At 39.6% G+C, this 60,948-nt stretch overlaps 2 protein-coding genes and 2 long non-coding RNA genes across 4 annotated transcripts; 2 read left to right on the forward strand and 2 right to left on the reverse strand.

Moving 5' to 3' along the window:
- The first annotated feature begins 33,108 nt into the window (after positions 1-33,108).
- On the forward strand, positions 33,109-34,397 carry LOC127093755 (uncharacterized). The gene is made up of 2 exons (XR_007792600.1): positions 33,109-33,532; positions 33,716-34,397. It is a non-coding gene; the product is annotated as an uncharacterized LOC127093755 (long non-coding RNA).
- Positions 34,398-40,045: 5,648 nt separating this feature from the next.
- Positions 40,046-41,593, reverse strand: LOC127095648 (uncharacterized). The gene has a single exon (XM_051034309.1). It carries the CDS (start codon positions 41,591-41,593, stop codon positions 40,046-40,048), a length of 1,548 nt encoding a protein of 515 aa, XP_050890266.1.
- A 2,839-nt stretch (positions 41,594-44,432) lies between these two features.
- Positions 44,433-45,738, forward strand: LOC127093756 (uncharacterized). The gene is made up of 2 exons (XR_007792601.1): positions 44,433-44,856; positions 45,040-45,738. It is a non-coding gene; the product is annotated as an uncharacterized LOC127093756 (long non-coding RNA).
- Positions 45,739-58,587: 12,849 nt separating this feature from the next.
- LOC127097010 (pentatricopeptide repeat-containing protein At3g62890) lies at positions 58,588-60,446 on the reverse strand. Its single transcript, XM_051035530.1, has one exon. The coding sequence runs from the start codon at positions 60,342-60,344 to the stop codon at positions 58,632-58,634; it is 1,713 nt and encodes a 570-aa protein (XP_050891487.1). The 5' UTR covers positions 60,345-60,446; the 3' UTR covers positions 58,588-58,631.
- Positions 60,447-60,948: the final 502 nt, after the last annotated feature.

A 60,948-nucleotide genomic window follows, 5' to 3' on the forward strand; every position in this document is an offset into this window, starting at 1 on the left:
GAAGAAGAAGGCGAAGAAGATTGTGATCTGCTGGAATTAGCCAGGATGTCAAAACAAGAGGAGAAGGTGATTCAGCCGCACGAGGAGCGGGTTGAGGTTGTTATTCCAAGCACCGCCGAGGTCAGGAAGGAAAAAATTGGGGCCGCTTCAGAGGCAAGTCGAGAGCAGAATGGTAGTCCTGTTGAAGGAGCATGTGGATACCTTCGCCTGGTCGTGTCAGGATATGCCAGGGTCGGATATCGGTGTCGTTGCGCGCAAGCTACCACGGAAAGGAGACTGTCCTCTAGAGAAGCAGAACGCCGGTGCCACGTATCAGAGTGACTTTGCTTCATGATATGATTCATCGTGGGATCCAATGCTATGTTGATGACATGATAGCAAAGTCCCACACAGAAGAGGGGCATCTGGCAGATCTGGCCAAGCTGAGTGGACCAGTTGAGATAATTCAGACTGAGGTTGAATTCAAATAAGTGCACTATCAGAGTGCGGACCGGTAAGCTGATGGGGTTCATTGTAAGAGAGGAATCGAGATTGATCCTGCTTAAAAAAAAAAAAGCAATAACAGAAATGCTTGAACCGTGAATGGAAAGAGAGGTTCGTGGTCTCCTGGGTAGATTGAACTACCTGTCATTGTTCACATCTCACCTAACAGCCACGTGGGAACCCATTCAAGAAAAAAGATCAAACGGTCAGGTGAAATATTGATTGCCAAAGGGGCATTGAAGAAATAAAAGAAATAGTTGCAGGAACCTCCGATTCTGTTGCCTCCCTATGGAAAGAGATTGTTATTATGTACTTGACAGCCCTCAAGGGGTCTATGAGGTGCGTATTGTGTCAGCATGACGAGTCTTGTCGAAAAGAGCATGCAATTTACCTTAACAAAAAGTTTACCGACTGTGAAACAATACATTCACTGCTCGGGGAACTTGATGTACTTTGGCATAGGCTGCTCGCCGACCGAGACAGTATATGCTGGTTCATACCACTTTGTGGATTTCGAGATGGATCTGATCAGGTAGATTTTTGAAGAGCCAACAATGACCGGACGGGTTGCAAGAGGGCAAATGATTTTGATTAAATACGATATCCAGTACATCTCTCAGAAAGCAATCGAGGGGAGTGTATTGTCCGATTACCTCGCTCGGCAACCTATGGAGGATTATCAACCGAGGAAGTTTGAGTTCCCTGATGAGGACATCTCGAGGTACTCTAATCGAAAGATTGAGAGTAACCGATCCCGGAGGAGGGGCCCGACCCCAAATCCGAACGGGTTCTGATGTCTGATGGGGTTAATGTGAAGGAATTAGTGTTGCTTTGGTAATGCCGAAAGGATCCCATATTCCTTTTGTTGCCCGGAAAGCATTTGAGTGCACCAACAAGGGTGGCTGAGTACGAAGCTGGTATCCTGGGTATCGAACCTCGGTGCGTGCATCTACTGGGGCAAAGCCTTTCTAGATGTGTATGGGATGGAAGTCGTGTTACCGGTTGAGGTTCAGATTCCCTCTTTGAGAGTCCTGAGGGATGTGAAATTGCAAGAGGCTGAATGGGTAAAGACCCGGTACGAGGAGTTAAGCCTGATTGAACAAAAGAGGCTGACGGCCATCTGTCATGGGCAGTTGTATCAGCAACGAGTGAAGCGTGCTTTTGACAGAAAGGTACGACCTCGGGTATATCACGTGGGTGATATGGTGCTGAAAAGGATCCTTCCTCCTCAAACGATTGAAGGGGCAAATGGACACCCAATTATGAAGGTTCATTCGTGGTCAAGAAGGTCTTCTCTGGTGGAGCCTTGTTGTTAACGACCATGGATGGTGAGGATTTTCCATCCCCTGTGAATGCGGACGCAGTTAAAAAATATTTCGTATAAAGAGACCCGCTGGACGAAAAGAATAAAACAGTCCAGGCAAAAATGGGCATCCCGGCGAACCAAAAAACAAAAAGAAAAGGTTCGGGCAAAAATTAGGGATAAAATGAAACATGTACACCCGGCAAGTCGAAAACCTAAAAAGGCGACTTGGGCAAAAATGGGTATCCCGGTGGACTGAAAACCCGAAAGGGCGGTCCAGGCAAAAGAGGGATTGAAACGAACAACTGCGTCCAGCATGATCGTTTGCGCTTTGGTTAAGGCATCATGGATAATACCCGGTAGGGATCAATCAGAAACGTCTTGTTCAGAAGGCAGAAAGCAAGGAGAGTCCGAGGACATATGGGGTGTAACCGAGTTGGAACTCGATGAGATCACGGGTTTTACATTGCCATTAGGATAGATTTTTCCTTTTGTGCGCAATTACCTCTTTTCAGGAATTGCTTCCTATGTATTGCTCATTTGAGCCACACTTTTTTTAATCAATAAAATGCATATTCAGTCAAATAATTTTGTTTTGGTTTTCATTACCGCTTTGATTGCAAAAACATCCAGATTGTTTGTGATAAAGAATCTTGCATTTTAAGACATACAGGTCCCTTCCAATGCATGCTTATAAGATTGAAAGCTTGAAATCTTATTCGGAAGGTTGAGTGACCCAAGTGTTGAAATCTTGACACGCCTGGGGCACGATTTTATCTAACGATCTGTTTTGCAGGAACTGTTGGATATTTTCACTCACCTGCAGGTTGTGACGAGGAAGTTGTTGGCGAAGCAAATCCCTATGGAGTCCAATCAGGGACGAGGGACGGACGAAAGAATATGAAGGGATGACGAGAAGACGTCGAGACGTACGACGACCCTTGATTTTAATCAAGAAGACTCTTCAAAATCGGAAGATTGGAAAGTCTGTAGAAATTCTCCGCAGGGTCCGATCAGGGACGAATGAATGGAAACGATGAGAAGACGTCGAGGCGTACGACGACCCTTGGAATTAATCAAGAAGACTCTTCAAAGTCTGAAAATTGAAAAGTCTGTATAAGCCCCAAGAGTTCGCTCTCTGTCAAGCGCGGAGCAGTTTGGGATACAAGATGATGGAGCAGAAAAGTCCAGACAAGTCGGGATGTATATCCCCAAGCGGAGTCGTGAGGACTAATTCCCCAGTAGATCCAAGGTCTGTGGTTCCCCAAAGCAGAGTCGGGATTGACATCCCTAGCAAGTCGAAGACTGTTGTATCCCCACAGAGAGCGTTGGTGGCTCTTATCCCCTGCGGTTTCCCGAGCGGATTGGGTGCAGAGGAGGTTCTTCCCCAGCAAGGGTTACCTTTTCCAGCAACAGCAGTACTATTCCCCAGCGGGGTGGAGATCGGAGAATTGACGAGTTCCTCAGCAGAGTGTCTCGAGCTCCTCAGAAGAGTCCCTTAAGGGGGATGCCTTTTATGCATTCATCATGTAGAGTAAGCATAGCATGTTGCATAGAAAAATAAATCGCGTAGCATTTCCATAATTATGGAGCACTACGCAGAAAAAGTCATTCATCATTGCAAGCATAAGCTAGTCTCAAGCCGTGGTTATCGTCTGAGAAGTGGTTTTGCCCGAAGGTGAAGATGTTATTTCGAGGAGTTTAGCATCGTGGTTTTGATCAAAGGTGTTCCCCAGTAATGCGATACTGGAAGAAGAGTTTCTGTTGAGCAAAGATGGGAATGTTGACTCGAGAAGTTTCGGGGTCCGAAAAAAAAAACGAGAAAGAATAATCCCCAGCTAAACGCAAAGTGTTCATTGGCTAGGGTTGAAGAAAGAATAGCCGGTTTATGGCGTGTTATCCCCAGCATGGGTCTTTGGCAGGCGTGCCGAATCACTTATCACCGTTTTGTTATTTCTGCCGATGCTGACAAGCATGAAGAGTTTTCCGGTGTTCAGACCGAGGCGGTATCCAGACCGAAGTGGCGTTCAGGCCGATTTTTCGATTTTCAGATCTAAGAAGTTTCCGACGATCAGGTCGAAGTACTTATGGCATTCAGGCCAGTTTTCCGGTGTTCAGACCGAGGCGGTATCTAGACCGAAGTGGCGTTCAGGCCGATTTTCCGATTTTCAGATCGAAGAAGTTTCCGACGATCAGGTCGAAGTACTTATGGCATTCAGGCCAGTTTTCCGGTGTTCAGACCGAGGCGGTATCCAGACCGAAGTGGCGTTCAGGCCGATTTTCCGATTTTCAGATCGAAGAAGTTTCCGACGATCAGGTCGAAGTACTTATGGCATTCAGGCCAGTTTTCCGGTGTTCAGACCGAGGCGGTATCCAGACCGAAGTGGCGTTCAGGCTAATTTCCGATTTTCAGATCGAAGAAGCTTCCGACAATTAGATCGATGCAGCTTGTGGCATTCAGGCCAATCTCCCGGTATTCAGACCGAAGTGGTGTTTAGACCAAAGCGGTATTCAGACCAAAGTGGCGTTCAGGCTAATCTTCCGGTATTCAGACCGACATCAATACTCTCATATTTTGATGCTCAGTATGCAGACTGACGAGCGGCGTTCAGGCCTTGGTTATCTTTGTGTCACCAGTTGTCCAGACATTTCTGTTTCGGTATTCAGGCCGACTTTCTCCATACCAGATGGATTTTTCTTCAAGATTTGTGTTCTTTGCCGATTCTGACACGCGTTGTTAATTATTTCCCCATCAGAGTGCAAATTGTTCGTCTGTTCTTGGTATTCAATCACTCTTCATCCTGATCATCTGAAAGTCGGGGCTATTCATATCGACAGGTTCACAGTGGATTGAATAGGGGCAGCTGTAACACCTCAAAATTTGCCCTCCTCTCTTGGGACTAGCATAACATATTACATTGCATTTCTTAGGTCATTAGGCATTGCATATTGCATATCATGTGGTTACATTGTGCAAGTCATCCTCATGAGTCTTGATCAGAAGATGAAGAGGTCATGTGCAAGCCTAGGGTTTTATTGACTGATCACTAACCATCTGAGGGTGTGTGATTCAAACTAGGGTTTTGATTCTCAAGGAGATTGATATTGATCTTGATTGGAAGTGATACATCATCATCATCATGGTTTTGTTATCATCCAGAGATTCAGAAGTTTGATCAAGATACCTTGGGATTAGGGTTTTGACCACTGGTCAACCCTAATCAGTTGCATTGGGCCAATCAGGGCATAGCAAGGAGATGGGGTCTACAATGGATATGGGGATCATTTCATGATTGTATTGAGCTTATGGAGGCTAGGGTTTCATCCTTGAGCCATTTCATCAGAAGATTGGGGCTCAGATTGATCAGTGCATTGCCAAATTCATCTATCAGTTGAAAAGTCAACTGTGGTCAACTGTGCTTGATTTTATGGATTTGGAGGTGGGAGAGAGTTGGATACACTTCATTCATGTTGAAGCAAGCTTCATTTGACATGTCAAAGCTCAAGAATGAAGAAAATAAAGTCAGACAAAAAATTGCCAAAAATGGAAAGTGACTTGTAATGGAAGTTTCCAAAAATGGAAAGTTTTTCACCACAAAATTACATGTCCAAAAAAGCTTCAAATGAAAATTTGTCCAACATGAAAGTTGTAGATCTTGCTCTCACCTTTCCAAAAAGTCCAAGAACTCGAAATTCCCATGTATGGTTGGCAAGTTATGGTCCATTCATTTTCCAAAAATGCCTATAATCAAAGTGGCATAACTTTCACATGGAATGTCCAATTTGAGTGATCTTTCTTTGAGCAAACCCCATTTCACATGTACTTTCATGTTGTATGGTCCAAATTCATCAAAAATACTCATAGCAAAAAGTCAAATTTCAAGTGGATTTAAGTGCATTTTTGGTGTGAGATAGTGAAATTGAGATTTACAAGGCCAATGGACATGAAACCAATGCCAACACACTCCAAATACCATTTAGAAGTTGTGTGAACTGTCATGAGCTGTCACATTGCAATATTTGGCAAGGTCATTTTTGACATAGCACCTAAAAATGCAATTACACTAATCTTCCAAATTTTGGATAATTGAGATTAAGAGATGGATTAGTGTGAGGTATAAATGGTTAACTGTAATAGAAAATGCTAATCACATCACACTTCTCAAGATTCATAACAAACTTTCCCTCCATTTTCTCTCAAATTCTCCAAGAACTTCATCAACATTTTTCAACTTTTCTCCACCAATTCTTGATCAATTTGCACAATTCTTCTTGATTCATCTTCCACAAGCCAAGATCCACAACTGTTTTGATGAATCATTGCAAAAAACCTCAAGATCGTGGACTGTTATGCATAGGCTCAACAATGGCATTTGGCTAATTCTCACAGTTGAAGCAACCTCGAGCTAGGATAGCTTTTCCGTTCAACTTCCTGTACCTCAAACTACATTTGTTTTTGGCTTTGGCATCGTGAATCATCAAGATCAACAGCTGTCATCAACACAAGGTACTTTTTCGAATTTCACCATTGCTCGAACTATGCTAGAGTTTAGAAAGGTCTTTGGATGTAGATGAACATGATATGCATAGTTTTTGATTTGGTTGAGTGAGGTGAGAGTAATCGCGTTTGGAAGTTTGATGTTCATAACTTGTTTCGTTCGATCCGTGCCATACGTTGAGAGTTAGGAGAAATTATTTGCATATCTTGAATCCTTGTGGAAAGACGGTTCCAACGATTATAAGTTTGTGCATTTTGGTTACGATTCGTGGTTCATGATTTTTGGAATTTTCTGGTTTGTGCTTGAGCAAGAACAAGTGAAAAAGCATGTTTGATCCATTATCTCGCCTTGCCTTGTTTAAAATGTGTTTGGCGCCAGTATGAGCCAATCAAAACGCGCCATGGCTTCTGTTTAAGACGACGCCGTTTTGGCCTGGCGTTTAAAAATTACGCTTGTGCCATTGTCATATTTAATTATATATTATTTCATTTTCTTTTTCTTGTTTTATTTCATTTGATACATGATCTTCAAAAATTCATAGAGACTTCATTTTTCATCCAAATTGAGTGAGACTTTTTGCATTGTTCTCCTGATGATGTGTAGAATTTAATCATGATTTTTGTGGATTTTTTGCACGTGTAGAAAATTAATTGGCTTAGGGATTGATTGTATGTGTCACATTTGTGTATACCATGCCATATCTCTCATGAAATGATGATGCCTTCAAATAAATGGATGAAAATTTTTGTGCTTATTTTAGACATCTTGATGGTGATTTTCATGTAGAGTTTATGATTTTTGGATACTTGGTGAAGGAGATATGAATTTTTGAATTGAGGTGTGACAATTTGTGTCACACCAAGCTAGGTCAACTTCATGATTTTATTTAAAATGCTTAGGGATGTTGAATTGAGCTGAAATTTTGTGTGCATGATCATATGAATGTTGAGATCACATGAGATTTTTTCTGGAATTTTTGATGACATTTTCTAATTGATTGTGATTTTCTCTTCTGTTTGGTCATTTTGTTGACATTGTGTGACACATGTTACCATTTGCTTTGTGAAATTCTGATCATTGATTGTATGAGTGTGAAATTTGGTATGAGCACTGTAGACACATTATAGGTCATTGTGGTTTTGATCCCATTCATTTCTTAATTGTTGTCACTGTTTTATGATTTTTGGGAGTTGATGCTTGTGTTGATGCCTTGTGTTGGCTTGTTTGAAATTGTCTGAACTTCTTGATTTTCATTGACCTACTTCCTTTTGTCCAATTGAGCTGAAATTTGACATGATATACATTGAATGTGTCCTGTTTATGTGTGAATTTTTGTGGAATTAATTGAATTGTTTTGATATGCTTTTGATTGAGATAGTTCTGTTTGGTCATTTGGAGTTGCAAATTGCATGTTTGGTGCTATTTTGTGCATAAAATGATAATGGTGAATGGTATGAGCATGGGACCAATTGCATTTGCTTCTAATTTGTTTGAATGTGATTTTGGATAATTTTCACTTGCTGTTTAGGATTTTTTATCCCCTTTGGACCCTAGGCTTGGCCTAGTGGTCTTGTTTCTCACATTTGGTTTGGATTTTCAGGTTAAAAGTGCAAAAGGCTTAAGGAGAAAAATTCAAGTTGTAAATTGAGATTGTTTGATGTTGTAAACTAACATTGGTTTTATGTTGTAGGGTTTGATGCTTGAGCTTGAGCTCATGGCTTGCACTTGTGTGCATTAATTTGTGTTTGACTGTACAGATTAACATTTGCTGTTTACTGTTGGTTTGTCTGAGTACTGATGATACTTGATTGATTTCAGGTACATTTAGTTGCTTACAGTTCCTTGAGAACTTGCTTGCTGTTGCTTGGTTTTTAAACCAATTGAGGTAGAATTTCTATTCTCCATGTAGTCTGGAAGACCTGGCCTGTTACTTGGCCAGGCAACTGTCTGAAGTCCTCCTTAAGAGGCGATGTTTGTGATTGTTTACTTTTGTGCCAAGCAGGTAAAGACCTCTATGAGGCAATTGGCGGAACCCAAGGGATATGCAATCTATCCCCCGCTATTCTGTTGAGTCGTCCCTCTGCTCACACCACTGTGTTGATGCATTGGGACACAAATCCAAGATCTTGTGTTGTTGCACAGTTGTGTCAGAGTCTTGAGCGTAGAAGGGTCCCTCCATTCTGGACCCACGCTCCTTTGTCTGAAGCTCTCCCTGGTCAGGGATAAGAGCTGTGAAGTCTAATCTTCACTCACCTCTCATCAGCTTCACCTTAGCCTCTCAATGGCAAGGTTAAGAGCTAACAATACCCCTGTACAGTTGACTTGCCTCGACAGTCCACCCTTTGTTTAAGCCTCACTTGACTGGATATAGTGTGTGCTATGTGAAATGTTTGTTTTATTTTGATTGATGCTTGCATGCTTGCTTTCTTCCTGGATAGGATTAGCTTGCTGTTGTGCAAGTAGGTAGAAACCATAACATAGGGCAATGATGCATGATAACACTAGGCTCGAGTACAGCTCCCTGGTAGTGTGTCTCCCCTTTGTATCTGGTTAGAATTTCTTTCCCTTTCAGGGGAACTACATCGCCCTGATCCTCGTTCCAGACGAGGTATGTAGGCAGGAGACCGTGCGAGGTCTCTCCGGGAACTTTTTTTCTTTTTGTGTGTGTTTGCTTGTTATCTTCTTGTGTGTCAGGATATGGATGTAAGCCCAGCGATTGGCTGTCCGTATCCTGATTGTGTGTTTGGTTCGGATGCCGATGTAAGTCCAGTGATTGGCTTTCGGGCTCCACGTTTGCCTTCTTGTGTGTGTTTTGGTTCGGATGCTGATGTAAGTCCAGTGATTGGCATTCAGGCTCCATGTTTGCCTGTGTTTGTGTGTTTGCTTGTTTGGCGTGCGTGAGCCGAACTACGGCAGCTCTGATTCTCGTTCCAGACGAGATACGTAGGCATAGGACGCGATGTCCTAGCGAGCCCTCTTCCTCTTTCCCCCCACCTGTGTTGTCTTCGGTGTGTGTGTATGATGTTTGTTTAGCAACCTTTTTCTATCGTTAGAGCGTGGATCCCGTTGAGTACGACGGACGTGAGGGGTGCTAATACCTTCCCCTTGCGTAACCGACTCCCTTACCCTTTCTCTTTGGTCGCGAGACCATGCTTTTTCCAGGTTTCTCTGAGCGTTTCCTTTCCCTATCTTGGGATAAATAACGCGCAGTGGCGGCTCTGTGTTTTTTTTTTAGCCCGCCGGTTGTTTTTCGCGGATGCGACACCTACTCGTTGCACTTAAAGCATATGAGACATCTGGTCGAGTACATAACATGGCATACATGATAGATCCTATTGCAGATGCATATGGAATCTTATTCATGCGATCCCTTTCTTCCTTAGTTGAAGGGGATTGTATTTTTGATAGACACATGCCATGTTGCATAGGTATGAATCCTTTCTTGGAATCATGCATATTAAAGCGTCTCAGCACTTTGTGTATGTACGTACTCTGACTTAGGCCAAGCAGTTTTTGTGATCTATCTCTATAGATTCTGATTCCTAATATATAGGCTGCTTCACCTATGTCCTTCCTAGAAAAGCATTTCCCCAACCAAGACTTTACTTGTTGCAGGGTAGGGACATCGTTTCCAATGAATAATATGTCATCTACATATAATATCAGAAAAACGATCATGCTCCCACTAACCTTCTTGTAGATACAAGGCTCATCTTCGTTCTTGATGAATCCATATTGTGTTACCGTTTCATCAAAACGAAGATTCCAGCTTCTGGAAGCTTGCTTCAATCCATAGATTGATCTTTGTAACTTACATATCTTTTGGGCTTCTTCTGGCATGTCAAATCCTTCAGGTTGTGTCATGTACACATCCTCAAGAAGATTCTCATTAAGGAAAGCAGTTTTGACATCCATCTGCCATATTTCATAAACATGATATGCAGCGATAACAAGTAAAATCTGAACAGATTTAAGCATTGCAACTGGTGAAAAGGTTTCATCATAGTCAATCCCATGAATTTGTTTATATCCTTTTGCAACCAGTCTTGCCTTATAGGTATGTACCTTACCATCCATGCCAGTCTTCTTTTTGAAGACCCACTTGCATCCTATAGGGTTAACTCCTACAGGAGGCTCTACCAAGGTCCAAACTTGGTTTGTGTACATGGAATCCATTTCAGATTTCATGGCTTCTAGCCACTTCTCAGAATCGGGACCATTTATGGCCTCTTGGTAGGTCACAGGCTCATCTTGATCCATGAGTAATACATCACCTTGATCAGTTATGAGATATCCATATCTCTCAGGTATGTGACGTATCCTGCTTGACCTACGCTGGTCTTGTTCTACTTGAGCAGGTTGCTCTTCCACAACTACTTGTGTTTCCTGCTCTAATTCCTCCATAGGTATATCTATGCTTTGTGATTCTTGAATTTCTTCAAGCTCTACTTTCCTCCCACTGATTCCTTTGGAAATAAAATCCTTTTCTAGGAAAACTCCAGTTCGAGCGACAAACACTTTGCCCTCAGAAGGATTGTAGAAGTAATACCCTCTTGTTTCTTTAGGATACCCCACAAATAAGCATTTGTCAGATTTGGGCTCAAGCTTAGTTGAAATTTGTCGTTTCATATAAACTTCGCAACCCCAAATCTGTTGGAGAATTGCCATCCAAGGCGCAGCGGAATTTAAAAATTTCTCCATTTAGTGATCCTTACGAATGGGCATGATCAGTGATAGAATCGTTACCTCTTGTGGCGATTCAAACCTTTGGTGCATATTTCTGATAATGATCAAAACCTTTGATACATATCCACGGGGCGATCACGAACGTTGAACGATGACAACGTCTCTACTCAGTCCACACGAACGGATTCCTTCAATCGCAGTGCTAGCTGTTATGAATGAAGGCTTTGAGTGAGAGAAAGAGGGAAACAAAATTCCAAGTCTCTACTTGAATTTCTGTCTGAGTGGAGTGGAGTGACTATGCTTCTATCCAAGGGATTCTATTTATAGAACCACTTGTGTGGGCTTCAAGCTAAAAATCCCACTTAAGTGTATTTTGGCCCATATCTTATAATATGCCCAAAATCACTTAAGTATTTGGTACCTTACCATATTTCGTTTCCACTTAAGTGCACCGTACCTTACGGTGTTCCTTAGTTACTCTATTTCTCATCAATCCGTCCTTTGTGTGTGACCCTATAGGTTTTCGCGGCGTTGGCAATTATATTAAATCACGCATTTAACATAATAAACAGTGAGCGGTATCTAGCAACACATCACTGCTAGCCAAGTCACGAAAATGTCATGTGATCTGACAAAACCTCCTGTGATAATAATTATGTGTATAATTACTCCTTTGCCCTTATGTCTATATTGAACACAAGGTATAGACCGTGTCACCCTCGTCCAGTTCAATATTGGGCCCATAGACATTTATCCTGTTATGCAGGATTGGCAAATTCCATCTAGGACACTCATGTCCCTCAGCATGCTTCGTGGAGTACCCATAACCTGTCTTTATGGTTATCCAGTTACGGACAACGTTGGATCAGCAACAAAGCACTCGACTCTACATCTAGGATCCATAGTGGTTTCAGGTCGAAGAGTGGTATACACTATTATCACCATGAGAATAACTTATGACACTTTGCATAACTTTCTATATAGTATTCTCATAGCGGGTCAATCCGGTATAAATATTACTCCTAATATTCATACCTATGTTTAAGACTTGATAACTCTTTATCCATGATCCATGAGATGTGATCATCAGTCTACAAACATAATAGTCTTAATGCTTTAATGTTATCCCACTTCACACTAAAGCTCGACTACGAATACTTTAAGAATAGTGTCCTTATGTTTAATGTGTTCTCATGATTAAGTCACACTTAATACATTAAACGGACTATCTATTCCAGGGACTTTATTAATCAACCATAATAAAGAAAATGCCTTTTATTATTCGATACAAGTACCAAAAGTATTGGCCTCTAGGGCTTACACCAACAATCTCCCACTAGCACTAGAGCCAATCAGGCATACCCCGTATGCCCATTGATCTAGTATGGCCATCATGCTTCTGCTGCGCAATAGGCTTTGTCAATGGGTTAGCAACATTGTCAAGTGTATGTACTTTACATATTTTTCACACAACGTCTAAGTATGTGTTTGGATCGTTGGTGAGATCTAGGCTCCTTAGCTTGTGCGATAACACCATTGTTATCATAATAGAGACCAATGGGATCCACAATGCTAGGGACTATGCCAAGTTTATTGATCCAAACAGCTTCCTTTGCTGCACTTAAGGCAACAATATGCTCGGCCTCGGTTGTAGAATCAGCAACTGCATCTTGCGTTGAACTTTTCAAGCTCACAGTGCCATCATTTAAGCAAAACACATAACCAGATTGGAATCATTCATATTAAAGCGTCTCAGCACTTTGTCTATGTATGTACTCTGACTTAGGCCAAGCAGTTTTGTGATTTATCTCTATAGATTCTGATTCCTAATATATAAGCTGCTTCACCTAGGTCCTTCATAGAAAAGCATTTCCCCAACCAAGACTTTACTTGTTGCAGGGTAGGGATATCGATTCTAATGAGTAATATGTCATCTACATATAATACCAGGAATACGATCATGCTCCCACTAACCTTCTTATAGTCACAAGGCTCATCTTCGTTCTTGATGAATCCATATTGTTTTACTGTTTCATCAAGGCGAAGATTCCATGAGTAGGTCACAGGCTCATCTTGATCCATGAGTAATACATCACCTTGATCAGATATCCATATATCTCAGGTAGGTGACGTATCCTGCCTGACCTACGATGGTCTTGTTCTACTTGAGCAGGTTGCTCTTACACAACTACTTGTGTTTCCTGCTCTAATTCCTCCATAGGTGTATCGATGCTTTGTGATTCTTGAATTTCTTCAAGCTCTACTTTCCTCCCACTGGTTCCTTTGGAATTAAAATCCTTTTCTAGGAAAACTCCAGTTCGAGCGACAAACACTTTTCCCTCCGAAGGATTGTAGAAGTAATATCCTCTTGTTTCTTTAGGATACCCCCACAAATAAGCATTGGTCAGATTTGGGCTCAAGCTTAGTTGAAATTTGTCGTTTCACATAAACTTCGCAACCCCAAATCTTCATGTAAGACATATGTGGTCTCTTACCACTCCATATCTCATATGGTGTCTTTTCAACCTTTTGGATGGAACACGGTTAAGTGTGTAAGCTGATGCCAATGGTGTATGTCCTCAAAAGGAGTTTGGAAGATTGGTGTGACTCATCATGGATCGGACCATGTCTAACAGGGTTCAATTTCTTCTCTCAGATACACCATTCCATTGGGGTGTTGCAGGAGGAGTAAGTTGGGATAGGATCCCACACTCTTTCAGATGGTCATCAAACTCTAGGCTTAAATACTCACCACCTCGATCTGATCGAAGAGTTTTAATATTCTTACCTAGTTGGTTTTGTACTTCATTTTTGAATTCCTTGAACTTTTCAAAGGACTCTGATTTGTGTTTCATTAAATACACATAACCATATCTACTGAAATCATCAGTAAATGTGATGAAGTACTGAAAACCTCCTCTAGCTGGTATGTTCAGTGGTCCATATACATCAGTATGTATGAGGGCCAAAAGATCATTAGCTCTTTCACCTTTTCCTGTGAATGGAGACTTTGTCATCTTTCCAATTAAACAAGATCTGCATGTCTCATATGATTCATAATCAAAAGAGTCCAACAGTCCATCTTTATGGAGTTTGGAAATGTGTTTCTCATTTATGTGGCCTAATCGATAATGCCAAAGGTAAGTTGGATTTAACTCATTAGGTTTCATCCTTTTAGTATTAATGTTATAAATAGGCATTTCAAGATCAAGGACATATAGTCCATTGTTCATTTGTGCAGTAGCATAGAATATATCATTCAAATAAATTGAGCAACAATTGTTCTTTATTATAAATGAAAAACCAAACTTGTCCAAACAAGAAACGGAAATAATATTCCTGCTAATTGCAGGTATATAATAACAATTCTCTAACTGAATTATTAAACCACTAGGTAAAGTCAATACATAAGTTCCTACGGCTAAAGCAGCAACCTTTGCTCCGTTTCCAACTCATAGGTCGACTTCACCTTTTGCCAAATATGTACTCCTTTTTAGTCCCTGCACATTGGTACAAATGTGAGAACCGCATCCAGTATCTAATACCCATGATGCAGAAGTAGATAAATTAATTTCAATAACAAAAATACCTGAAGTTGAAGTCTCTACTCCATTCTTCTTATCTTCCAGGTACTTTGGGCAGTTTCTCTTCCAGTGTCTGATCTTACCGCAATGGAAGCAGGTGCCTTCTTTTGCTATGCCTCCACTAGGCTTCAAAGCAGCAACAGTGGGTTTGGGTTTGGCAACTTCCTTGCCTTTCCCTTTATCACCCTGCTTGGTGGGCCTTTTGTTTTGTCTCTTTCCATTTTTGATCATCAGAATGGACTTCCCTTTTGACTTCAGATTCTGCTCAGCAGTTCTTAACATGGCTAGCAGTTCAGGAAGAGATTTGTCCATATCATTCATATTGAAATTTAGGATAAATTGACTGAATCTATCTGGCAATGATTGCAAGATCAAATCAGTCGCAAGTTCCTTTCCGAGGGGAAAACCCAACCTCTCAAGGTTTTCCACATACCCAATCATATTGAGCACATGGGGACCTACAGGGGCTCCCTCAGCTAACTTGCCTTGAAAAAAGGGCTTTTGAAACTTCAAACCTTTCATGCCTTGCTTGCTCTTGATAGAGCATCTTCAGGTGTTCGATCATATCGAACGCTGCCATGTTCTCATGTTGCTTTTGCAACTCTGAGTTCATGGTAGCTAGCATTAGACAAGTAGTTTCATTGGCATCATCGACATGCTTCTTATAAGCATCTCTTTCTGCCTTAGGTGCAGAACTAGGAGGTTCCTCTTCAGGAACAGGTTTCTCCAAGACATACAACTTTTTATCATGTTTGAGGATAATCCTCAGATTTCGGTGCCAATCCAGAAAATTTGTCCCAGACAATTTTTCCTTGTCAAGGATTGATCACAAAATGTTGTTAGAGGTGTTTGTTGTCATGGTAATCTACATGAAAATAATGAAAATATAAGTATCAATAACATATTTAATTAGGCCTTTAATTAAATATGCTCCCACTATTTTACTCAAAACAAATTATCCTCACCATTTGATTCGGAAAATCCCGTTGGAAGATTTTCTAGTGGGTCGAGATCCATATTTCACTTTGTTTTAAGTCCGCGTAGGCGGATTACACAAAACTAGGTTATTTAGGTAGGAACTCCTTCCAATTGTATCTAATACAACTCTCGAATATTTTAGTTGGGTGAATAACTCCTTATTCCAATCCATCACATGGATCATTTCCAACTCTTGCTTCTAAACATATATAATCTTATTATAATTTGTTTAGTTAAGTTTGACCCATTGTTTTAACAATTGGATATTACAATTATCCCATCGCACCTTACTAATATAGAACATTCACCTCGCGTAGGCGAAACCTACATTATCCGATACTAGTCTTGATGAGTGCTAAAACTTGGAAAGCATAAACTTAATATTTAATTTGAGAGAATTTGCAATTATTCTGATCTCACCGGCTTATTTATCATATAAATCGTATCTCACATGCATCAACATACATTCACACGCATCAACATACATACATAATGAAACAATTATGGCCCCTAGCGCAATTGTTCTCCCAAGCCAATGAGAGAACCTAAGCTAACCTAATAACGATCTAAGCTTCTCCAAGCAAGATCTTCAAGGTTGTCCTCCTTTGATATTGACTTCTTCTCTTTCTTCATAACATTACATTACATAAAAGAAACTCGTTTTACATACGAGGGAGTGAGATGAGAAAAGAAGTTACATTATGAGATTAAAAGAGAGGCACGACACGCAGGTCGTATTTTAAAAACCCAAAACAAAATAAAGGCAAACTAAGGCCATAACCGATCACCACAAGACAATAATAACAAAAACATTATTATTATTAATTTCAATTCTTTTAATTAATTAAAACCAAATTAAATTTCGGCGACCGATCACACTACGCAGAGTTAGCCGGGGGTCCGCTGCCCGGTCAGCCGGAACGGGTGTTCCACTGCCCGGTCATTAACCCTGATCGCATAACTCTTTGACAACACAACCCTTGTGCCGTCATTAACCCTAATGCATAACACAACCCTTGTGTTGTCATTAACCCTAATGCATAACTCTTTGACAACACAACCCTTGTGTCGTCATTAACCCTAATGCACCAATTTCAGACCGTCAAACACATCTCGATTGTTGATTCAGTATGATTGATCAACACGTCATTGCTCCACCATACTAATGTCGGATCAAGAAGCAAACGACCATTGATCGCTCAAAGGAAAACAACCATTAAGTGTTTGAATGAATGAAACAGAAACAGTATATCATATATACCGTATTTCGCATCAGGATTACTTATATCATATATATAACTTAATCGATCTCAATTTAATTACTCGTTTATTCTTTGATTCATTCTGTCTTTTAATCGTATTAATACAGAAAATAAACAGCTATCAGATGCATGGTTTCGTAAGTGGCTCTGATACCACTAAAGGAGAAGGGCGATCCAAAACGCAACGGAATTTAAAAATTCTCCTTTAATGATCCTTATGAATGGGCATGATCAGTGATAGAATCGTTACCTCTTGTGGCGATCACGAACGTTGAACGATGACAACGCCTCTACTTAGTCCACACGAACGGATTCCTTCAATCTCAATGCTAGCTGCTACGAATGAAGGCTTTGAGTGAGAGAGAGAGAGAGAGAGAGAGAGAGAGAGAGAGAGAGAGAGAAACGAAATTGCAAGTGTGTCAATGCTTCTACACAAGGGTTCTATTTGTAGAACCACTTGTGTGGGCTGCAAGCTAAAAAGCCCACTCAAGTGTATATGGCTCATATCTTATAATATGCCAAAATCACTTAAGCGCGTGGTACCTTACCATATTTCATATTCTACTTAAGTACACCGTATCTTACGATGTTCTATAACTCACTTAAGGGCACCGTACATTACGGTATTCCTTAATTACTCTATCTCTCATCAATCCGTTCTTTGTGTGTGACCCTATAGGTTTTCGTGGCATTGACAATTATATTAAATCACGTATTTAACATAATAAACAGTGAGCGGTATCTAGCAACACATCACTGCTACCCAAGACACGAAAATGTCATGTGATCTGACAAATCCTTCTGTGATAATAATTATGTGTATAATTACCCTTTTGCCCTTATGTCTATATTGAACACAAGCCATAGACCGTGTCATCCTTGTCCAGTTCAATATTGGGCCCATAGACATTTATCCTGTTACGCAGGATGGGCAAATTCCACCTAGGTCACTCATGTCCCTTAGCATGCTTCGTGGAGTACCCATCAACTGTCTTTATGGTCATCCAGTTACGGACAATGTTTGATCAGCAATAAGGCACTCGACTCTACATCTAGGGTCCATAGTGGCTTCAGGTCAAAGGGTGGTATACACCATTATCACCATGAGAATAACTTATGACACTTTGCATAACATTCTATATAGTATTCTCATAGCAGGTCAATCCAGTATAAATATTACTCTTAATATTCATACCTATGTTTGAGACTTGATAACTCCTTATCCATGATCCATGAGATGTGATCATCAGTCTATAAACATAATAGTTTTCATGCTTTAATGTTATCCCACTTCACAATAAAGCTCGACTACGGATACTTTAAGAATAATGTCCTTATGTTTAATGTGATCTCATGATTAAGTCACACTTGATACATTAAACGGACTATCTATTCCAGGGACTTTATTAAAACAACATAATAAAGAAAAAGCCTTTTATTATTAATAAATAATTCGATACAAGTACCAAAAGTATTGGCCTCTAGGGCTTACACCAACACTATTTTCTTCATAGAGTCTACTGGGGTGAAACGACTAATTCTTTTTGTAGCAAATGAATTTCAAACTAGCTTACACCAACTTTGACTATTTAGTGAAACATCCCAACATCTCTTTTGAAGCTTCTCAAAGACTCTGTTGTGCTGGATCTTCAATGAATCATCTCCTCTCTATTTAAGGAGCTAAAGACTTAAAGAAAATAACTGAACTAATTGACCCTAAAAGAGAAGTTACTCTATCAAAACAAAGCATTAAACTTAGGATTTCTTACCTTTTATATCTTATAAATCCCTAACTCTTAAAAGAGTCTTTTTTTCATTATATTTTTTATACACCTTTGATTGTAGATCAAGTGTATTTTCCCAAACAATCACTTATCTGTTAGGGTGATTGTTAGAGGTCTCTTACTAAGTGTTTGAGAATTTGAAGTCTCTTGCACGTGTGCTTGAGCATATAAGTATCTTGCTTGTATGCTTGAGCATTAGAATTCTATTTCTTGTGTGCTTGAGCATATAAGTATCTTCCTTTAGTGTTTGAGCATTAGAAGTCTCTTGCTTATGTGTGTCACGGTGCGAAAAATACCTCGAGAGCTCGCACGCTCGAGATGATAATAGAGTTGCCACTGAACTTTATTTATTCCAAAAGGAAAGGGAAAATATCGATAAAACCCTTAAAAGAAAAAGAAAATGGTCGCCACAACCAAATTCGAGTTCTGGATTTGATTATGCAAGGGGAAAGTATTAGCACCCCTCACATCTGTTTTACTCAACATGAACCATTTAGTTAGTTTTGCATTAAGTGTTAGCTTAAAAACGTCTGAATTCCTTAAAAGTTTGAAAGGACTAGAAAGCTAAGTTTTTTATTATGGTGCTTGACGAGACTTTGAATCTCACTCCTACGCATCTCCAGGTGCGACGGAGAACTCAAAGCTATGTAGTTCTGGGTAGAAAATATTATTTGTTGGTCGATTTTAGCTAAAGCTATTTAGTCACAATCGAACGAAAAACATTGCTTACTACCCAAAATAATGGATAAATTGGATGTTTGTATCACAATAGAATAGATAGACATATCATATTTGTAGGAAAACTTCGCTAGCTTACTCACACATATAAGGATGAAACGTTGTTTTACATTGTCTCGAAACGAAACATATTTCCTTTATGAAAAGGTTTAAGTTTTAAAGCCAAAAGTAAAAGGGTTTGAATATGTTGGATCATTTTTTAGGTGGAAGACAAGTATTTGGACAGGCAAGCTATTACATCTTGTGTCCAAATACTCGAGGATTAGGATTAAATGTTACGTCTCACTAATCCTTTTTAATCCATTTTATTGCTAAAAGGTTTGAAATATTTATGAATATTTTAAACAGAAGACAAATAATCGGGCGTGCAAGCTATTACAACTTGTACCCAAGTATTCGAGACTAGGATTGAGTATTACGTCCAACTAGTCCTTTTTAATCCATTTAAATACAGACGGGGAGGGGGGGGGGAGGTGCGCTCGATGAATTTTTTCAGGAAGACAAATACTCGAGCGAGTAAGCTATTACAACTTATGCCTAAGTATTCGAGACTAAGATTGAATATTACATCCAACTAGTCCTTTTTAATCCATTATTATTGAAAATGTTTAAATTATTTAAGTTAGATAGTTTTGCTTCTTTTTTTAAAAGACACTTGATATTATCAAGCATTTTGATTCGTGTTTTTAAAATGAATTATGAAAATGATTTGATTTAGTTTTGAAATGGTTGTGAATCGACGTGGAAAATGGATGAAGAATAATTAAAAAGTGTGAGTTGTAACACAAGGCCACGAGTTCTATTGCAAGGCACAAATTCTAGCATGATGACGTAAACTCTAACGTGGTAGCGTAACGTACGCCATAAAATAATTGAATCACAATATTGTACATAACACGTAATAGAGTGACAAGCTAAACAATGCACATACAATAATTACAACAAGCACGCATTCATCACCGTCAATTCGAAAAGGTAAACAAACACAAAGTGTGCACGTGTCAGAATATCATAACGCAGGGACGCATATTGAGTTTCACGTAACACGAGAACGTGCGATGCAAAGTTGCTAAACACAGAATTTAAGTTCAATTTAAATGTAACAAAATTAAAATATTGTATGTCAATACAAATATAATTACAAGTAGCTAACGTGAAGCGCGATCATCCTAAATAAATTAACCACGACAAATATAACATAACGAAAGCAAAAGTCACGTGTCAAAACGTAAAGTGGAAAAAGCAAACACGAATTTACGTTATGCCAAACTACCAAAAGCGCATACGAATTCAAATTAAAATGTGAAGACAACTGAATTGAAAATATCACATGAGAATCAAGAGAAAAAACAACCAGCAAATTGCTAACGCCAAAATGCGATTATCGAAATCAAAATGAAATACGCATAACGCAATGTTGACGAACAAAATTAAACCAAATACGCATGATATTCTTGGATCCGATTCCGGTGCAACAATAAATAATAAACAACAGCTCATATATAAAATATTGACATTAATATACCAAAATAAAAATTCAATTGTGTTATGACATACAACCCATGTTGAACCTGTGGACTGAATCAGCTCGATTCCAACACAATGAAAATAAAACAAACAACACACACAGAGTCCCAATTATTAAATTATTACAGCAGTGTTACAATCTCAAAAATAAAAATCCATCATGCACGTAGCAACAAACCAAACAATCCAGAATTGAAATCTAATACATAATAATAAACAGAACTCATAAAACTCTCAAAATTAAATGTTACCAAGTGAGTCGAGAATGTTGTTGCTGGAAATGATGAGAGATTGAGGTGATGTTGCTGTCGGAGAGTGCTCAGAGGGATGCGGTGAGGTTGTGAACTTGCCGAAAAATAGAGCTGAAGCGAATGATGTTATTGTTGGTTGAAAACTGATGTAGAGCCGCAAGAGAAAAGTTTTCGTGGCCTGAAAAAATGCAAGTGGAGGACAGTGATTTCAAATAATAAAAGTGACATATGGTGGTTTCGTGGTGGTGTAGTGGTGTAGTGTTGCAGTAGGATGGTATATGATCTATTGGTTCTCTTTTGCAAGACAATTTTTTACTTATATATGAAATAAGTTAGAGCAATTTGGTCCTTTGTAGGACAATATCTCATTGTCAACCTTCCTTTGTTCACTTGCTCTCTTATGTAATGAAACATTGTTTTAATATGCTTGGATATTCCACGAGAGACTGGATTATTTGCTAAGTTTATTGCAGGTTTGTTGTTAACAATAAGCTTGATTGGTACTTGAATGTTTACTCAAAGTTCAGTAAATACAATTTCAATCCAAGTAGCTTGACAAGCAGCTGAACAAGTAGCAATATATTATGCCTCACAGATAGACAGAGCCACAACAGGTTGCTTCTTGGAGATCAAATAGATTGGAGCTCCTGGAAATTTAAAGACATAACTTGTGTAATTCTCACGTCTAATCTGTCACCGCACCAGTCTGAATCAGAAAATCATATCACCTCTTATTTGCTTCTCTTTCTTCCATATGAGAATAATACACTATGCCTCAAGGTTCCCTTTGTAACACCCCGATAAAAATAAGATAATTATTTAATTTAAGTTAATATTATATTTATTAATTTAATTAAATAATTGGAATTATTGGATTATTATTATTATTATTATTGGAATAATAATTATTGGAAAATATACATAAGTTGGAAATAAGAAAAAGAGTCCCATTTGGAAAAGAAAGGGTTTCACGTGAAAAACAGAGAAGCGGCTGAAAAGAGGAAAAGGGCAAAGAGACAGAGCAAGAGGAAGAAGGTTGGAGAAGAGAAAAGCTTGAGGCTTAAAGATTCGCCGGATTAACTCAGGTAAGGGGGGTTTATCGTCGTTTAATGGGTATTATGGGTTAACATGTAATGGGTAGTGATAAACCATTGATTTGACTCTGATTAGAATGATGTATGATGAAATTTGTGAAATATTGGATGAACGAAATTTGGATTATAAATGGAGGAAATTCGTAGGAATTAGATGTAATAATGTTAGATTTTGTGAAATCGAATAGGGTATGAATTGTGTTAGAAGATATGAACGAATAATATGTAAAATTGGACTGTGGAAGGTTGGATTGGATAGATCTCGTAGCAGAGAAAGCCATAGCAGATCTGGAAGTCTGGTTTCTAGTCATACGCGTATGGCACTAGGCAATACGCGTATGAGATGGTCTGGTACGCGTATGGCACTAGGCAATACGCGTATGGATGAGGAAGATGATGTTTTGAACGTAGTTTGGTCTCTGTTGGTACGCGTATGGGGAAGTGATACGCGTAGCATACGCGTATGAGATGGTGTTACGCGTATGGGATTGGCTGAGAAATGGGCCATACGCGTATGGGACTAGGCAATACGCGTATGGGCAGAATTGTGATTTTTCTGTGCTGTTGTTGTGCAGTTTTTGGTTGTTCAGCTGAGTAATGTAATTTTAGCTGATGTATGATATAGTAGGGATCGTTTCCCGTTGTTTTGAGCAGTGTAGGTATTAGTAGAGTGTGCTAATACTGTGATTGATTATGTGGCATGACATAATATGATTCTGTGATAATTGTATTGATAATGTATGATGGTGTGCATAATGTTGTGAATATATCTATTATGTATGCTATTGTGAATGGACTGTTTATGGCTTAGAGTGTGAGCATATGTCCATTGTGGATTGTTGATGTTGCATTGCTAGGTGATTTAGCGTGCATAGTATGGCCTTTATGGTGGTAGCTAATTCCCATGGTGAGGAATTAGTGATGAGTTATTGTGGATTGTTGTTGATGTTTGCATGCTAGGTGATTTAGCGTGCATAGCATGGCCCTTGGGGTGGTAGCTAATTCCCATGGTGAGGAATTAGTGATGTGAGTCACTAGGTCTCAAATGAGTGGGACTAGTGAGCTTGGTAGCCGTACCTGGATTTGGTCGGTGAAGTTGAACTATATGTTCACGAATAGTCGGTACCGCATGCATGGAGTCTCATTGCATAATGTATGTATGGCGTATAATATGAATGGATGTATTCCAATATTATACGTGTGTTTTGTGTTGGTGTTGAGTATGAATTGAGATTATACGTGTGCTTTATGTTGGTGTTGAGTATGATGTTTGAGTTGATATGCCGTTACTGAATGTGTGTTATGATTAGGGTGATGAAATGTGTAACACCCCGATAATAATATGGTAATTATTTAAATTAAGTTAATAATATATTTATTAATTTAATTAGATAATTGGATTATTATTATTATTATTTTGGAATAATATTATTGGATTTTATTATTGGAGTATATAAGTGGGAATAATAAAAAGTCCCAATTTTTGGAAAAAGGTTTTCACGTGAAAAGGAAAACAGAGCAAGCGGCTGGAAGTGGGAAAGGGCAAAGAGGCAGAGCAAGAGAAGAGGAAAAGCTTGAAGCTAACGGAATTTGCCGGATTAATCAGGTAAGGGGGGTTTATCGTCGATTAACGGGTATTATGGGATAACATGTTATGGGTAGTGATAGACTATTGATTTGTCCCTGATTTGAATAATGCATGATGAAAATTGTGAAATATTGGATGAATGAAAAATTGGGTTACGATTGAAAGGAATTCGTAGGAATTAGATGTAAAAGTGTTGTAATTGGTGAAATCGAATAGGTTATGATTCGTGTTAGATGATATGAACGATTATTGTGAAAAAATTGGACTGTGGAAGGTTGAATCGGATAGATCTCGTAGCAGAGAAAACCATTGCAGATCTGGAAATTCTGGTTTCTGGTCATACGCGTATGGCACTAGGCAATACGCGTATGAGATGGCATGGTACGCGTATGGCACTAGGCAATACGCGTATGGATGAGGAAGATGATGTTTTGAACGTGAAAATTGTCTCTGTTGGTACGCGTATGAGGATGTGGTACGCGTAGCATACGCGTATGGGCATGGGCAATACGCGTATGGACTTGGTCAGACGTGGGCAATACGCGTATGGGCATAGGCAATACGCGTATGGGCAGATTTGTGATTTTCCTGAACTGTTCTTGTGCAGTTTTTGGTTGTTTAGGCTGAGTGATGTACTTAGCTGAGGTATGATGTTGTAGGGATCATTTCCCGTGGTTTTAAGTAGTATAGGTATTAGTAGAGTGTGCTGATACTATGATTGATTATGTGGCATGATATGATATGCATGTGTAATGAATGTGTTGATGATATGTGATGGTATACATGATGTTGTGAATGTATGCATTGTGAATAGACTGTTTTATGGATTAGAGTGTGAGCATATATCTATTCTTGAATTGTTGTTGATGATGTAGCATTGCTAGGTGATTAGCATGCATGTTGTGGCCTTTATGGTGGTAGCTAATTCCCATGGTGAGGAATTAGTGATGAGTTATTGTGGATTATTGTTGATGTTTGCATGCTAGGTGATTTAGCGTGCATAGCATAGCCCTTGGGGTGGTAGCTAATTCCCATGGTGAGGAATTAGTGATGTGAGTCACTAGGTCTCAAATGAATGGGACTAGTGAGCTTGGTAGCCGTACCTGGATTTGGTCGGTGAGGTTGAACTATATGTTCACAAATAGTCGGTACCGCATGCATGGAGTCTCATTGCATAATATATGTATGTATAGCGTATAATATGAATGGATGTATTCCAATATTATACGTGTGTTTTATGGTTGTTTTGAGTTTGAGTATGATGATGGTGATGATTATGAGTTGATATTGCCGTTGCTGAATATGTGTAATCTGATTAGGGTGATGATATGTGTTATATTACTTAGCATTACATGATATTTTATAATGCTTAATTATATCGATTGAGGAACTCACCCTTACAACTGTTTTTCAGGTAACGAGCAGTGATTGAGTAGGAGCTAGTACTTGGAGTCTAGAGTAGTTCCTTAGTGGGTCATGCTCTAATAGATGTAACATCGGGAAGGGATGTTTTAAATGTTTTACTGTTGGTTGTGAACCATTTTACATGTAATGTGTTACATGCTTTGATTGATTTGATTTATATCCGCTGCGATTTATGCAACTGTTTATTTGATTAAATAAAGAGCATGACTGTTATTTTGGAACATGGTGTGAAGTGATTATGTGACACCCTTAACTGCATAATTACTCTGATGTTGTATTTTGATATTTAATTAAATTATTAGGGTATTTTAGAAGGGTGTTACATTAGTGGTATCAGAGCATAGTCGGTCGAGTCGAGTCGTAATTATTCTGTTCCCCTGTACGGGATAGGTGTTGTGTAACCCTATCAGTACTTATTGTTTTAGCTTGTTGGGTTTTCAGAGTAGAGATGGCTGGAAGAGGTAGAGATGATGCTGCGATTGCTGAGGCTCTGGGTATGCTGGCTGGAGTACTTGGAGGGAATGCGAATGTTGTGGGATTGGGAGCTGCTCGCCAACTGAGTGAGTTCTAGAGGAATAATCCTCCAATGTTCAAGGGAGCATACGATCCAGATGGCGCTCAGAAGTGGTTGAAGGAAATCGAGAGGATCTTCCGAGTAACTGAGTGTGCCGATAGCCAAAGGGTCAGGTTCGGTACGCATATGCTGTCTGAGGAAGCAGATGATTGGTGGGTTGCTACCCGCACTGAGTTGGAAGCTGCTGGGAATGCTGAGATCACTTGGGCTGTGTTCAGAGAGAGATTTCTGAGGAAGTACTTTCCAGAGGATGTTAGAGGAAAGAAAGAGATAGAGTTCTTGGAATTGAAGCAGGGTAATCGGACTGTTACTGAGTATGCTGCTAAGTTCACAGAGCTGTCAAAGTATTACACTCCCTATAATGAGGCTGCTGGGGAATTTTCGAAATGTGTGAAGTTTGAGAACGGGTTGCGTCCCGAGATCAAACAGGCTATTGGATATCAGCGGATCAGAGTGTTTTCTGATTTGGTTGACTGTTGCAGGATTTTTGAACAGGATACCAAGGCCAGAGCTGAGAGCTATCAGCAGAGGGTTGATAGGAAAGGTAAGAATCAGATTGATCGTGGGAAACCGTATGCAGCTGGCAAAAGTTTCCAGAGACAGAGTGGGATGAAGAGGCCTAGTGGGGGAGACTCCAGTGCCCCTGCTAAGTGTTACAGATGTGGTCAGGCTGGACATCGTTTTCACGAGTGTACCAGTGTTGAGAAGAAGTGTTTCAAATGTGGGAAAGGTGGTCATTTGGCTGCAGATTGCCGGTTGAAGACTGTGACTTGCTTCAACTGTGGAGAGGTGGGTCATATCAGTCCACAGTGTCCTAAACCGAAGAAAGAGAATCAGTCGGGAGGCAAGGTCTTTGCCTTATCGGGTTCTGAGACTTCTGCAGATGATCGTTTGATCCGAGGTACGTGTTATATTAATGGCGTTCCTCTTGTAGCTATTATTGACACAGGTGCAACTCATTCTTTTATATCTTTGGATTGTGCTGTGAAACTTAAGTTAGAGATATCTGAGATGCATGGAAGTATGGTGATTGATACTCCTGCAAAGGGTTCAGTGACTACTACTTCAGTTTGTTTGAGTTGTCCTTTGAGTATTTTCGGTAGAGACTTTGGGATAGACCTTGTGTGTCTTCCGTTATGCAGATTGATGTTATCTTAGGTATGAACTGGTTGGTGTTTAACCGAGTTTATATCAACTGTTTTGATAAGACTGTGATCTTTCCTGAGATTGAGGAAGGAAAGAGTTTGTTTCTATCAGCAAGGCAGGTGAATGAGGCAGTAGCAGATGGGGCAGAGTTGTTTATGCTGTTAGCGACTTTGGAAGCTAAAGATAAACTGGTGATTGGCGATCTAGCCGTAGTGTGTGATTTTCCTGATGTGTTTCCAGAAGAAGTGAATGAATTGCCGCCAGAGCGTGAAGTTGAGTTCTCGATTGATTTGGTACCTGGTACTAGACCGATATCGATGGCTCCGTACCGTATGTCTGCTGTTGAGTTAACTGAATTGAAGAGTCAGTTGGAAGATCTGTTGGATAAGAAATTTATTCGTCCGAGTGTGTCACCGTGGGGTGCACCAGTTTATTGGTTAAGAAGAAAGAAGGTACTATGAGGTTGTGTGTGGACTACAGGCAACTGAATAAAGTGACGATCAAGAATCGGTATCCTCTACCGAGGATTGATGATTTGATGGATCAGTTGGTTGGTGCAAGTGTGTTCAGCAAGATAGATTTGAGGTCGGGATATCATCAGATACGTGTGAAAACTGAGGATATTCAGAAGACTGCTTTCAGAACAAGGTATGGACATTATGAGTATTCTGTAATGCCTTTTGGGGTGACTAATGCGCCTGGAGTATTTATGGAGTATATGAATAGGATTTTCCACCCGTACCTAGATAAGTTTGTTGTGGTGTTTATTGATGATATTTTGGTGTATTCGAAATCTGAAGAAGAGCATGCTGAGCATTTGAGAGTGGTTTTAGGAGTTCTGCGAGAAAAGAAGTTATTTGCTAAACTATCCAAGTGTGAATTTTGGCTAGAAGAGGTGAGTTTTCTTGGTCATGTGATTTCAAGAGGTGGTGTTGCTGTTGATCCTTCTAAGATAGAAGCGGTATCTAAGTGGGAAGCTCCTAAGTCTGTTGCTGAGATTCGAAGTTTCCTTGGTTTGGCTGGTTATTATAGGAAGTTCATTGAGGGATTTTCTAAGTTGGCATTACCGTTGACGATGTTGACTAGAAAGGGGCAAGCGTTTGTTTGGGACTCAAAATGTGAAGAAGGTTTCCAAGAGTTAAAGAGAAGGTTAACTATTGCTCCTGTTCTGATATTACCGAGTCCGTCAGAATCATTTGAGGTTTACTGTGATGCTTCATTGTTGGGTTTAGGTGGTGTGTTGATGCAGAATAAGCAGGTTATAGCTTATGCTTCGAGACAACTGAGAGTTCATGAGAGGAACTATCCGACACACGATTTAGAGTTGGCAGCTGTAGTGTTTGTTCTGAAGTTATGGAGGCATTACTTGTATGGATCAAGATTTGAGGTTTTCAGTGACCATAAAAGTTTAAAGTATTTGTTTGATCAGAAAGAGCTGAATATGAGACAGAGAAGATGGTTAGAGTTTCTGAAGGATTATGACTTTGGTTTGAATTACCATTCGGGTAAAGCAAACGTAGTAGCTGATGCATTGAGTCGGAAATCATTGCATATGTCTATGTTAATGGTTAAAGAATTGGATTTAATTGAGCAGTTTAGAGATTTGAGTTTGGTGTGTGAGAGTACTCACAATAGTGTTAAATTGGGAATGTTGAAATTAACGAGTGGTATTCTGGATGAGATTAGAGAGGGTCAGAAATCCGATATGCTTTTGGTTGATAAGTTGACTTTAGTAAATCAAGGCCAAGGTGGTGAATTCAGAGTTGATGAGAATGGTGTTTTGAAATTTGGTAATCGGGTGTGTATTCCGGATGTTACCGAACTTAAGAAGAGTATTCTTGAAGAAGGACATCGTAGTGGTTTGAGTATTCATCCTGGAGCTACGAAGATGTATCATGATTTGAAAAAGTTATTTTGGTGGCCGGGAATGAAAAGAGAAATTGCAAGTTTTGTTTATTCCTGTTTGACTTGTCAGAAGTCAAAGATTGAGCATCAGAAGCCGTCTGGGCTAATGCAACCGTTGGCTATTCCAGAGTGGAAGTGGGATAGTATCAGTATGGATTTTGTTTCTGGTTTGCCGAGGACAAATAAGAATTTTGAAGCCATTTGGGTGATTGTGGACAGGTTGACAAAATCGGCTCATTTCATTCCGATCAAATGGATTATCCGTTAGAGAGATTAGCCGAGTTGTATATTGAGAAGATTGTAAGTTTGCATGGTATTCTGTCTAGTATTGTTTCGGACCGAGATCCTAGATTTACATCGAAGTTCTGGGAAGGTTTGCAGAGGGCTTTGGGAACTAAGCTGAGATTGAGTTCTGCATATCATCCGCAGACTGATGGTCAGACTGAGAGGACGATTCAGTCATTAGAGGATCTTTTGAGGGCTTGTGTTTTGGAAAAAGGAGGTGCTTGGGATTGTTATTTGCCTTTGATTGAGTTTACCTACAACAATAGTTTTCATTCGAGCATTGGTATGGCACCGTTTGAAGCTTTGTATGGTAGGAGATGTCAGACACCTTTATGTTGGTATGAATCCGGTGAGAGTGCTGTGGTTGGACCGGAGATTGTTCAACAAACTACGGAAAGGATTAAGATGATTCAGGAGAAGATGAGAATTGCTCAGAGTCGTCAGAAGAGTTATCACGATAAGAGGAGGAAGTCACTTGAGTTCCAAGAGGGAGATCATGTGTTTCTTCGCGTTACTCCGATAACTGGTGTTGGTCGAGCTTTGAAGTCGAAGAAGTTGACACCTCGATTTATTGGTCCTTATCATATTTTGGAGAGGATAGGGGAAGTAGCCTATCGTATTGCTTTACCGCCGTCACTTGCGAATTTGCATGAGGTTTTTCATGTGTCTCAGTTGAGGAGGTACATTCATGATCCGTCACATGTAGTCCAAGTAAATGATGTACAGGTGAGAAATAACCTGACAGTTGAAACATCACCTATGAGGATCGAGGATCGAGAGTTGAAGCGGTTGCGGGGTAAAGAGATTGCCTTGGTGAAGGTAGCTTGGGGAGGACCAACAGGCGACAATGTGACTTGGGAACTGGAGAGTAAGATGAAGGAGTCTTACCCAGAGTTGTTCGCTTGAGGTACGTTTTCGAGGACGAAAACTCTTTTAGTGGGGGAGAGTTGTAACACCCCGATAATAATATGGTAATTATTTAAATTAAGTTAATAATATATTTATTAATTTAATTAGATAATTGGATTATTATTATTATTATTTTGGAATAATATTATTGGATTTTATTATTGGAGTATATAAGTGGGAATAATAAAAAGTCCCAATTTTTGGAAAAAGGTTTTCACGTGAAAAGGAAAACAGAGCAAGCGGCTGGAAGTGGAAAGGGCAAAGAGGCAGAGCAAGAGAAGAGGAAAAGCTTGAAGCTAACGGAATTTGCCGGATTAATCAGGTAAGGGGGGTTTATCGTCGATTAACGGGTATTATGGGATAACATGTTATGGGTAGTGATAGACTATTGATTTGTCCCTGATTTGAATAATGCATGATGAAAATTGTGAAATATTGGATGAATGAAAAATTGGGTTACGATTGAAAGGAATTCGTAGGAATTAGATGTAAAAGTGTTGTAATTGGTGAAATCGAATAGGTTATGATTCGTGTTAGATGATATGAACGATTATTGTGAAAAAATTGGACTGTGGAAGGTTGAATCGGATAGATCTCGTAGCAGAGAAAACCATTGCAGATCTGGAAATTCTGGTTTCTGGTCATACGCGTATGGCACTAGGCAATACGCGTATGAGATGGCATGGTACGCGTATGGCACTAGGCAATACGCGTATGGATGAGGAAGATGATGTTTTGAACGTGAAAATTGTCTCTGTTGGTACGCGTATGAGGATGTGGTACGCGTAGCATACGCGTATGGGCATGGGCAATACGCGTATGGACTTGGTCAGACGTGGGCAATACGCGTATGGGCATAGGCAATACGCGTATGGGCAGATTTGTGATTTTCCTGAACTGTTGTTGTGCAGTTTTTGGTTGTTTAGGCTGAGTGATGTACTTAGCTGAGGTATGATGTTGTAGGGATCATTTCCCGTGGTTTTAAGTAGTATAGGTATTAGTAGAGTGTGCTGATACTATGATTGATTATGTGGCATGATATGATATGCATGTGTAATGAATGTGTTGATGATATGTGATGGTATACATGATGTTGTGAATGTATGCATTGTGAATAGACTGTTTTATGGCTTAGAGTGTGAGCATATATCTATTCTTGAATTGTTGTTGATGATGTAGCATTGCTAGGTGATTAGCATGCATGTTGTGGCCTTTATGGTGGTAGCTAATTCCCATGGTGAGGAATTAGTGATGAGTTATTGTGGATTATTGTTGATGTTTGCATGCTAGGTGATTTAGCGTGCATAGTGTCGCTACGCGAAAAATACAGAGTCGCCATCGGTTTTTATTTATTCCAAAGGAAAGGGAAAATATCGAGAAAACCCCAAAGTATGGTCGTCGCAACCACGAACAGGTTCGGAAGTCGGTTATGCAAGGGGAAGGTATTAGCACCCCTCACATCCATGGTACTCCATGGGAACCATCTAGGATGTTTGCGCTTATGTGTGTATTGTTTATTGAATGTTTGCTTGCCAAAGGTTTGCGGAGTGGAGGTAGATTTTAAATTAGTGTGCTCGCCAAGGAATAGATCCTCGTGCCTACGTATGCCCACTTGTTGAAGTGAGAAATCAGAGCGTCCGTAGTTCGTGGTTTTGAAATTGTTTATGTTTGTTTTGTTGATTTTATTACCTTGAAGAAGGATTTTCGAATGGTGTCGCCCTAAGGCTCAAACAAAAGGTTTGAATGCGTTGAGTTGTTTTTATGTTTTGAGGAAATGAGTTATTGATTTAGGATTGTACTAAAGACTATGGATAAAGGTGAATGCCTCAAACGGTCAAGCCGAGCGTCTTGTGTTCGAAGCATTCAGGATGAGTGTAGGAGAGCTCCAGTCTCATCCCTTCTTTATCGCTTAAGGCTCGTGACGTACGATCCTAATCGCCATTTATTATGTTTTCGAATTTGATTTGGAAAATGTCGCTTGACGTTGGATCAAGGGTTTGTTTATTGTATTTGATTTAAGAAAAGGACCACTTGACGTTGGATCAAGGGTTTGATTATCGATTTTGAGTGGTGAACGTTCCTAATGCCTAAGGAGTAGCTAACAAGCAATAACAGAAAGCGAGTAAAAGCATACATCGGAAAGGGGATGGGGTACATGTAAAGTACAAGGGAGTGCGGAAATAAAAGGTCTCATTGTCAGGTAGCCCAAGAGAAAGCCTTGTGTGTGCAATTATGTCCTAAACTAGAAAGCAAGTAAAAGATTACAATTGATATTACAAATTCTTCTTGATGCTTGCATTCTTCCATGGTAGGCCACATTTGTCCAAAGTCTCTTTTGCAAAGGGTCCTAATGAATCTCTAAGTCCATTGTCCAATGTCCATTACATGCTAAGGAATTATCTTGTTTTTTTTTGCATTTTTTAAGTCTTTGCCTTTTTTATGTTCATTTTAGGATGAGATGAATATGTACAATATGATAAAGAAAAAAAGCGAAATAAAAGTGAAATAAAGGGCAAAATTTAAATGTTAGAAGTTAATTGCGGAATTTAAAATGCGGAAATTAAAGGAGTTAGAAGCGGAATTGTAAAGTGTTAGAAGTTAGAAATGCGAAAATTAAATGTTAGAGTTAATTGTTAGATATTAGAGTAAAGTAGAAAATATATTCAAGAAAACCATTATCAAGATATCAATTCTAAAATATCGAACCATTAACAAAACGTCAATTCTAAATCTAAAAACAATTATCAACAATTCTAAACAATTATCCAAGAATTAAATTCTAAACAATATATCAAAAATTAAATTCTAAACACAATTAAATCTAATTAAATTCTAAACAATTAGCAATTCTAATTAGATCCTAAACAGTTAACAATCAATTAATTTTCTAATTATTATTATCAAGATCTCTACTCTAATTAACAACCACTAAAATCCAATTAGTAACATTAAGTCCTAATTAACAAAATAAGCCAGTTTGTATGGGCCTTTGAACCGAACTAGGCCCACACAGGGGGTGCAGACTGGTAAAATGAGAGTGCATTGTGAACAACCTCGTTGGGCCTTAGACCCAAACAGTCAAGATGTTACTACAAACTAGTCCATCATACCAAAAGCCACATGCTGGAAAAGACAAAGCAAATGAGAAGAAAAGCGCTTATGGAAAAGTGCTTACAGTAACGTAATGCGCTCCTTCACATCGTCGTCTCCATCGCATCCCTCACCTCATCGACTTCAGATGTAAAAGCGTTATCTACGGCTTCTTCCTCGTCATCCTTGCATGCTAACCTATCTGTCACGGATGCACTCCCCTCACGCCAGCGCCCGTCGGCGACACGCCATCCGATTCGCAGCTAATCACCTTGCTCGCTCGAATCACGCAATTGTACAAACAAAGATCGATGACGTCGAATCGCGACGTCAACACAGTATAAGCCGATCGCGACTGAGCGACAAGAGGAGAGATTACGACTGGAATTCGCCGACGCTTCCGCTAGAATGACGCCGCTAGGTGAGGACCGACTTCCTTCCTCTTGTATTTCGCGACAGTGCTCGCCGAATCCTTCTTCTCTTTGCTTGTTCTTCGATCGCAAATTCTCTCCTGCTACGTTTTGTTACGGATTGCGATTCGGTTTCGGTGATGTTGTGCGGATGTTGCTATGTGTTCATGACTCGTTGCTTGAATGATTCACAGGTAACAGGTTTGTCGTGGATACCGTTTGATTTTGGAGGTTCACTCGGATTTGCAGATGATGCAACTGAATCGAACTGCGGCAAGCGGAAACGAGAGGCTTCGATGTGGAATAGCGGAATATCAATGGAAGAACTGAAGGTTGAGTTGCGGAAGTTGAAGGTTGATTACGGTTTTCTGTTGGCGATGGCGGTTATGGAGGATTGAAGGTGAGGTTGCAGAAGAGGACGATGTTGATGGAGATCGGAGCTTGGTGAAGGTTTTGGTTGAAGGATTGAGAGCTTGTGATGAAGTTTGGAAGAAGAAGATTGAAACAGAATTGTTGCAGAGATTTGGAGAGTGAAGAATGAAGAAGAGGAAAATAGAATGAAGATGTGGAAGCCTTGAGAGAGGTGAAGATTGATGAATTTATAGAGTGATGGAGAGTGAGATTAGAAGTTTGTTTTTCTGTTATTCAATTTCTTTTGCCGCTCTTTATGCAGGTTATTCAGTTGCGTTCATTTTTGAGCTTGATGTTGCGTTTTGGCTGTTTGTAGTTTTGTTTGGTTTTCAAGTTGCTTTTGGCTTGTACTTCGTGTGTAGCTCGTATTGTACTTGGCTTAGCAACTTTCATTTCCTTGTACTGTACCGTAGCTTGTACCGTGTTTTCCTCTTGTAGCTTGTACCAGCTTTTGAAGCTTGTTCATTCTGCATTTCTTTTCATTCTTTTTTAATCAAAGTAACACATGATGGTATATTTGGTTAGTGGGATATAAAAAGATTAATTTGGGATATGGATGAAAAAGGTGGTTATGACTTAATAATAATACAAAAATGAATGAAGTTAAATTGGATAAATGGATTGGATTCTTTTGGATTTGAGAATTAGAAATGGATTTAAAATTGACCAATGGACTTAATGGATTAATTGGATAATATGAATGGATTAGTTTGGATAATATGAATGGATTAATTGTAAAAATGGTTTTTTTCTCTTAAATGGAATTTAAGAAAAGTGGATATGAAATGGATAAAAAATATGGATTTGGTTAATTTGGAATTTAGAAATAGGTTCAAATGGAGAATTGGATTAATACTGAAAATGGATTTAAAACATGAAATATGGACAAATGCGCTTTAGCAAGTTAACCATCTGAAATCATCGACATCGAAATATCGACTTTCACAATGACACAATGAATTAATCAGAAACTCATCGATCAATTAAAAGTCCACAAACAAACTTAACCTCAAAATCAATCAACTCCAAAAATTAACTTGAAATTAGAATCGATATGAAATTAGAATTAATTTGCAATTATCGCCATGATTACGAGATGATGACTGCCCATGCCATGGATTATTGAATCCAACCAACACGACTCGTGAATCGAATTGAACCATGCTTATTCAAATGAAATGTATGGATGATATGCAAATGTTTAGGGTTAGTGACTTATAAGACCAATGTGAAGGGTGAGGCGAATTTTAGGGTATGACAGCTGCCCCTATTTAATCTTCTCGGACCTGAATGTATGGATAGCAACGACTTCCAAACAATCAAGGTAGGAGATGATTAAATACTTGAATAACAGGAAATTTGCCCGCCATGAACAAATGGAAAGCAATGTGAAGTTAGGTCACAAGGAGGTCTTCTTCACTGGGATATATGGGTGAACAAACATGTTTTTGCGCAGGGCAGCTGCTGGGAATAGGAATGTTATTTGGTAAATGGATATGTGAGGGATCAGACATGCATGACGTATGCAGTATGCTAATGCAGTATGATTGATTATTTTTTTATTTTATCTCTACTAACAAGTTTTTTTGAAGGCACAGAGAAAGAATTTTTTGTTGGGGACATCTTCTTGGTAATTGTTCTTTTTTGGAATCATGAAATGATTCGCCATACAAATCCTAAGATTCGGGATGGCAGATGACCTTACTGAGGACGACAGTAGGCGAATGGAAGGTAAATTGTTAATCGACAACTCTGAGGTTGGGGACAGAAGCAAAAGCAACACTGATTGCTGGGAATTGAAACGTTCTGACCTCAATACTGCGACTGGGGTAAAACTGGACATTCTCAACTCTACGGTTGGAAACAAATTATGATCAACATCGATTCTGAGACTGGAGACAGAGTAGGCGTCAACTCTGAGGTTGGGTTTGCAGTTGTCAACTCTGGGGTCGGAGAATAAGAAAATGATACGACAACTCAAAAGTTGGGAAAAAGGTAGCCATTCCGCTCTGAGGCTGGGGATAAAAGGTAGTCGTCAACTCTAAGGTTGGAAAAAGGCAGTCGTTCAACTCTGAGGTTGAAGAAAGATAACTATTCAGCTCTGAGACTGGGGAATAAGGAGACATACAACTCTGAGGTTGGGGGTAACATGGTACATTCACTATGAAGTGTAATAAGGTAGGTACTCAACTCTGAGGTCGAAAAAAAGTGATCGTCAACCCTAAGGTTGGAAAAAGTCAGGTCCTAAGCTCTGAGGCTTGAAAGAGATACACCAACTCCGAAGTTATAAAAATGTAACTGCCCAACTCTGAGGACGGGAGCGAAAAATGGTAAACGTCAACTTCGAGGTTGGGAAAAGGTAGATACTCAACTCTGAGATTGGGAGAATAAACAGTAAACAACAACTCTGAGGCTGGAAAAGGAATGACAACTCTGAGGTCAGGATAAGGAAAGACAACATACAACTCTGAGGTTGGGGTAATACGAGAAGCGACGACAACTCTGAGGTTGAAAAGGGGCTACAACATTGAGGTTGGAAAAAGGTACGACAACACTGCGGTTGGAAAAAAGGGCGACAACACTGTGGTTGGTAACACTGCGGTTGGAAAAAGGGAACGACAACACTGTGGTTGGCGACACTGCGGTTGGAAAAAGGTACGACAACACTGTGGTTGGCAACACTGCGGTTGGAAAAAGGGGACGACAACACTGTGGTTGGCAACACTGCGGTTGGAAAAAGGTACGACAACACTGTGGTTGGCAACACTGCGGTTGGAAAAAGGTACGACAACACTGTGGTTGGCAACACTGCGGTTGGAAAAAGGGGACGACAACACTGTGGTTGGCAACACTGCGGTTGGAAAAAGGTACGACAACACTGTGGTTGGCAACACTGCGGTTGGAAAAAGGGGACGACAACACTGTGGTTGGAAAAAAAGGGGCGACAACACTGTTGTTGGCAAAAAAAGGGGCGACAACACTGTGGTTGGCAACACTGCGGTTGGAAAAAGGTACGACAACACTGTGGTTGGCAACACTGCGGTTGGAAAAAGGGGACGACAACACTGTGGTTGGGAATAAGAGAAAAAGACAACAACTCTGAGGCTGGAAAGAAGGAAGAAGCAACAACTCTGAGGTTGGAGTGGGTACTGACGTCAACTCTGAGATTGGGTATAGGATAGTCTCTCAACTCTGGGGTTAGAGGTAGTGCCATCTAAAACTGAGTAAAGGGTGATTATCTACAACTCTGCAGTTGGGGAAGAGAGATATCAACACCGACGGGTATCGAAAAAAAAGTGATAAACACTGACGATCGACGGGAAATCAATACTGACGGGTATTGAAAAAAAGTGATAGACACTGACGATTACTGCTTGATTGGTCTTTCAAATTTGAGAGATAGGGGTTTTGCCAATGAGAATTGGACTTTGCAAGATGTTTGCCAAACAAGGTCTGGGCTTTGGTAGGCTATGTCAATTGGGCACTTTGCTGTAGACACGAAAACCTCAGGGGCTCCCACAGGCACGACGGCGGGGATGAAGTTTTCGAAATATGGCTACCCTTCCCGGGACTCACCAAACCTACATTGGGTATTTTGAAACAAATCAAAAGGCAAAGTCTTGACAGAGACAACCCTTCTCGTGCGAAAGGCAACGAGGGGGAGACGTGATTTCGTGCACCAAGCAACGAAATAAACTCACGAAAGGAGAGTTATCTTAATGAAATCATCTCCCTGAAGGAGGCAACGGGCTTACGGCAGGTAAGCGAAAAAGGAATGACTTTGAACAATCCTGTCGGGGTTGCCGACTAGGAGCTTTACAAATGTCAAAAAGGTCATTTATTTTCTATTGTGTAATGCCAACGGGGTGGATTGTGGAAAGATGCCAACGAAACTGGGCAGTTGAATAGTGTCGAGAGAGTTTTGGGTTGGATTCTTCCTTGTTAGAGAGATTTGTGATATGCTAGATGATATGTATGAATGAAATGATATGAATTATGCATGACGGGTCGATGCAATGATGTAAGGATCCACGGATGCCCTAATCTTGGGTACGATGCAATGAATGCTAAGGAAGTTGCTTGGGTTGCAAGGCTTTTGATTTATGGAGGGTGGGTTACGTCTTGCATGACTTCCCGACATCTGACTTCTTGATGTTGCTAGAGGGTGGATCAGACGTAGGCCTTTGAATGCCCCAAGCTAGATCTGAAATGCATTCACGGGTAGGGAGAGAACCTTCCTCTTTTTGGATCGTCTTGCCCCAAGTTGGTTGAGTATCTGCAAGGATTACCCTAATCACTAGGTTAAGAAGCAAATTTGTCGTGGATTATTTCAACCGGATTTTCCCCAGTGTCTCAGAACTACATTCCTCTAATTAACCATTTCTGAGAGATTGACTTCTTGTGCTCTTGGGGTGGCCTAGCCCAGTACGAGACTTGAAGTAACTTTGCTTCTGGTTGGCTGATTTTTGAGGGAATGCCCCTGATTCACTGATCTTCAGAGAGATTGATTGAATCTCGCCTTGACTACTTCAGATTGACTGAAACTTGTAGAGATTTCTCGACGTGATTGCCTCTAATCGACGAGGTCTTGAAGCGGTTTGTCTTTCTGCTCGACAGAGTCTTCAGACATTCTGATTGATGTGATCAAGAGAATTGGCTTGCCCTTACTCAACGGAGGTCTCAGGCGTTCTACACCTTTGAATTATCAAGTTCCTCAATTCACGCTCATTGTGGCGAATCTCTTGATGTCAGATGTTTACTCACGAGTAAGACAAGTTCATTTTCGGAAATGATAATGCAATGTCATTTTTATGCTAGTTTTGAAATCCAAACATGTTCACTGAAATTCTGACATTTTAATGAATGCATCATTGATAACGAATGTCATATCAATATCATCATAAATTAGCAAATTGATGAGGAGTCAGTTTTAACACGATCGTTCTGACTATAGTACGCCTTCGAAATAAACCTTTGCTTCAATTAGGTCTTTTGAGGGTTGTAACGTGGTCTGGTTCACGGTTTTTAGAAAGAAAGGATACAAGGCTCGAACCTATCCTAACCCACCCACTCTTCGTGATGTTCTCCATTCCTATGTTCAGCTAGTTCGACACAAGTGCTCTTTTTCCACAAGGGATTTGGGGAGTGATGGTTAATGAACCCAAGAGGTTTTCGGTGTGACAGTCATGCACCTTATGTTGTTTGATTTGTAGCCACACGAATTTGTTCTTGCTGAGGATTTTCTTTTGATTCCTCATTAGCAAATTCATTCATTTTTTTTTTGTTTCCCTATTTTGCTGGATTGGTTCAGATTTGCAATCCACAGGGATGCCCTAATTTTTGCCTAAGTCACTCGTTTTCGAGTTTTCGACTTAGCGGGCTTTCTTTCTTTTTTTTTGTTTTTTTTTTGTTTTCTTTCTTTGTTTCTTTTTGCTGAAACAAATCGTGTGACATCTAGCCATTGATCTGAATGGGTTATGACCGCCTCGTGCCTCTGTGGGTGAGGGACAACCATTTGGAATTTGGTGTTTTCTGACCTCTTGTGAGGGATAAGATATGGTTGATCCTCAGATAGGACACTCCTCTTTTGAAATTTGAACGTTTGGTCAAACTGGCTGACGACTACCCTGCCCCGGTTTGAGATTAAGGGTTTTATATTTTAAGAAAGAAACTCCTACTCCTTGGCTCGAAGGGGTTAACTAGGGATTATCTTCCTTATATCTCCGGTGTTTGGGGATTTGAAACAATGCCTTACATCATCAGCAAGGTTTTATTCAAAAGCATACGAGCAGTGAATTCGTTTCGTGTTTTTAATTTCATCATCCTCCTCCAAAAACCAACATTTGAATATTGATAAGATAAATATGAGTGGACACGAATGGATTTATTCAAAACATGCATATTCATTTCAATGTCATTATTATTCAAAAACAAACGAGTTCATTACAAATGAATGTTACAAATGACAATCAAGAAAACCACACATGAATGATTGAACCAAAGATTGCTGGAATGATCCGCTTTATTCTCCCATTGCTTGGGGTCTTGGTTCTGGACATAGCTTGCAAGACAGTTCCATAGATACCAATCCTTCAGATCTACCGCTTCTCTGACTAAGGCACTGCAGATGTACTTGCCTGCACGGGGTTGTTTGGAACATTTGGCTTGAATGATATTGCTTTTGAGTCTATCAAGTCTTGTACCTTGTGCTTGAAGATATTGCAATTCTCGATCGAATGCCCCCGCGTCCCAGAGTGATACTCGCAACTGAGGTTCATGTCATACCCGGGAGGAAGAGGTACTGGAGGAGCCTTAGCTTCTCTCAATTGGACCTGCGAATCCTTGAGCAAGTGAGCTAGCAGAAGTCCATACGGCATGGGAATCGGGTCAAACCTTCTAGGAGGCCTCCTTGGTCCTTGTCTACCCTGCTGATAGTAGTTCTGTTGAGCAACAGGTTGCTGAGGAGCATAGGGTTGATGATATTGCATTGTTGGAGGACTAGTTGGAATGACATACGCTGGCTGCGGATATGGGTTAGGTGTTACTGCTGCCACTGGATAGTATGGCATTTGGTAACCTCCATCTCCCCCTTGAGCGATAGCATTGGTCTCTCCTTCCTTCTTCTTTGAGAATCCGGAATAAGGCTTCTTTGCTCCATTTGCCACAGCGGTTGTATCTTGTATTTTACCGATCTTCAAGCCATTCTCAATTCGCTCACCAGCAATGACCAAGTCTGAGAATCCCGAGGTGGTACTCCCAATCATTTTTTCAAAATACGGCCCTTGAAGGGTATCCACGAACATGTTTATCAGCTCTCTTTCAAGAAGAGGGGGTTGAACCCTGGCAGCCAGGTCTCTCCATCGTTGAGCGTACTCTTTGAACGATTCATCCGGCTTCTGAGAAAGGTTTTGGAGCTGAGTCCGATTGGGAGCCATGTCTGAGTTATACTGATAATGCTTCAAGAAGGCTTCAGCAAGTTCCCTCCAGGTTCTTATATGTGTGCGCTCGAGCTGCATATACCATTCCAGAGAAGCTCCACTGAGACTGTCCTGGAAAAAATGCATTAAGAGTTTCTCATCACTAGAATGAGCGGCCATCTTTCTGCAGAAAGCTCGGATGTGGGTCTTTGGACAAGTGACCCCTTGATACTTTTCAAAGCTCGGGACTTTGAACTTGGGAGGAATTTTCGCGTCTGGCACTAAGCACATGTCAGCAGCATCCAACCCAAAGGTATCGGGACCTTGCATCGCCTTGAATCTCTCATCCACCATTTGAAATCTCCTTTCGATGTCAGCAGGAGAAGGACCAAAAGCCTCATAAACTGAGTCAGCTTTTGTAGTGAAGAAAGCATCCTGTTGTTCGTCAATCTCAGGTTGGAATCTCCCATTAGCGGGGATGTCGAACGTCTGATTGGCATTTTGATACACCGGATCTCTTTCGGGAGGTAGCTGAGCTACAACAGGCGTACCAGCTCCTCCTTGTGGATTCACTGGTATAGTCACAACAGCAGGGTTGGCAGTAGAGGCTCTCAGATTAGCCTGACGCATTTCCTCTTGTCCCCTAGCCAGAGCTTGTAGGGCTTCAACAAGCTGACCCATATGAGCTTTCACAGTGGTCATATCCTCCCTCATAGCAGCTTGGTTCTGTTCCAACTGATCCATGAGCAATTTCTGATTATTACGCGTGTTGTATGAATGTCGGGAAGTCAGCTTGACTGTGGATGACTCTGGATAGAAGGGCCAAATGGTAAGTTTTATGGCTTTTGTCTAATGATATGCAGAATGATGCATGAATATTGTATTTGAAGATTTTTTATGATGCATGAATGCATGAGTGAGTGAATGAATGATATACAAGCATGGTTCCCACGAGTCGAACACACAAATTGGCATGATATCACGGGTTCAAGATACGGATGGAGGATAGCTCTGATTGCTTACTCACAATGGGGATCTCGCTGGTTGAAGTCTAGGGTTAGATAGGGACCCCAAAATCATTGATTCATTTGGCTGTTTGACGCTTACGGCAAGAGCTTGCCGGTCGTCAACTCCCTCAAATGAGCCTCTTCTGGGTGAGATCTTCGTACCGACCCACACGAGAAGAGCTTCTCGGGGACCCGCACTACGCGACCATCGACATCGGGTTCTAGACAAGGGTCTCAAAGTCATGGATTTCCTTGACTGTTTGCCGCTTACGGCAAGAGCTTGCCGGTCGTCAACTCCATCAAGAAAATCTCTTTTGAGTGAGATCTTCGTACCGACCCACACGAGAAGAGCTTCTCGGGGACCCGTACTACGCGACCATCAATCTTAGTAGGCCATAGGTTTAATGTTCTACAACGGTCCTTAGAGTCATGGATCCAAATGAAGACATTGATCGCTTACGCCAAGAGCTTGACGATCGTCAACGTCTCCAAAAGAATCTACTCTAAGCGAGGTTCTCGTATCGACCCTTACGAGAAGAGCTTCTCGGTGGCCCATACTACTCAACCTCTCCTATCTCAAGTTTACACTCTAGACTCGGGTAGAGAGTCTTTCCTACAAGGTTACTTGCAATCGGATTTGTATCCATCAATACCATGGAACCATGGAATCAAAATTTAAAGCAAAAGGCGATAAATAAAACAAGCAATATCAAAAGGATAAGCATACACACATGCGAGGAAGCATCCTAGATTAGGCTTGACTTGCTTAGGGAGGTGTCCCCAGTGGAGTCGCCAGCTGTCGCTACGCGAAAAATACAGAGTCGTCATCGGTTTTTATTTATTCCAAAGGAAAGGGAAAATATCGAGAAAACCCCAAAGTATGGTCGTCGCAACCACGAACAGGTTCGGAAGTCGGTTATGCAAGGGGAAGGTATTAGCACCCCTCACATCCATGGTACTCCATGGGAACCATCTAGGATGTTTGCGCTTATGTGTGTATTGTTTATTGAATGTTTGCTTGCCAAAGGTTTGCGGAGTGGAGGTAGATTTTAAATTAGTGTGCTCGCCAAGGAATAGATCCTCGTGCCTACGTATGCCCACTTGTTGAAGTGAGAAATCAGAGCGTCCGTAGTTCGTGGTTTTGAAATTGTTTATGTTTGTTTTGTTGATTTTATTACCTTGAAGAAGGATTTTCGAATGGTGTCGCCCTAAGGCTCAAACAAAAGGTTTGAATGCGTTGAGTTGTTTTTATGTTTTGAGGAAATGAGTTATTGATTTAGGATTGTACTAAAGACTATGGATAAAGGTGAATGCCTCAAACGGTCAAGCCGAGCGTCTTGTGTTCGAAGCATTCAGGATGAGTGTAGGAGAGCTCCAGTCTCATCCCTTCTTTATCGCTTAAGGCTCGTGACGTACGATCCTAATCGCCATTTATTATGTTTTCGAATTTGATTTGGAAAATGTCGCTTGACGTTGGATCAAGGGTTTGTTTATTGTATTTGATTTAAGAAAAGGACCACTTGACGTTGGATCAAGGGTTTGATTATCGATTTTGAGTGGTGAACGTTCCTAATGCCTAAGGAGTAGCTAACAAGCAATAACAGAAAGCGAGTAAAAGTATACATCGGAAAGGGGAGGGGGGTACATGTAAAGTACAAGGGAGTGCGGAAATAAAAGGTCTCATTGTCAGGTAGCCCAAGAGAAAGCCTTGTGTGTGCAATTGTGTCCTAAACTAGAAAGCAAGTAAAAGATTATAATTGATATTACAAATTCTTCTTGATGCTTGCATTCTTCCATGGTAGGCCACATTTGTCCAAAGTCTCTTTTGCAAAGGGTCCTAATGAATCTCTAAGTCCATTGTCCAATGTCCATTACATGCTAAGGAATTATCTTGTTTTTTTTGCATTTTTTAAGTCTTTGCCTTTTTTATGTTCATTTTAGGATGAGATGAATATGTACAATATGATAAAGAAAAAAAGCGAAATAAAAGTGAAATAAAGGGCAAAATTTAAATGTTAGAAGTTAATTGCGGAATTTAAAATGCGGAAATTAAAGGAGTTAGAAGCGGAATTGTAAAGTGTTAGAAGTTAGAAATGCGAAAATTAAATGTTAGAGTTAATTGTTAGATATTAGAGTAAAGTAGAAAATATATTCAAGAAAACCATTATCAAGATATCAATTCTAAAATATCGAACCATTAACAAAACGTCAATTCTAAATCTAAAAACAATTATCAACAATTCTAAACAATTATCCAAGAATTAAATTCTAAACAATATATCAAAAATTAAATTCTAAACACAATTAAATCTAATTAAATTCTAAACAATTAGCAATTCTAATTAGATCCTAAACAGTTAACAATCAATTAATTTTCTAATTATTATTATCAAGATCTCTACTCTAATTAACAACCACTAAAATCCAATTAGTAACATTAAGTCCTAATTAACAAAATAAGCCAGTTAGTATGGGCCTTTGAACCGAACTAGGCCCACACAGGGGGTGCAGACTGGTAAAATGAGAGTGCATTGTGAACAACCTCGTTGGGCCTTAGACCCAAACAGTCAAGATGTTACTACAAACTAGTCCATCATACCAAAAGCCACATGCTGGAAAAGACAAAGCAAATGAGAAGAAAAGCGCTTATGGAAAAGTGCTTACAGTAACGTAATGCGCTCCTTCACATCGTCGTCTCCATCGCATCCCTCACCTCATCGACTTCAGATGTAAAAGCGTTATCTACGGCTTCTTCCTCGTCATCCTTGCATGCTAACCTATCTGTCACGGATGCACTCCCCTCACGCCAGCGCCCGTCGGCGACACGCCATCCGATTCGCAGCTAATCACCTTGCTCGCTCGAATCACGCAATTGTACAAACAAAGATCGATGACGTCGAATCGCGACGTCAACACAGTATAAGCCGATCGCGACTGAGCGACAAGAGGAGAGATTACGACTGGAATTCGCCGACGCTTCCGCTAGAATGACGCCGCTAGGTGAGGACCGACTTCCTTCCTCTTGTATTTCGCGACAGTGCTCGCCGAATCCTTCTTCTCTTTGCTTGTTCTTCGATCGCAAATTCTCTCCTGCTACGTTTTGTTACGGATTGCGATTCGGTTTCGGTGATGTTGTGCGGATGTTGCTATGTGTTCATGACTCGTTGCTTGAATGATTCACAGGTAACAGGTTTGTCGTGGATACCGTTTGATTTTGGAGGTTCACTCGGATTTGCAGATGATGCAACTGAATGGAACTGCGGCAAGCGGAAACGAGAGGCTTCGATGTGGAATAGCGGAATATCAATGGAAGAACTGAAGGTTGAGTTGCGGAAGTTGAAGGTTGATTACGGTTTTCTGTTGGCGATGGCGGTTATGGAGGATTGAAGGTGAGGTTGCAGAAGAGGACGATGTTGATGGAGATCGGAGCTTGGTGAAGGTTTTGGTTGAAGGATTGAGAGCTTGTGATGAAGTTTGGAAGAAGAAGATTGAAACAGAATTGTTGCAGAGATTTGGAGAGTGAAGAATGAAGAAGAGGAAAATAGAATGAAGATGTGGAAGCCTTGAGAGAGGTGAAGATTGATGAATTTATAGAGTGATGGAGAGTGAGATTAGAAGTTTGTTTTTCTGTTATTCAATTTCTTTTGCCGCTCTTTATGCAGGTTATTCAGTTGCGTTCATTTTTGAGCTTGATGTTGCGTTTTGGCTGTTTGTAGTTTTGTTTGGTTTTCAAGTTGCTTTTGGCTTGTACTTCGTGTGTAGCTCGTATTGTACTTGGCTTAGCAACTTTCATTTCCTTGTACTGTACCGTAGCTTGTACCGTGTTTTCCTCTTGTAGCTTGTACCAGCTTTTGAAGCTTGTTCATTCTGCATTTCTTTTCATTCTTTTTAATCAAAGTAACACATGATGGTATATTTGGTTAGTGGGATATAAAAGATTAATTTGGGATATGGATGAAAAAGGTGGTTATGACTTAATAATAATACAAAAATGAATGAAGTTAAATTGGATAAATGGATTGGATTCTTTTGGATTTGAGAATTAGAAATGGATTTAAAATTGACCAATGGACTTAATGGATTAATTGGATAATATGAATGGATTAGTTTGGATAATATGAATGGATTAATTGTAAAAATGGTTTTTTTCTCTTAAATGGAATTTAAGAAAAGTGGATATGAAATGGATAAAAAATATGGATTTGGTTAATTTGGAATTTAGAAATAGGTTCAAATGGAGAATTGGATTAATACTGAAAATGGATTTAAAACATGAAATATGGACAAATGCGCTTTAGCAAGTTAACCATCTGAAATCATCGACATCGAAATATCGACTTTCACAATGACACAATGAATTAATCAGAAACTCATCGATCAATTAAAAGTCCACAAACAAACTTAACCTCAAAAATCAATCCAAACTCCAAAAATTAACTTGAAATTAGAATCGATATGAAATTAGAATTAATTTGCAATTATCGCCATGATTACGAGATGATGACTGCCCATGCCATGGATTATTGAATCCAACCAACACGACTCGTGAATCGAATTGAACCATGCTTATTCAAATGAAATGTATGGATGATATGCAAATGTTTAGGGTTAGTGACTTATAAGACCAATGTGAAGGGTGAGGCGAATTTTAGGGTATGACACATAGCATAGCCCTTGGGGTGGTAGCTAATTCCCATGGTGAGGAATTAGTGATGTGAGTCACTAGGTCTCAAATGAATGGGACTAGTGAGCTTGGTAGCCGTACCTGGATTTGGTCGGTGAGGTTGAACTATATGTTCACAAATAGTCGGTACCGCATGCATGGAGTCTCATTGCATAATATATGTATGTATAGCGTATAATATGAATGGATGTATTCCAATATTATACGTGTGTTTTATGGTTGTTTTGAGTTTGAGTATGATGATGGTGATGATTATGAGTTGATATTGCCGTTGCTGAATATGTGTAATCTGATTAGGGTGATGATATGTGTTATATTACTTAGCATTACATGATATTTTATAATGCTTAATTATATCGATTGAGGAACTCACCCTTACAACTATTTTTCAGGTAACGAGCAGTGATTGAGTAGGAGCTAGTACTTGGAGTCTAGAGTAGTTCCTTAGTGGGTCATGCTCTGATAGATGTAACATCGGGAAGGGATGTTTTAAATGTTTTACTGTTGGTTGTGAACCATTTTACATGTAATGTGTTACATGCTTTGATTGATTTGATTTATATCCGCTGCGATTTATGCAACTGTTTATTTGATTAAATAAAGAGCATGACTGTTATTTTGGAACATGGTGTGAAGTGATTATGTGACACCCTTAACTGCATAATTACTCTGATGTTGTATTTTGATATTTAATTAAATTATTGGGGTATTTTAGAAGGGTGTTACAAAATGTGTTAAATTACTTAACATTGCATGATATTTTATAATGCTTATTATATCGATTGAGTAACTCACCCTTACAACTATTTTTCAGGTAACGAGCAGTGATTGAGTAGGAGCTAGTGCTTGAAGTCTAGTGTAGTTCCTTAGTGGGTCATGCTCTGGTAGATGTAACATCGGGATGGGATGTTTTAAATGTTTTATTGTTGGTTGTGAACCAGTTTACATGTAATATGCTACATGTTTTGCATGATTGATTTAATCTCTATCCGCTGCGTATTGTGCAAATGCTTTATGTTTTGAATTAATAAAAGAGCATGACAGTTATCAGGATGAATGGTGTGAAGTAATTGTGTGACACCCTTAATTGCATATTTACTCTGATTGATATATGTTGTTATTTTAATTAAACTTTTGGGGTATTTTAGAAGGGTGTTACATTAGTGGTATCAGAGCATAGTCGGTCGAGTCGAGTCGTAATTATTCTGTTTCCCCTGTACGGGATAGGTGTTGTATAACCCTATCAGTACTTATTGTTTTATCTTGTTGGATTCTCAGAATAGAGATGGCTGGAAGAAGTAGAGACGATGCTGCGATTGCTGAGGCTCTGGGTATGCTAGCTGGAGTACTTGGGGGAAATCCGAATGTTGTGGGAATGGGAGCTGCTCGTCAACTGAGTGAGTTCCAGAAGAACAATCCTCCAATGTTCAAGGGAGCATACGATCCAGATGGTGCTCAGAAGTGGTTGAAGGAGATCGAGAGGATCTTCCGAGTGACTGAGTGTGCCGATAACCAGAAGGTCAGGTTCGGTACGCATATGCTGTCAGAGGAAGCAGATGATTGGTGGGTTGCTACCCGCACTGAGTTGGAAGCTGCCGGGAGTGCCGAGGTAACTTGGGCGGTGTTCAGAGAGAGATTTCTGAGGAAGTACCTTCCAGAGGATGTCAGAGGAAGGAGAGAGATAGAGTTCTTAGAATTGAAGCAAGGCAACCGGTCTGTTACTGAGTATGCTGCTAAGTTCACAGAGCTGTCGAAGTATTACACTCCCTATGATGAGGCTACTGGAGAATTTTCAAAATGCGTGAGGTTTGAGAACGGGTTACGTCCCGAGATCAAGCAGGCTATTGAGTATCAGCGGATTAGAGTGTTTTCTAATTTAGTCGACTGTTGCAGAATGTTTGAACAGGATACCAAGGCCAGAGCGGAAAGCTATCAACAGAGGGTTGATAGGAAAGACAAGAATTAGAATGACCATGGAAAACCGTATGCAGTTGGCAAAGGTTTTCAGAGACAGAGTGGGATGAAGAGGCCTAGTGGGGGAGACTCTAGTGCCCCTGCTAAGTGTTACAGATGTGGTCAGGCTGGACATCATGTCCATGAGTGTACCAGTGTTGCGAGGAAGTGTTTCAAATGTGGCAAAGGTGGTCACTTGGCTGCAGAGTGCCGGTTGAAGACTGTGACTTGTTTCAACTGTGGAGAGGTGGGTCATATCAGTCCACAGTGTCCTAAGCCGAAGAAAGAGAATCAGTCGGGAGGCAAGGTCTTTGCTTTACCGGGTTCTGAGACTTATGCAGATGATCGTTTGATCCGAGGTACGTGTTATATTAATGGCTTTCCTCTTGTAGCTATTATTGACACAGGTGCGACTCATTCCTTTATATCTTTGGATTGTGCTGTGAAACTTAAATTAGAGATATCTGAGATGCATGGAATTATGGTGATTGATACTCCTGCGAAGGGTTCAGTGACTACTACTTCAATTTGTTTAAATTGTCCTTTGAGTATTTTTGGTAGAGACTTTGGGATGGACCTAGTGTGTCTTCCACTTGTGCAAATTGATGTTATTCTGGGTATGAACTGGTTGGTGTTTAACCGAGTCTATATCAATTGTTTTGATAAAACTGTGATCTTTCCTGAGATTGAGGAAGGAAAGAGTTTGTTTCTGTCAGCAAGGCGGGTGAATGAGGCAGTAGCAGATGGGGCAGAGTTGTTTATGCTGTTAGTGACTTTGGAGGCTAAAGATAAACTGGTGATTTGCAATCTAGCCGTGGTGTGTGATTTTCCTGATGTGTTTCCTGAAGAAGTGAATGAATTACCGCCAGAGCGTGAAGTTGAGTTCTCGATTGATTTGGTACCTGGTACTAGGCCGGTGTCGATGGCTCCGTACCGTATGTCTGCTGTTGAGTTAACTGAATTGAAGAGTCAGTTGGAAGATCTGTTGGATAAGAAATTTATTCGTCCGAGTGCGTCACCGTGGGGTGCACCGGTGTTGTTGGTTAGAAGAAGTTAGTTTTCTTGGTCATGTGATTTCAAGAGGTGGTGTTGCTGTTGATCCTTCAAAGATAGAAGCGGTATCTCAGTGGGAAGCTCCGAAGTCTGTTGCTGAGATTCGAAGTTTCCTTGGTTTGGCTGGTTATTATAGGAAGTTCATTGAGGGATTTTCTAAGTTGGCGTTACCGTTGACGATGTTGACTAGAAAGGGGCAAGCGTTTGTTTGGGACTCAAAGTGTGAAGAAGGTTTCCAAGAGTTAAAGAGAAGGTTAACTACTGCTCCTATTCTGATATTACCGAGTCCATCGGAACTATTTGAGGTTTACTGTGATGCTTCATTGTTGGGTTTGGGTGGTGTGTTGATGCAGAATAAGCAGGTTATAGCTTATGCTTCGAGACAGCTGAGGGTTCATGAGAGGAACTATCCGACACACGATTTAGAGTTGGCAGCTGTGGTTTTGTTCTGAAGTTGTGGAGGCATTACTTGTATGGGTCAAGATTTGAGGTTTTCAGTGACCATAAAAGTTTAAAGTATTTGTTTGATCAGAAAGAGCTGAATATGAGACAGAGGAGATGGTTAGAGTTTCTGAAGGATTATGACTTTGGGTTGAATTACCATCCGGGTAAAGCAAACGTAGTGGCTGATGCATTGAGTCGGAAATCATTGCATATGTCTATGTTAATGGTTAAGGAATTGGATTTAATTGAGCAGTTTAGAGACTTGAGTTTGGTGTGTGAGAGTACTCACAATAGTGTTAAATTGGGAATGTTGAAGTTAACGAGTGGCATTCTGGATGAGATTAGAGAGGGTCAGAAATCCGACGTGCTTTTGGTTGATAAGTTGACTCTAGTGAATCAAGGTCAAGGTGGTGAATTCAGAGTTGATGAGAATGGTGTTTTGAAATTTGGTAATCGGGTGTGTATTCCGGATGTTACCGAACTTAAGAAGAGTATTCTTGAGGAAGGACATCGTAGTGGCCTGAGTATTCATCCTGGGACTACGAAGATGTATCATGATTTGAAAAAGTTATTTTGGTGGCCGGGAATGAAAAGAGAAATTGCGAGTTTTGTTTATTCCTGTTTGACTTGTCAGAAGTCAAAGATTGAGCATCAGAAGCCGTCTGGGCTAATGCAACCGTTAGCTATTCCAGAGTGGAAGTGGGATAGTATCAGTATGGATTTTGTTTCTGGTTTACCGAGGACAATTAAGAATTTTGAAGCTATTTGGGTGATTGTTGACAGATTGACAAAATCGGCTCATTTCATTCCGATCAGAATGGATTATCCGTTAGAGAGATTAGCTGAGTTGTATATTGAGAAGATTGTGAGTTTGCACGGTATTCCATCGAGTATTGTTTCGGACCGAGATCCTAGATTTACATCGAAGTTCTGGGAAGGTTTGCAGAGGGCTTTGGGAACTAAGCTGAGATTGAGTTCTGCATATCATCCGCAGACTGATGGTCAGACTGAGAGGACGATTCAGTCACTGGAGGATCTTTTGAGGGCTTGTGTTTTAGAAAAGGGAGGTGCTTGGGATTGTTATTTACCTTTGATTGAGTTTACCCACAACAATAGTTTTCATTCGAGCATTGGTATGGCACCGTTTGAAGCTTTGTATGGTAGGAGATGTCGGACACCTTTATGTTGGTATGAGCCCGGTGAGAGTGCGGTGGTTGGACCGGAGATTGTTCAACAAACTACGGAAAAGATTAAGATGATTCAGGAGAAGATGAGGATTGCTCAGAGTCGTCAGAAGAGTTATCACGACAAGAGGAGGAAGTCACTTGAGTTTCAAGAGGGAGATCATGTGTTTCTTCGTGTTACTCCGATAACTGGGGTTGGTCGAGCTTTGAAGTCGAAGAAGTTGACACCTCGATTTATTGGTCCTTATCAGATTTTGGAGAGGATAGGGGAGGTAGCCTATCGTATCGCTTTACCGCCGTCACTTGCGAATTTGCATGAGGTTTTTCATGTGTCTCAGTTGAGGAGGTACATTCCTGATCCGTCGCATGTAGTCCAAATAGATGATGTACAGGTGAGAGATAACCTGACTGTTGAAACATCACCTATGAGGATCGAGGATCGAGAGTTGAAGCAGTTGCGGGGTAAAGAGATTGCTTTGGAAAAGGTAGCTTGGGGAGGACCAGCAGGTGGCAATGTGACTTGGGAACTTGAGAGTCAGATGAAGGAGTCTTATCCGGAGTTATTCGCTTGAGGTATGTTTTCGAGGACGAAAACTCTTTTAGTGGGGGAGAGTTGTAACACCCCGATAAAAATAAGATAATTATTTAATTTAAGTTAATATTATATTTATTAATTTAATTAAATAATTGGAATTATTGGATTATTATTATTATTATTATTGGAATAATAATTATTGGAAAATATACATAAGTTGGAAATAAGAAAAAGAGTCCCATTTGGGAAAAGAAAGGGTTTCACGTGAAAAACAGAGAAGCGGCTGAAAAGAGGAAAAGGCAAAGAGACAGAGCAAGAGGAAGAAGGTTGGAGAAGAGAAAAGCTTGAGGCTTAAAGATTCGCCGGATTAACTCAGGTAAGGGGGGTTTATCGTCGTTTAATGGGTATTATGGGTTAACATGTAATGGGTAGTGATAAACCATTGATTTGACTCTGATTAGAATGATGTATGATGAAATTTGTGAAATATTGGATGAACGAAATTTGGATTATAAATGGAGGAAATTCGTAGGAATTAGATGTAATAATGTTAGATTTTGTGAAATCGAATAGGATATGAATTGTGTTAGAAGATATGAACGAATAATATGTAAAATTGGACTGTGGAAGGTTGGATTGGATAGATCTCGTAGCAGAGAAAGTCATAGCAGATCTGGAAGTCTGGTTTCTGGTCATACGCGTATGGCACTAGGCAATACACGTATGAGATGGTCTGGTACGCGTATGGCACTAGGCAATACGCGTATGGATGAGGAAGATGATGTTTTGAACGTAGTTTGGTCTCTGTTGGTACGCGTATGGGGAAGTGATACGCGTAGCATACGCGTATGAGATGGTGTTACGCGTATGGGATTGGCTGAGAAATGGGCCATACGCGTATGGGACTAGGCAATACGCGTATGGGCAGAATTGTGATTTTTCTGTGCTGTTGTTGTGCAGTTTTTGGTTGTTCAGCTGAGTAATGTAATTTTAGCTGATGTATGATATAGTAGGGATCGTTTCCCGTTGTTTTGAGCAGTGTAGGTATTAGTAGAGTGTGCTAATATTGTGATTGATTATGTGGCATGACATAATATGATTCTGTGATAATTGTATTGATAATGTATGATGGTGTGCATAATGTTGTGAATATATCTATTATGTATGCTATTGTGAATGGACTGTTTATGGCTTAGAGTGTGAGCATATGTCCATTGTGGATTGTTGATGTTGCATTGCTAGGTGATTTAGCGTGCATAGTATGGCCTTTATGGTGGTAGCTAATTCCCATGGTGAGGAATTAGTGATGAGTTATTGTGGATTGTTGTTGATGTTTGCATGCTAGGTGATTTAGCGTGCATAGCATGGCCCTTGGGGTGGTAGCTAATTCCCATGGTGAGGAATTAGTGATGTGAGTCACTAGGTCTCAAATGAGTGGGACTAGTGAGCTTGGTAGCCGTACCTGGATTTGGTCGGTGAAGTTGAACTATATGTTCACGAATAGTCGGTACCGCATGCATGGAGTCTCATTGCATAATGTATGTATGGCGTATAATATGAATGGATGTATTCCAATATTATACGTGTGTTTTGTGTTGGTGTTGAGTATGAATTGAGATTATACGTGTGCTTTATGTTGGTGTTGAGTATGATGTTTGAGTTGATATGCCGTTACTGAATGTGTGTTATGATTAGGGTGATGAAATGTGTTAAATTACTTAACATTGCATGATATTTTATAATGCTTATTATATCGATTGAGTAACTCACCCTTACAACTATTTTTCAGGTAACGAGCAGTGATTGAGTAGGAGCTAGTGCTTGAAGTCTAGTGTAGTTCCTTAGTGGGTCATGCTCTGGTAGATGTAACATCGGGATGGGATGTTTTAAATGTTTTATTGTTGGTTGTGAACCAGTTTACATGTAATATGCTACATGTTTTGCATGATTGATTTAATCTCTATCCGCTGCGTATTGTGCAAATGCTTTATGTTTTGAATTAATAAAAGAGCATGACAGTTATCAGGATGAATGGTGTGAAGTAATTGTGTGACACCCTTAATTGCATATTTACTCTGATTGATATATGTTGTTATTTTAATTAAACTTTTGGGGTATTTTAGAAGGGTGTTACACCCTTGATATATCTTAGCACTCTTTTTCCTGCTAGCAGATGAGACTTCCTTGGATCATGCATGAATCTACTCAATAATCCTACATCAAAGTTGATATTTAGTCGGCTATTGCATAAGTGCCTCAATGATCCAATCATCTGCTAGTACAAAGTGACATCTACCATTTCTTCATCATTATCTTCTTCCAGTTTCTGGCCTGATTCAACAAAAGTCACAACAACATTGCAGTTCAGCATGTTGAATCTTTTCAACAAATCAGTAACATACTTTGCTTGATGCAAGATTATTCCACCTTTTTTGTATATAAACTCCATACCAAGGAAGTAGGACAAGTTACCCAGATCTAACATCTCAAATTATGACTTCATTGTACTTTTGAGGTCTTCAATTTCTAGTTGAGATTATCCAGATATTAAGTGGTCATCCACATACAAACATGTATTTCACCTTGCTTGTATTTTACATACATACCATACTCAACTGAACATTTTTTAAAGCCATGGTTGATGAATAAAACATTAATTCTCCAGTTCCAGGCTCTTGCTGACTGCTTCAAACCATACAAAGCCTTGTATAGTCTATACACCATATGCTATTTTCCCTTTACTTCAAAACCTAGAGGTTAAGACTCATATACATATTCATCAAGAGGACCATTTTGAAATACAGATTTTACATCCATGTGTGCAAAGTCCATCTTCTACTGCAAGCTAATGCCACTACAAGTCTTATAGTCCCATGCCTTTCCATTGGTGCAAATACCTCAGAGTAGTTCATGCCTTGTCTTTGAAGGAAACCCCTTGCGACAAGTCTTGCTTTGTGCTTCACTATTGTTCCTTCTGGACTCATCTTAACTTTGAAAATCCATTTCACATCAATTGACTTCTTTCTTTCTGGTAGTTGAGTCAGTTTCCATGTGCCACATTTTTCAATTGAACTGGTTTCCTCCTTCATTTCATTTTCCCACACTTTGTCTTGCATTGCATCCTGATAATTCAGTGGTTCTGCACATGCTAACATTGCCAAGTGTATTATTTCTCCTTCCTCATCCACTGTATTATCATGCACAATTTCATAACCATTCAGCCTTACAAGTATCTGTCTGTTTCTGGTTGCTCTTGCCCTTTGAGTAGAATCCGCTGCATCAACTAGAGTCTCAATTACGACTGAATTCACTTCATCATAATCAAATTGCATTGGAGCTTGCATTGGAACCACTTTTGTTATTTCTCCACCTTAGTTCAAATCCCAGGATTTTGCTTCTCTGATGATTACATATCTAGTGACCACCAATTTCTCAATAACTAGATTATATCTCCTATATGCTTCAGTTGGATGGTAACCAATTAAGATCATAGGTTCACTTTTATCTTCATGTTTGGTTCTTCTTTCATCTGGAACATGTCTATAGCATAACGATTTAAATACCTTGAGATAAGTGATGTAGGGATTTCTTCTTGTTCAGCATTCTTCTGGCACCTGATTCTTTAAATTCTTGGTATGACATCTATTTAGAACATAAGCAGCAATAGACACAACTTCACCTCAAAATTTATGAGGCTGTGACTTTTGTTTCAGCATGCTCCTAGCCATTTCAAACAATCTTATATTCCTTCTTTAAGTCATACCATTGTGTTGAGGTGTGCAAAGGGAGTTACTTTATGTGAGATGCCACTTTTATAACATAATTGCTTGAATTCATGGGAATTGTATTCCCCTCCTTCATCTGTCATAAGTATCTTAATCAGTCTTCCACTCTGGTTTTCAGCTATAGCCTTAAACCTTTTGAACATGTTTAAATCTTCTCCTTTGGTCTTTATCAGGTACACCCGCAACATTCTATTGAATTCATATACATATGAGATGAATTACTTGCTTCCTCCACAAGAAAGGGTTTCAAAAGGACCATAAATGTCAGATGAAACTACATTTGGTACATGTTTGGCTCTCATTGATAGCTGCTCCATAAAAGGTAACCTACGTTGCTTCCCAAGCATGCACATGTCACATGCTTTATCAGGTGTCACTATCTTAGGCAATCCTTCTACTAAATTCATAGTATTTAGCTTTCCGAGACTTCTAAAGTTCAGATGCCCATACCTTTTATGCCAAAGCCAACTTTCTTCATTAGGAATTGATGAATAAAGACAGTGTGATTCGGAGGCCTTCAAATTAGCCTTCCCGATTCTGTTTCTAGTCAAAGTTGATTTCAGAACCATTCTTTTCTTCTTGTCATATAACTTCAGTGAGTTTCATTCCATGGTTATTGAGAATCCTTTCTCTACCACCTGACCAATGCTCAGCAGATTACATTGCATACCGAGGACAAATAACACATCTTCTATCAATGTTGTTTTGCCTTGCTTTCTTTGTATGACAATCTTGCCCATGCCTTCTGCCATTAAGCTTTTGTTATCTTCCAGATTCACACTTTTATTCTTGTTTGAGTTAAGGCCAGTCAACCACCCTTTGTCTCCAGTCACGTGGTTAGAACAACGAGAGTCTAAGTACCACACATAAGAAGTTTGAGCCCATTCGGAGGTAGTTATCATCAACATGACATGATTTGAATCTGAATCATCTTGCACAATGTTAGCTTCCCCTGCACTAGTATTTTTATTTCCCTTTCCAAACCAAAAATCTGAAGTAAAGTGATCATAGTTCTCGAAATTGAAGCATTGAATCTTTCTTTTGTCTTGAAACTTTTTCTTGTTTTGAAATTTGCTAGATCCTCCTCCTCGTTTAGAGGATTCAAATCTTTCTTCAAACTTGTTCTTCTCTTTGCTATCTGGCGTGGCTTTTCTCTGGTGCTTTCCTTTTCCCTACTTCCACCATCTCTTCATGTCATAAGAACCCCCATTTCTTGAATGAGCAACCATGACCTGTTTAGAATCTTTATTTGTTTCTCTTTGATTCAGTCTCAGTTCTCTGCCTTTAAGAGATTCTTATAGATCCTCCATCTTCATTGTTTCTAGATCTTTGGTTTCCTCAATTGGTACTACTATCATATCATATTGAGGAGTGAGACTTTGAAGTACCTTTTCAACCTTCATTTTCTCTATCAATGTCTGTCAAGAATTCTTCATCTGATTGGTTAATTCTTGAACCCTTGTGAAGAAATCTGATATCGTTTCTCCCTCTTTATTATACAGTATTTCATACTGCTTTCTCCAATATTGGAGGCACACCTTCTTGACCTTCACATTCACCATAATATTTTTCCAACATATCCCATGCTTCTTTCGAAGTTGCAGCATGAGCTGTTTTACCAAAAATCTTCGCTTCAACGCATTGGTAAATGTAAAATAGGGCCTTCTGATCTTTCTTCTTGGATTCATTGTATGCATCTTTCTGAGCATTGGTTGCATTTTCTGCTAGCGGTTGAAACCCCTCTACTACATACTCGGGAAATCTTGAACATTGAAGATGACTCTCATCTGAATGCACAATTTTTTCCAATTCTTGCAATCAAGAACTGGAAGATTTACATGAAAGTTGTTGTTGCCTATTCCAACCATAGCTTCAATTAATATTGATTCTGGATTCAGAACCGGTCTCGTGATACCATATGTTGGTGTTATTACACCTTGCGATTACGAAAGTTAATTGAGAGAAAGATAGAGAGAGTGTTGGAGTGGAAGGAAAGAAAAGAGAGAATAATGAATATTGAATGAGAAGAGATGATTATTATGAAAGAGAGATTATTTTGCTCTCTTATCAGATAGCGGCGCGTAGCACCGAATCTCCAAAATGCTATAGCGGCATAGCGGATAACAAGATGACCGACATTATGAGCTTTAAAAACTAAGGTAAATACTTAACATGAATACATAAATACTTAAAATAAGTTTCAACATGCATAATGCCTTAAAAATAGAAGTTGCAACAACATACATAAATTCCAACACCACCATCAATATAAGTTCCCACCAACATTAAAGTATAAATGTACTTAAAATGATTAAAACAAACTCTAAACGTAAATAAAATGAATAAATCACATCCCTGTCTGTCTCATCTTCACTTCTAAGTTGCACCATATTAATATCATCTTGCTCATCTCTTGATTCAAACTCTTTATATGAGTTCCACTACCAACCTATGTCAATATTGAAGAACAATGGATGACTTATTGATTTGTGAAGAATGTCGAAGTTGTGCGAAGAAGTTACGCAAAGATGGCTTTCTTAAACGCGAACATGCGAGTGTAGAGGGAAAAGAAAAAAAAACATGTGAAATGACCTAAAGCAATTTTGTATTAGGTCAGATAAAAATGTCAAAATATCATTTTTTTCCTTAAAAATTCAAATTTACAAATTTAATCTCATCTTCACAATAGCGATTTAAAAATCTTACATCTGAAGTCCCTGTACAACTACCAAATGAATTGGCTTACATCTGAAGTCCCTGTACAACTACCAAATGAATTGGCTTAACGCGACAAATCAATCATCATTTTATCATCTTATATATAGACTATAATCGCTAGTATATGACAAACAAGACAAATTATCTTCTCCCTTTATCAGAAAATGACTGAGGTATAAGGAGTACCCTGGTTGAAAAATATGATTATCTTTCATTATGTTTGAGGATTACGGCCGCAGTCTTTTACCAATGAGTCCTGATATTTTGAACATCCTTCATAAATCAACATATGTAGATCTTAAGGTTATCAAAATTTTATGTATATTTTCAATGTATATAACATTTTTTTGACTATATAATTTCTGCAAAGTAATATGCGAGAAAGTATGCCTTGTGATATCGAATTAATGTCAAAACTATTACCAGTAGTCTTTACAGGAGCACAACCCATTTTTAAAATAGTGAAAACGGTTGCAATCTCTTACAACAATCTCCCTATTAAATTCCCTAGATGCCATTTTCATCACAGCATGACAATCCATACAAATCCTCAAGTTCTTAACAATCCTTATTGTAGTACCCGGGCTTGTCCTCAAAAAACAATATGCAAGTGCTAGTTTTTCACTATGAAGAGATAATGCAAATTCCTTTCCTTCCTCATCCAGATCAAGTAATACCTCATTCGTATTAGGTACATAACCATCCTTTTCCAACCTCTTTATTATCTCATCAACCATCCTATATATATTTTCTGTTTCTGGATGAGAATCGTCCCCTGCAGAAAACTCATGAAGAACACCGTCTATCTCAACCAAACTACACCCTGGAACTTTCTTAACGCCCCTCATTTCCATAAGATCTCTCAAATGCCTCACCTCCTTCCACTTACCCAGCTTAGCATACACATTTGAAAGAAGCACATAGGCACCACTGTTTTTAGGGTCCAACTCAATGAGCTTCTTTATTGAGATTTCACAAGTTTCAATGTCACCATGCATCCTAGCACCACTAAGCAAAGCTCCCCAAATCATCACATCAGGTGTCATAGGCATTGATTTCACAATATCCCAGGCATCTCCAATTCGACCTGCTCTACTGTATAGATCAACCATGCAACCATAATGTTGTATCAAAGGATCAACACCATACTCTTCTGTCATCCTCTTGAAATATTGATACCCTTCACTAACTAATCCACCATGTACACAAGCACAAAGAACACCCACAAAAGTCACAGCATTTGGCCACACCCCATCACTTATCATTTTCTCAAAAAGTTCAAGGCATTCCTTTGAAAGTCCATGCATGGCCATGGCAGCAATAATAGCACTCCAAGCCATTACATCTTTCCCTTCATGACCCATATTATCAAATATGCATTTAGCCCTTTCAATATTCCCACATTTGGCATACATATCAATCAAAGCAGTCCCCAAAACAACATCAACTTGCATCCCTGATTTGTCAATATAAGCATGAACCCATTTACCATGTTCAAGCGCACCTAACCGTGCACAAGCCGATAACACAGACGTCAATGTAAACTCATTAGGCCTAATTCTATGACCCTCCATCACCTGCAAATTACGGAACAAGGAAAGTGCAGCTTTGTACTCTCCACAACTCACATAACCATGAATCATGCAGCTCCAAGATATCACATTTCGTTGAGGCATACGATCAAACAGTTTCCTGGCAATATGAATCATACCAACCCTCGCATTTGCATGGATGATGGTGTTCCAAGATGGCAAGTCCGGTTGCGGAATTTCATCAAAAACTTGGTGTGCAAAATAAATACTACCACATAAAGAGTACATATTGATGAGGGATGTTTGAACAAAAGGGTCATCGGAGAGACCAAAGAGAAAGATTTGGGCATGGAGTTGGAGTCCATGGGAGAGATGAGAATGCGCATTGAAGGATTGAAGAAGGAAAGGGAATGTGTGAAGATCTGGAGTTACATCATGGGAGCGCATGCGAAGGTAGAGAGAGAGTGGGGAATGTTGAAGTTTGGATTTGTGAGTGACTCGAAATCGAATGAGGTTATTCCATACAAAGGATTCTACGTTTGGGTGGAAAAGATGAAGACTTGGGTGTGTACATGATATCGCTTTCGTCAATCCTCGCATTAGTGGCTATGTTAGCGAAACATAATCAGTCAAATTTTTGTTACTATGATTATTATTTATTAGAGCAGAGGATTTTGCATATACCCTAAGGGGAAATTAGACTCATCTTTCATTAATTTATGTTAAAATACATTCATACATCCATCTAATTTTAAAATATCCATTAACGAACTTACCTATACTTTTGGATTTTTTACAGACAAAATATATATATATATATATATATATATATATATTAATATATATATAATATATATTATATATATATATATATATATATATATATATTAATATATATATATATATATATATTATATATATATCCATACAATAATCATTGAGATATTAAAATAATATATAAAAATATTCCAACAATCTTCCACTTGGTTGATATATCTTAATAATTATATCACAGTTCTTTAGGCGCACATCTGAATGCTATTTATCCTTATATTTCAACTTTACAATCTGGTCCACCTCATACATCAATAATGGGATCATCGTGGCTGTAGTCACTAACGTATAACGTGATAGAACCCTGACGACCACCACATCAACGTATTTGGTGACATAGATCGATATGGATGAGTGACATGGAAATTTC

The sequence above is a fragment of the Lathyrus oleraceus genome, chromosome 6 (assembly GCF_024323335.1).
Source record: "Lathyrus oleraceus cultivar Zhongwan6 chromosome 6, CAAS_Psat_ZW6_1.0, whole genome shotgun sequence".
NCBI classification, from domain to species: domain Eukaryota; kingdom Viridiplantae; phylum Streptophyta; class Magnoliopsida; order Fabales; family Fabaceae; genus Lathyrus; species Lathyrus oleraceus.

Coding starts and splice junctions, on each gene's coding strand:
- LOC127095648 (XM_051034309.1), bottom strand. CDS start 41,593: ATGGATCAGTTGGAACAGAACCAAGCTGCTATGAGGGAGGATATGACC.
- LOC127097010 (XM_051035530.1), bottom strand. CDS start 60,344: ATGCGAGGATTGACGAAAGCGATATCATGTACACACCCAAGTCTTCAT.